At 40.1% G+C, this 72089-nt stretch overlaps 4 protein-coding genes across 4 annotated transcripts in view; 1 reads left to right on the plus strand and 3 right to left on the minus strand.

Moving 5' to 3' along the window:
* Positions 1 to 2403: 2403 nt before the first annotated feature.
* On the minus strand, positions 2404 to 3602 carry LOC128741528 (antichymotrypsin-2-like). The gene is made up of 3 exons (XM_053837407.1): positions 3331 to 3602; positions 2845 to 3272; positions 2404 to 2773 (listed from the first exon to the last, which is right to left on the minus strand). The coding sequence occupies exons 1-3, from the start codon at positions 3449 to 3451 to the stop codon at positions 2495 to 2497; spliced, it is 828 nt and encodes a 275-aa protein (XP_053693382.1). The 5' UTR covers positions 3452 to 3602; the 3' UTR covers positions 2404 to 2494.
* Positions 3603 to 15698: 12096 nt separating this feature from the next.
* On the plus strand, positions 15699 to 19229 carry LOC128741527 (leukocyte elastase inhibitor-like). Its single transcript, XM_053837406.1, has 4 exons — positions 15699 to 16003; positions 17516 to 18268; positions 18322 to 18758; positions 18826 to 19229. The coding sequence occupies exons 1-4, from the start codon at positions 15979 to 15981 to the stop codon at positions 19114 to 19116; spliced, it is 1506 nt and encodes a 501-aa protein (XP_053693381.1). The 5' UTR covers positions 15699 to 15978; the 3' UTR covers positions 19117 to 19229.
* Positions 19230 to 35946: 16717 nt separating this feature from the next.
* On the minus strand, positions 35947 to 55709 carry LOC128741526 (glia-derived nexin-like). Its single transcript, XM_053837404.1, has 5 exons — positions 55460 to 55709; positions 37852 to 37956; positions 37209 to 37783; positions 36771 to 37152; positions 35947 to 36710 (listed from the first exon to the last, which is right to left on the minus strand). The coding sequence occupies exons 1-5, from the start codon at positions 55482 to 55484 to the stop codon at positions 36016 to 36018; spliced, it is 1782 nt and encodes a 593-aa protein (XP_053693379.1). The 5' UTR covers positions 55485 to 55709; the 3' UTR covers positions 35947 to 36015.
* A 12305-nt stretch (positions 55710 to 68014) lies between these two features.
* LOC128741873 (serpin B4) overlaps positions 68015 to 72089 on the minus strand; it is a 12190-nt gene continuing 8115 nt past the window's right edge. Inside the window, exons 5-7 of the mRNA XM_053837975.1 lie at positions 68642 to 68773; positions 68403 to 68588; positions 68015 to 68339 (exon numbers count right to left, since the gene is read on the minus strand). Coding sequence (XP_053693950.1) covers positions 68046 to 68339; positions 68403 to 68588; positions 68642 to 68773 — 612 coding nt within the window. The 3' untranslated portion in view covers positions 68015 to 68045. The remainder of the gene's footprint in view (positions 68340 to 68402; positions 68589 to 68641; positions 68774 to 72089) is intronic.

Here is a 72089-nt window from a genome sequence, read left to right on the forward strand (position 1 = left end):
TGTACTTTTTCGCTTTCGCAGAAAAGTACAAATTCGAACAATCTAATAATCCGTATTCTCTTTGTACTCATAATTACCTTTAAAACGGTGCCTAAAGAATGAAGATAAGTTAAGTAGAACCTAAATTACAACTGATTGAAGCTCGCGTTGTAACGTCACGGCGGTCAGCCGGACGGATTCAAAACAAGTGAGACATAAGTAATAGCATCGAAACATAGCATAATAGTTGCTTCAGAAAAGTTTCTTCATTTTAAAAGTACTTTCTAGTGATGAAAAAACATTTGGACATTAGGGTGTCCCTAAGCAGATACAAAAATTATTTTCTCTATTTCAAGTCAGAAATGATTGCTGTCTATAGAAAACTTGTAGAGAAACTAATTTCAACAAATTTCGTTGAATGCTGAAGGTTTCTATTTCTTACATGAAAAAAGTTATAGAGCCAAACTCTTAGGGACACCCTCAAAAATAGTTTTTTTCGATCTATCTCTTTAATAACACTTCGTACGCCTTTTAGATATTCTAAGAAATTGGTAATCGAATTAAATTGCACATTTTTGTCGAAAATAGTAGAGATCTATCTTTTTCCCTTTAGGAGCTATCCCTTGTTTCTTTTATTTCTACATGTTCACCTACGGTTGCCTTCATAATAACTTTTTTTAGATTTTCCACAGTGTTTTACCCTAAGTTGTACATGGTGGAATACAACATAAATTGACTCACAAAAAACAAGTGAGTTTAGTTGCTCATAGCTGCTCTCCCCCGAGATACACCCCCTTGAAGAGTACATGTAAAAATAAAAAGAAACAGTGATAGCTTCTAAAGGGAAAAAGATAGAGGACAAAAATGGGCAATTTAATTAGATCATCAATTTTTTAGAACATTTGCAAGGCAAACGAAGCGTTATTAAAGCGCTAGATAAAAAAACTATTTTGAAGGGTGTCCCTAAGAGTTTTTCTCTATAACTTTTTTCATGTAAGAAATAGAAATCTTCAGTATTCAACAAAGTTTCTTAAAATTAGTTTTACTACAAATTTTCTGTGAATAGCAATCATTCTGACTTAAAATAAAGAAAATATTTTTTGTATCTGCTTGAGGACACCCTAATGTCCGAATATTTTTTCACCACTAGAAAGTGCATTTTAAATGAAGAAAGTTTCCAGAAGCAACTATTATGCTATGTCTTATGGTTTCGATGATATTACTTATGTTTCACTTTCTTAGAATTACTCCCACTACGCGACGTAATTTGTGAACAACCCCAAAATTACGTAGTCAAAATAGTGAAAGACATACTAACAACACGTCTTTGGATTATCTGTTATATACAGAAGGCAGCAACAGCGATAATTGTCGAATATTAACTGAACAGATTTTTCGTGACGTTACAACGGAGCTACGACCCTCTCTGTGTAAAACAAACCGTTGTAAGGTCACGAAAAGTAAAAGCTGTTTAAAAATTAACTTCACTAATTATCGGAATTCTGAAAATGGCAAGTCCCAAGTAACAATTTATTACACTCTTATGATGGTATTTAAGACCAAAATTAGCCTTGAAAACCGCCGTAAGAGAACAATAAAACTCACATTGTTGTTTGGGGTTATTCAGTTTTCATTTCTTATCAAATCATAGAAGAAAGTCTTTAGGTAAAATTTGAAAGAGAGCAGAATTTTCATGTCATTCAACAGAAGAACCAAAAGACGAATTTCTGGCGCGTTGTAACGTCACGCTACATTTTTGCTTTCCAAAACAATCTGGTTAAAGCAAATGCTATTAATTTGTTCACTTTTAATTGGAAATTTTATGCTCTTTCCAAATATATAATAATGTTTGGGTATTTCTCAACAATTTTCCCAGCTGAAGCACAAATAGTGTGCAAAGAAGAGTCAAAACGTTGTAACGTCACGGCGGAATGTGTCTTTTATTGAATAATTCCTAGCAAATTTATTCCACAATACTAAATGAAATAAACAATTGCAATTGGTTTTCAGCTCAAATACCAATATATACTCGTAGTTGTAACGTTAATTTAGGGAAGCGTAACAGAGATATATCCATTTATTCTTAGGGGGGACACATTATACACATTTCTCCTATTGCTGTTATTCCCTTTTATGCGAAAACCTTACCAAAGAAAAATGAAAGCAATAAAGACTCTGTTATCATTTTTGATCGCCGAATCCTTCGGACTTCCACTTCTGTTCTGTGGTTGAACTCCTCAGAAACTAGCAATACTCGAGATTGTCACATAGGTCATCCGAGATACACGATTTATGTTCAGCACGGCTTAATTTGTGGCAATAGGAGGTCTGTTGGGTGTTGGGTCAACTAGTAAATTAATAAACAACCCTTTTTTTCGAAATATAGTGAATCAATTTAGAAATTAATGGCTTTTCTATGCTTTATAATTTTTTATTCCGAGTGAAAGTTTGTCAAATACATATAAGGCCAAAAAAAAACCTTCCCCTTTGAAATCTTAGTTGAAATCAAACGATGTTAGGAAGTGGACGGCAGTCGGATCCTGGCCACAAACAATGGAATTCGGTTGACTTTGTCAACCACGAATACAGCAAATGGTTGATTGCATGTAAAATGTATGTCCGGGAATGGTTTCGCACTTAACGGAAACACCGTGATTTTAGAAACAGCCGTTCCAATTGAACCGTTCTCATCCACACTGAAAGATAGCTCCTGCTTCACATCGTCCACTCTGGTTGGGATTGTGGTCATCCTCGAAGGGTGTGAATCACTCCCGAAAATTCGTTTGACGCTGAGCTGTAAAGAACGGTTATGGTGAGAGGTTACTGGTAGGTATAAGTCCTTGAGGCGTTGGACTACAGTGTTACCATTTTTAGGGGTTCATTCAGTGCCACCGTGCTTTTGATGGAAAACTTGGGCAGCTTCAAGTGAACTTCGTTCGGGTTGTAATTTTGCTCGATTGTGCTGAACATTTTCTGCAAGCTATCCAGGGTTAGCTGCTTCAGCATTTCATCTAGTTGGTGATGTACTGTTGGTAACATCACAATTATTGCTAATTCGTTGCCTTCGTACGGTAATTCAACCCATCGAAGCCCCAATTGTTGGGCTTTATTGAAAATAATATCTCCGTGGTTTAAGTTGTTTGACTGAGCCATCATTTGTACTGCAATCGTGCGTCCTGTTGTAACCTCAAATTGTCCGTTCAAGTCAGTGTCTGTTTCGTTGAATCTATACCGCCAGCTGCCTTTGAAGTACATTGCGTTCAATAGCAGAATTGCCGTGTCCTTAGATAGGTCTTGAAATATGGAAATAATTTTTAAGCTTTATTAAAAAAATGACTTTGTAGCGTTTACCGTCCGATACAATCCCTGAGATGTGGCCACGAGTCTTCTGCTTGGCCCACTGATTAATCTGCCGTATTGCATAATTTGTGTTAAAAAAATCCACGTCTTCAATTGGAAATTGGTGTTTCATATGAGCAGCATTGAACGTCGTAGTTAGCTTTATGTTGATAGATTTAAAAATATAGCTTGCAATATAAAGCTCGTTTTTGTACGGATTATGATTCGCAATTTCCTCTAGATCATTGGTTAACTGCCTGCATTCATTGCTTGACAGCCGTACGACTTCGATGAGTTAGTCGCGTGCAGGCTCTGAACACCCATCGGCTAGTTGAGCCAACAAAATTTGCGCTGACAACGGACTGATGATAAAGTTTTCCGTCGGATATCCAGAGTCGGCCACTCGGGAGATTTCCAGTGCAAACTTCAGAGCTTTACTGTTCACAGTAAACTTCAGAGCTGTACTGTTCACAGTATTCGCTAGAACAAGCGTGATATAAGCTATGAAATATAAAAAATAAATTATTTCGTACACGGTATTGCCAAATGTAGGAAACAATTTTACTATAATTTTTTTGCATCAATTAGGTACTTCCATTCCATTCACAGCTCGATCGATCCTAGATAACTCACCCAAGCCACTATCAAACTGCTGACCGATAAAGCTAGTCAGCCGGTAACACAGGGTTTCCCCATCACGTCCGCTTTGTTCTCAATTTGTTTCGTTCTGGCAGTCGGCGTTCTGCCTTTTCTGTCAAAGTCAATCGTCGCAGTAGGTCTATGAATAATAATTTCGCAGCAGTGCCAGAAAACCGGTCATCCGCGAAATAAACACAGCTGAGACATTGCAAGAGGAATATAAATGTGTCTGTTGAGTGGCTGCTTTTCCCCTTTTTTCCCGAAGAAGCTCTTTCCATCACGTCGCATCACGGTAATGGAAAATCCCTTATCACTAGTTTGGAGATTTCTCCCAAGAACGATGGTTTTTCCAATTCAAGGTCTAGGAAAACTAGGTAGTGCATATTTGCGGATTGAATTATTTTCATACAGCTATCTAGCACCTTGCAATAGCTTTCGACATTTTGAGTGTAGTTTCACTAACTCATTTCTTCTTAATAAAATATCTAAACCTATATTCTTACCACTGAAAATAATTATGCATTTCATTTTTGATATCGAAGCTGATTAGCAATTTTGATTGAAGTTTACATTACTATACTATCGTTTTGGATAAGTACGATCGCGGGACACACTCTCGTAGAACAAACTGAGCTTCAAACTGCTTGCAGGGAGCAATAAATGCATTTCCTAGCGATGTGTTTGCTTAAATTCGATGTTCTACGATTACCTAACTGATTCATTTAAACTATTTGAAAATATCGTCGCTCATGAAATCTTTGGGTTGCTGTTAAATGCATACAATGAAGTTCCCGTTTCTCGAACAAAAAAAAAAAAAAAATAGAATGCTCGCGTAGCTTTTCAAAAGGATCTAAGTATCTAAGAGCCAAGTAAGATGGGTTCGTCTATGACGGGTCTTTGTCTTACTTTCCCGACATAAAGACGTGACAGCATTAGAACCATTTTTGAATCGAAGAATTACATTCAAACTATTACTTAGTCTTAATATTTGTGGATTGCCTCTTCGTTAGAAGCATAAGCGTAAGCATAGAATACCGCCCGTGTGCGGCTACTTCGTTATTGACCAGGACCGATGAAAATTGCAAAAAGATGGCTAGAAAAAGCATATTTGGGACAGCACACTATTCCTCATTGTGCAACCTTATCAGGTTTCTGCATGCTGATCAATACCGACGCCGGCCACTTCCGAATGCGGGTCCTGATGGAGTGGGAAGGAATGTTAGTCCGGTAATTGTTGCTACAAAATACCGGGGAATCCTGGGAATGCATCTTCACAAGTATTTCGGGAAAGGAATTGTTGATAGTAGAAATAATAAAAATGGAGATCGAGTCATATTGGAATACCTGACTTTTCTTTAAAAAACCCAAGCATTGCTTAGTCATCAATATAAAGAACAGTATAATATCACTAAACTTCGCGCGCGAGACTGTGATATCATTGTAAGTTTAATGCATCGACAACGGGAACTATCCGGGAACAACGGGAACGAATTCGAAGGCCGCTCGCCCGAAACATCACGCCATCTCTCAACGAACTGAATACAGGTTGACAAAACTCTCCTTCCTCGATCATAGCACGCAACTACCACGAACTATATCAATATACTTTAATATAGCATCATGTAATACACAGATACATATCTCAGGTTTCTAATAGATACTAGCGTCTGACTTAAAACTTGACGGACAATGTAATAAAACCGAGCTTGCACTAAATCAATCAAAATTAGGCAATAATTGGAAACCCACAAGTAAGAGCGTCTTGAGCCACGATAATCCACTTAAATATTTAAGTGGATCTTTAAGTAGAGTTCACAGATCGTTGTATATGTAGTATGCACTTTGACCTAATAATGTTCAAATTTAATATCTTTATACGAAATCTATAGAAAGGTCCCTAGTATCAATATTAAGGGAAGAGTCTGTACTACAAATGGCCGGGCAGGGGTAAGTTTCCCAAAACTCGCAACCGTACCCGTATCCGGTGGGTTCGGATAGAGTTCGGGTATCGAAAAAATTAATTTTAGAGTTCAGGTCCGGTGCGGGTTCTCAATTTTTTTTAAACCGAGTACGGGCCGGGTTCGAGTACCGTGACAGCTCCTAATTCTGCGCATTTTTCTTTATATAAGTATTTTTTAACATTGTGCATAATTATGATCATTGCGTTATTTTTTTTATAAATGTCTGTTGAATATTACGCCATTATTCACAAACGGGCCATAATATTTGAGAGCGAAATAATTTAAAGTGAAACTGAAAGTATTTTATATGACAGAAAACATCGTCGTTAGCACCAACGCTAAGATTGACTTCTAGAAAATTTACAAATTTATGATCTAAATTCTTTGTAATGATCAAATTACCCAGCATAATTAGAAAGAATAATTAGTTTTAGTCATGTTTTAGACAAAATGAGTGATAGCATGCATTGCTTTCCTTAGAAAAATGCGATGCAATAATGCGCAGATTTAGCCACAGATTTTTTATTCATGTTCCAAATTCTGCGCAGTAATGTATCTTACGAAGAAATCGCGAAAGAATACGCAACCTCACCCAAATGACTTAGGTATAGAGGCATGAAAATTCAAGTAGAATCTTTAACTTGCATTGATTGGCATCCTGTGCTGTGTCTCGGGGTCCGAACCTACGAGCGCCAATTCATGAAATCATGTCTTCTATTTTTATGTCCTCTTTATCTATTTTATGTCCAACCTCATGGGGCTGTTAGAGAGTGGGGAAGTGGTTTCTACATGAAAACACAATTTTTAGTATTAGTTTACAGTGTAATCTTCAGTATGCAGAAAACCCGAATCAATTCGCCCTTCACGTTATCGAGAATAAAATAATTAAAATGAGGCAATCAAAAAGAGAACAATATTCCTTTGCCACCCGGACAGCACAAGAAGGCCGGATCATGGAATTAAATATGGTAATGGCAAATGCCGGATTTTTTGGTGTGCTTTCAGTTCATAAAGACATAAACAGCATGGCAGGAGTATTCATTTTTACTTTTTGGGTGCACAGAATTAGGAGCAAACTAGGCACCGTGGATAAGTTTACAAAAAGAAAAATATACTCAATTGTTGGTAGACTTATAATTCCTATATTTTTTATCAGATATTATAGACCATAGCACTACACGTTGAGGCTATCCACGTTGTTAATATAAATCTAGAATACTTAGAATAGTGGGAGAATCATAAAAATGTCCTAACTGCGCAGAACATGGTACATTCACGGTATTTGAATTTTTATTCCCGACCATTTCTAGACTGTATTTACAGGTGCATACATTCGTAGTCCTACGCCAAGCCTACGTTTGTGTCCTGAGACACAGAGCCTTCTATTTTTTATTATAATCTATACAGTAAAAGTGTACCTAAAAATAAAAAATAAGAAAACTTATCCAATTTAATTTTACTATGTGTATTTTATTCAATGACAGATACGTATTTCGCCTACGACTTGCAGGCTTCCTCAGTATCTGTTTTCGAACTAAACTAACTTTTTTTTTTTTTTAGTTCGAAAACAGACACTGAGGAAGCCTGCAAGTCGTAGGCGAAATACGTATCTGTCATTGAATAAACTACACATAGTAGAATTAAATTGGATAAGTTTTCTTATTTTTTATTTTTAAATTTCGTATTCTACTAAGACGCTCCAAAAACTTCAGTCAGTAAAAGTGAACTATAATGCAAATAAGTAAAAGGGCTTCCATTTCTCTTTCATTTAGACTGATTGCAATTACGCAAAAGCTTAGGAGACAAAACGGCGGCAGGTTATGAGGAGTGGAGTTAGGGAAAGGGGTTCCTGAGGAGGAATATATGAAAAATGCTTTGTTGCTCTTGCATTATAGGGATTTTCAGAGAGCAAATAGATGCATAATTAGCTATGTAACAGAAGGGGAAGCTAACTGAGAACGAACCAACAGGAACTTTCTGAAGGGCACAGTTCGGTTTTGACATTCAATGCAGGAGCGGCTACTGCGATTACTATGGAAGCTACTACGGTTGTTTGTTGGTTGAGTGAAAAAATGTAAACATTGTTTAGCTTTTGCAGAGCAGCTGAAAAAGAATTTAGTTCAGTGCAAACTTGTTGGCAACCAATTTAGCTGCGTTTGTCCAAGATTTTCGAAATTTGTCTATAGTTGTTGCTTGTGGTTTGTGCTGGGACAGCTTTCTCTTCACCAAAGCCCGATACCGCTCGATAGGGCGTTACTCTGGACAGTTAGGTGGATTCGCCTCCTTCGGTACAATATGGACTCCATTAGCATCATACCATTCCAAAACATCTTTGGCGTAGTGACAGAATGCCAAATCAGGCCAAAACAGCGAGGGTATATTTCTTTGTTACCCGTTCCCGTAGTGATGTAACTTTTGCTTGCTCGACCACAGCTGTATATGGCCTGCCATACTAAATATTTTTTGGGGAACTTGGCTTTCTTCTTTGTCCTAAAATGCTCTGCAATGCCATTCCATTTTATGGCAGTGTAAAAAGACTATTTAAAGCTATTTAAAGTTTTCTAGGACATACGTTTCATTGTCCATTATAACGCATGGAAACTTCGTTAAATATTCGCGATAAAGCTTACGAGCGCGTGTTTTGGCCGTCGCATTTTGCTTATCATTACGGTTTGGCACAGTTCTCACCTTGAAAGACTTCATGCCTTGTCGTTGCTTAAAAGTGTGCACGAATGTTGGCGACATTTTTATTTTACGAGCAATGGTACATACGGAAAGATCTGGTCTCCTCCATAATATTTGTTTTACCTTCGCATCCTTGTGGTGGTTCCTCAGATCCGTTTTTGTTCCACTTCCCTTCTTCCTAGCTGTTCTCAAGCGAGTATCGCTAAGCACTGTGAACATGCTTGGAGGAAATCCAAGCTTTTTGGCAAGTTTTCTTAACGAGAGATTCGGATTTTCATTGCGACCTCACACAATTGCTTTTCGCATCTGCTCTTCTTTCGACGCCATTTTACGCTGAGCGCTTGTACCTAATATAAACAAGTGTTATATTTTCAGAAAGAACAGACATACGTCTACCACTCTGCAAAATATTTCACTCGTTGTTAATGTATTGCCGAAGCTGTATGTGTTTAGAGGTGTCCAAATTTTGTCGCGAACAAGCCTTACTTGGAAATTAAAATTGTTCACATTAAGCATGAAATTTGTTCGACTCTGCTCATTTCTATAAATCACGTCAATAATGAAAATCACCATAAAATGCTGCGCCGAATGAACAATCGATTCAAGGTTATCATTCGTAAGAATCCTCCTATAGCGCGCGCTGACTGACTGGTTTCATGCTTCCCGAATTGCCGCCAATGCCAGCTTTACCGGCGGCAGCGCAAGTACCTACGAGAAAGTCGTGAAAATTTCCACTTTATTGAATTGATTTCCACCCCACCAGTCAGCATCCTGAGCAGTCAATGCTTTGTTGGTGCCGCCGCCGCTGCGTTTGCTGCTTGCACACGGGGAAACCGAGTAATTGGCTACTAGGCGGATCGAGATGAGATAATATAGCGCATTTTCCGTTTGACTGGTAACTTCGTCCGCCTTTTCCTTTTTTCGCCGACTTAGTGTAGTACTCAAAATAGGGTGAGTCAAATCATATAAATGGTACAATGGGGTTTCCTTGGAAAAAAAACACAAGTGATCACCCTATTGTACATGTAGGTGTATAAGATAAATTATTTCCTAGAAAAAAAAGATAGACAGGATAGGCACACGTACGCAATGTACACATTCGACGGCGAATCTGATTATAGCCTTCATGTGTTTCGTTGATAAAGGGTATTAGAACAATGTTGTTGATACTTTCAAACATAATCAATTAATGCTAAGCTCGTCTGAAATGGTTTCGTTACTTTTTCGCAACGATGTACTGCTCCGGCAGCCGCGCCGGAAGAACATTCGAAGTCATGTCATTAATCTTCCTTTTACCTTCCATTTCCGAGCCGTGATTTGCCTTCGCTTGAGTGGAATTCTCTCAGCTAATCAGTGCCGTTCGACAGTCATAATTTTCCAGCCAACCACCCTGACAAGAAAGTGTGTAAACAAAATGACTTACCACCTAAACTAGAAGATTTCCATCATTGCAACCAGAGCAGCACGTAACCGCCCGTCCCGGCGAGGATGATAAATGATCGTTACGTTCCCAGCAGCATTTGGAAAGGACCGACATCCGACAGCGTGGTTCCGTTCGTTGCGGACTAAATCAGCGTAGAGAGTAACGTATGATTGGAACCGGCAACAAGCCCCCGTCCGTTTGCTTCGGCGGTATCGATTTGGAGCAAATGGCGGGAAATATTATGTAAAATGGGTAAGTTACACTTAAAGATGCGGTTGAAGAATTGCACGAATAAAATAAAGTCTGTATAAATTGTAGTCATTGTTCAAAGGAAAGTTTTATTTCGGTTCGTGCGAACTAAGATCTTTTGGAAAGCAAATTTGAGTTCATTGAAACTTCAAATGCTTGTTTCCATGATAAGTCTATATTCTTTATGTTTAATCATTTGTTTAGTTTTCTTTTCTGAAGCAAAATGATGAATTAGGAAAATATTGAACTTTTAATAGGATAAATGTTAGGTGATTCAAGTGAGCGGAAATATCATAACCGTAAGTAAGACTTCAACGTAAAGACAAAGTCATAGATCCCCGGGAATGGACCGTCTACCGGCAGAACTCTACAAAAGTGGCCAAGAATCGCTAGCAAAAGTGGCCAAGAATCGCAGCAATGTTGCGTCGTCTATCTCCAATAGCAAAAGAATTTGTAGATCAGTATCAGGCGGCATTTATGCCCTCCTATCCTCCTACAAATCCTCTAGAAATGTCGAGAGTGCAACGTGTCTACGCAGCATATTTTCCGTGGATTTCAGAGCAGCATACGATACAGTTGAACGCGAACAGCTATGGCAGATAATGCACGAATGCGATTTCCGGACAAACTGTCGCGGCTGATCAAAGCTACCCTGGAGCGAGTGATGGGCTACGTGCGCGTTTTGGGGACACTCTCGAGGGAGAAATTTTTCGAATCGTGCAGAGGGTTGCGGCAAGGAGATAGACTATCCCGTATGTTATTCATTACATATCGCTATTAAAGATGTGATCCGGCGAGTGGGCATCGAAACGAGAGATGCGATCTTCAGCAAGAGTAGTCAACTCTTAACCTTCGCAGACGACCTCAACATCATTGATAGAAATCTTGGGACGGCGGAGGGAATCTACGCCAGACTAAAAACGGAGGTTCGGAGGTGTTCGATGAACACCTCAATGGCGAAGTTACAGAAGGAGGCGAAACGGAAGTTAACCTAGTATCCATGGAAGATAGTAATGTCCCAGCACCTGATCTTCGAGAATTCAACAAGAAATCGGGTTGTTGAAGACCAACAAAGCCGCCAGTAAGAACCATCTACCAGTAGAGCTTTATAAACATGGTCGAGAAACGCTGGCAATGGCTCTACACTGGGTTATTTCTCCAGTATTATTAAGATTTTGGAAGAGAAGAAGCCACCGGAGGAAGGAGTGATTTGTCCCATCTAGAAAAAGACTGATCGGCTCTGCTGCAGCATTTATCGCGGTATAACGCTGGTAAACGCCGCCTTCTTTCCCAGATCCTATTAGAGCCAGCGAATAAACCAAATCGGCTAGAGGCTTGCAATATTATGCAAGCAATAGAGGAGGCGAACCCTCAATTCATGAAAAACATTGTTGTTGTTTTTCATATGTGTCAGGCTGTGTTCATCGCATGCGGTAATCTAGTGTGCTATGCGTGATTAACATTTACATTTACATTTATTATAGTCAACAGATAAGGTATAATCCTAATGACAAATATCTATTTAAAACATATATGAACTAACCTAGTACAAACATCTTTTAAAACAACGCTTATTGTTTTCACGAGACACTTTAAATCAAACACTTCATAGTAGCTATTAAAAACCCGGCACATACTAAGCACTGGTTCGTGTAACCCGTAGTTCTTGAATGTCGATTGACGAGAAAGGCGTGCAAACGAAGATTACGTCTTCTAGTGTTGATATCTAGGCGACTAAGCAATTCAGGACAATCGATATTTCCTTGAAGGAGATCGCCGACGAAACACGCCTTAGCCACATTGCGCCTTCCTTCCAGCGGTTCTAAATCAATCAGCTCGCAACGGCTTTCGTAACTCGGCAGGTTACGTGGGTCACGCCAGCAGCGTAGGTGTCGCAGTACAAACCTAATAAATTTGCGCTGAACTGCTTCAGTCCGATGAATTGCATTTTGGTAAAAAGGTGACCAAACAACGGCGGATTATTTCAGCATAGGACGAACCAGCGAGCAATATAGAGATTTTAAGCAATATACATCCTTGAAGCTTTTCGCAAAGCGGAACAGAAATCCTAGTTGCGAGAAAACCCTGGATACAACGAAAGAAATGTGGTTCTTGAACGTTCGAGTCAAGCAAGACTCCCAAGTCTTTAACAGTTGTTTCGCGCTTCAGGACCGTCTCACGAAGGGCGTAATCGTGCAGGTACATGTTACGTTTGCGACCGAAGCAGATGACTGAGCACTTGGACACATTTAGTGACATCTTGTTAATTCGGCACCATTCGTCAAAGGTCTCCAAATCCTGTTGCAAGAGATGGGCCTCATTAGGGCTTTTTAATGTACAGTACATTTTCAAATCGTCAGCATAAGATAATCTCGAACATTTGACGATAATGCTCACGTCATTCATGTACAACAGAAACAAGAACGGTCCCAAATGACTGCCTTTTCCCAAATGATGATACGTAATCGCCGATTTTGACTGACATAGTTCTGCCGATGAGATAGCAGCGAAGCCAAGTCAGCAGATTGTCGTGAATGTCCAATTCGTGGTATTTAGAGATGGCTATCTCATAGTTTATGCGGTCGAAAGCTGCAGAAAGGTCCGTATATGTGGCGTCAACTTGATTCCCTTCTTGCATTGCACGGATGATGAACGATGTAAAGGCGATTAAATTGGTTGTCGTTGAGTGCTTTGACATAAATCCATGCTGATCAGCAGAGATGCAGTGTGAGCAATCTTGCATCAACTTTTCCAGAACAATTAGCTCAAATAGCTTAGAGACAGCACTTAAGGCAGCAATACCACGGTGATTAGCAAAGGTTCTTTTGCATCCCTTTTTGTGCACAGGGAAAACAAAGGAATCCTTCCAGCACTCGGAGAAAACTCCCATCGTCAATGATATATCGAAAACCTTAGCTAAGGGCAATGCAAGAGTATTTAGACAGCGTTTCAAGACTATGGAAGGAATGCCATCTGGGTCGCATCCAGTTGAGGATTTCAAATGTTTCCCAGCAGAGATCACCACGTCGCTGGTTACGTTGAGCGGGAAACTGGAAACGGTTAAGCGAGTAATGTTACTTGTGGCTGCCACAATGTCATGAGCATGGCCGATCTCATCAGAAATAACAAAGGTAAAAACGCTACTGAATTGCGTGCGAAACAAGTCGGCAATATCTGCGACTGAATCCGCTACTTTAACGCCGTCAGTCATACTGGAAGGACGTCCAGATTCTTTCCGTTGTTCGTTTACAGAGGTTCAAAACTTCTTAGGATTTGCTCTAAGACTAAGAGAGCTCTGCAGATGCGAATTATGGGCATTAAACAAACTGTTATTTAGGCGCTTCTAGTTGGAGTTAGCATGCGCATAGACAACTTTGGTACGGTCCGAGCGATATTTGCAGTATTTCCTAAGGGCAGCTCTTTTCATTCGTTTCAGACGTTCAGATTCCGAGTTGGACCATGCGTGCTTAGAAGGCTTACGTTTGAATTTTTTGGGTGTAAACTGATCGATCGCGTAAAGTATGATGCCACAAACGGTGGAAGCAGCAAAATTAACGTCGTGACTAGCGAGTAAAGAATTCCAGTCCAAGTTAGCATAAGATAATAAGTCGTAATAGACGGTTTCAGCATGGTCTAAGAAACGATATTCGGGTTTCAAATCCAGTGTCAACAATAGAGGTGGATGATGCCAGGCCTGCAATGCTTGACGAGTGGTGTTGGGGTTTGCAGAGTAGAACAACGTTGCCCTAATTCTTCGCTTACGAAACACAGATCAAGCAAACGGTTATTTGCATTCAAAATGCCATTCAGCTGTCTCAGTCCGGCTGTTGAATATGAATCAAGCAAGGACAGTGAAGCTAGACGAAACGAGGAATGAGCAAAGTTATTCGTATCGCTGAGCCACGCTGAGCTGTGCTGAGGTTGATATCCCCTACAATAATAATGCTATCATTAGCTTCCATTTGAGAGACAACCCATTCGAGAGAGAGTGCATGTTTGTCGATTATGCTGCTGTCATTGATGCGGTCAGGTGGAAAATATACGACACAGATAAAAACCGTTCCAGATCGAGCCGATATCGCTACCCACAAATGCTCGACCGTCGTTATTTCGGGGGGTTTCAATTGCCAGGATTTGATGCTGGAGCGCACGGCCAAAAGAACTCCGCCGCCAGAGCTTTTGTTACTATTTAAGGCTGTCCGATCGTGCCGATAAACCGAGTACGTGTCGTCAGACAGTTGCTTCGATAGTGTGTTGTTCTTCAGCCAAGTTTTCGTGAAAGCGTAGATATCGTAGCATGCCGCACTGCAAGCTAGCCGGTGCTCAGCAAGAGAACTATTAATACCACCAATATTCTGGTAGTAATTCCAATATTCCAATATTCTGGTAATGTTTGAAAGATACTAATTCAACACCTAATACGATACGTTTAAATTGAAATTGTAACGAAACTAAAAGAGATAGACGTTTTTCCTCAAAAAAACGAATTGGAGAACGGTACCAGAGCTTTAAACACACATTTTAAGGAGAAAATCGATAAAAACGTCACTTTTAGAAACATTTCAAGGCTTTTTTCTCATTAAGTAGGAGGATTAAAAGCCATTTCAGTACAAACTTTTCTCAGTTTTTGAATGAATGGACTAACCGAGTTGCGCTAGCTAGCATAGTTTTTGTACCAGAGATAATTTCAGGCAAACAGAACCGAAAATTAAAAATGTTCAATAACTCTGTAATAGTTGAGGAATAGAAGGATTTTTATCGTCATATATGGTACTTTTATCACCCCCTGAAATACCTGCACTAAGCTACCTAACACCCTGTATAATGAATAAAATAAATAAAATATTCATGCTGTAAACATAATGTTTACGTAGTTACTGGTAGATCGATATTTTCCTCGAAATTCGAAGTTTCCCAGCTACGCTCTTCAACTCCGTTTCCAATTCCCTTACAATCAGTCAGAAACACCAAGTATGCCAAGTTTGTATAATCCAAGCGTTCCGGAGTCCGAAAAAATCGGGCATTTCCTTTAGAATTTTCTAGGAACATTGGTGACCTCGAATTTTTTTAATTTTGTTTTCCTTCATGAGCGTACAAAAAATGGGTTTCTTCAAATAATTTGATAATTTCGAAAAAATACCTTGCAATTAAAGTATATTACAAAAATAGCATTAAAAACAAACATAGGTTTCTCAGTAATTTTGAACTAGATTCTGACTAAATAAATACGATTACGTCTACTGTAATAAAGCAATGGCAACTTTCATATGCAAGAAAATAAATTATGCATTACCGCTTGCTTTCATTCTTATTATTGTTATCAAACTTTCCAAACGGAAATAAATAAACATATTTTTATGTCTTGAATTTCCCCGTGACGATCGTGTTTTGCCAATCTATCACTAACCGTACACTCTACCGGAAAGCACGCATCTCCCGCAACAGCACTCAGTAGCCTGTCTATCGTTGAGGAGGTTGGTGAAGCGCAGTTCGAGTCGTCTGGACTGCTGCGATCGTTCGAAGACAATATAATAGTAGCGGTTGACAGTCAGCAAGTGGCACTACAAGTACAAGTGCAAATCGTTTTAGTTCGTGCGAAATTTGCATTTCCATCTTAACTAACCATATTGATTGGAGTTCCATCTACAAACCAGCGATAAAATTAAGAATTCTGGACTCCATGCAATAGTTTTATTGGAAAAAATGAAGTGGATAATAGTTATGTGTGGTAAGTTCATGATAAACAACTAAAGCTTACAAAAAGAATCCCCCAAAACAGAGAGCGATCATTGCTTCCGAGAATGATTGCTTAGAACATAAACAGGATAAACATGATTTTAGTAGAAATAATTCTATGCAATGCATCGAAAAGAACCAGATTTCCAGAACCAGAAGCTCTATCGACTCATCTTATATATACATATATGACCTGCTCACCTTTCGCTATCAGGGATCGCCAGCAGTGACGCGATCGTTACAGCCCAGGGGAAGCCCCAACGAGAAGAGTGTCGCCTTCGGATGAGTGTTATTTATAACGAAGAGCTTCTCTAGCGAGAGATTGGAGTGTTAAATAATAAAGCATTGATTTAGCGTTTGAGGAATGGGAAAATCGATTACATACTGTGCTAAGTTAATGTTGGTTTGACTTCTTTTATTACATGTTTGTTAGTGAGTTTGTTAGAGTCTTTTGATTTTTCGTTTGTTTCTAAAGAACCGGTGTTTCTGTCTTTCAGACAACTATTTATGTAAAATATTTAGTATTTAATTTGAATGATTCGTTACTTTAACGACAAGGTCGTCAGAGTCCATTTATGGCAGTCAGCAAGGCACCGAATATCACCCTTCCCTTCCCTTGTTCATTGTACCAACATGCTCCCATAGACTCGGGAAACCATCACAAAAATATAAAATTAGTTCAACTAACCTGCTAGCCGTAATAAGATCTTGCAACTCGAAGCACTAAACTTTGCATTCTATGAGTTCTTTTACTTTTTCGGTCATTTAGTGTAATTAAATACTGAGATTAGTGACCAATTAATATTCATCACTATATTTTCATTTTTTCGCCGTCGGTTTTTCATTAATTTTTTTCAGCAGTTTCAATCGTCAAATCACTCGCAAAACTTAACTTGAGGCACGAAAAACTTTAATTTACCACCCGAACAGTTATTTAGAGAGATATCATAATTATTTTGCCCAAATTGTTCACTTGAATTGATAGGAAAAACTTCACTTCGTTTCGATTGCAATTCCGAATCCACGACCGTGGTTGTTGTATGTTACCAAGGAAACGGACGTTTATATGGAGTGATGCCAACGTAAACATTTGAGCATGAAATTGACCAATTATTTTCGCTGTTAAATTAAAGGTTGTAGAGTGTCGATAATATACTTATAAAATTCACTGATAATAAAATTCACCGTAAACAACATGTTATGTGATAAAGTTACTGTCGGATTTAGTTCAACAGCAAAAATAGATACACGATTCATAATTGTTCATAACAGATTATTACTTACTACTAGCAACTCTATTCTCAACAAAATGATAGTAACAACAAGTACTGAAATCAGTAAAATAGCAACTGGACTCTGACGACCTTCACTTTAAAAACACTAGAAGGATCATAAAACATAATCAAAAAATGGCGCATGTTTTGATGGAACAGAAATACCATCATGCAAGCTTACCGTTTAAAAACTAAGCAAAGAAATTGAAAGCATTATTATTTCGTTGCAGCTTTGCTCTCCGTGGGAATGGCCCAGTCCCTTCGTCGCCGGACGAATTCCGCCCGAACTACAACGCCTGCCAGTAGCGTCGCACCGAACGATTTCATCGATGATCGAAACTGCCGGGGTTCACCCAACAGCGATGGCAGCACGGATCCGTGGCAGTGTCTCTGCGATCAGCTTACATATGAGCGCAGAGAATGCGAGCAAAACGTACACAGGCTTCTAAAAGCCAATCCCAACTTTAAACTCTGCATGGACCAACAGCACCATTACCTCGCGGTGAGCCAGAAGTGTCACTATGACGCCAACTGGGACACTTCCAACGACCCGGCCGGAAAAGCGATGCAGTTCGCGTTGGACCTCTTCCGCACTGCTGATAGTGAAATTTCAATGAAAAATTTCATTATCAGCCCAATATCGCCGCAGATCCTGCTCGCTCAGCTAGTGGAAGGTTGCTCCGAGCCAGCACGAATCGAAATGATCAAAACATTGCGCTTGAATAGGGGAGAAATCAAGTCACTAACGGATTCACTCCACAACGCGGCCAACACCGGTTCCGCTGACAACAAACTTGACATTGCATCAATATTTTTTAAATCAGTCGATGTGAATCTAACCGAAAAATTCAACGGCGCTCGAAAGGAAAATATAATTAAAATGCGAGATTTGGATTTCTCTAAAACGAATCAAGCCGTGCAGGAAGTCAATGAATGGGTCAGTCAAATGACTAGAGGAAACATTCCAGAAGCCGTTTCTGCAGGTGAGTTATTTTACTGCTTCTGTAGAAAATAATTCTGCACAGCAAACTTACAGAAAACCTGGCCCCGGACACCGCACTGCTACTGCTGAACGCTATCTACTTCAAGGGAACCTGGCTGTACAAATTCAACGAATCCGACACAAACAAGCGTGACTCATTTCACGTTAGTAAAACTCAGAAGATGCCAGCCATAATGATGTCACAATCGAATCGACTGCGTTTCGGTGACATTAGCTTCGGCCAGTATTCGGACCCGGACTGGGGTCTGCGTTGGGTCGAACTGCCGTACCAGGGGGACAAGCTCGCGATGATACTGCTGCTCCCGAAGGCTCGCCATCAGCTGGATGAAACGTTGAAGCAGGTGAACAGCACCCATCTACAGGACATTTTTCGTGTTATTCGACGTGATTACAATCCGACAATGATTCACGTGAAGGTGCCCAAATTCCGCATTCGAGACTCAACGTCGTTGGTGCTTCCGCTGCAAAAGGTTTGATTTTTCTGAATAATATTCCAACTCTTTTCATACACTGAAGTGTTCAATGTTTTTGTTTCAGCTCGGTATCAAACGAATATTCGAAGATAACAATGCTTTGTCCGAACTGTCCAGCACTCCTACCAAGGTATCGGACGTGAAGCAGGAAGCGTTCCTCAGTGTGGACGAGAAAGGAACCATAGCAACCGCCGTCACGAAGATTACGATTATTCCGCTCAGCCTAAGCGGTTACGAGGATATTGACTTCGTGTGCGACGAACCGTTCATGGTAATGATTGTCGACAAGACACGGGAGATTCCGCTCCTGATGGCCAAGGTGAGACAGCCCCAGAAGCCGAAAGCGAACAACTGAAAATCTACAATACTCATTTGTAATTTGATTTCCTAAAATATAATATACACCCATGCATATTTGCTGGTTTCTACGGACGCACGTTTCAACAAGCAAGCAAGCAAGCATTAATTATCGTCAAAAACTTTTGTTTTGATTCGCCCAACAAATTTCGTATTTCTTGGGAATTATTCTAAGGAAAGAAGCTAAACAATCAGTATAACATAAGTAACATACTTATCCTGGCCCGCTGTCTCTCAGACGTCATCAACGACCCGAGGTATACAAATTCGTCCACCATCTCGAAATTGTCCCCATCGACTACCACACTATTGCCTATGCAAGCTCGTAGGCGCTCGGTTCCTGCTGCTAACAGATACTTGGTTTTCAACGTCCAACCTTTACTGCTTCACGTTTCAGTTTGGTATACTATTCAGCAACGGCCTGAAACGTCCTTCCGACAATGTCCACGTCGTCAACCAAATAGATAAATTTGCTAGATTTGTTGAAGATCGTATCCCGCATGTTAAAACCCGCACGTTTCATAACACCTTCTAGTGCGATTTTGAACAGGAGACAGGAAATACCATCGCCTTGTCGCAGTCCCCTGCATGTTTAAAATGGGCCTGATAACGTGCCCGAAATCCTCACACAGTACCCGAACACCATCCATCGTGGCCTTTATCAGTTTCGAGTATCGAGAAGCTGATACTCGGGAAAGCCGTTTTCTTTCATAATATTCCATAGCTCTTCACGGTCGATTGTATCGTAAGCAACCTTGAAATCTAAGTATAGGTAGTGCGTAGGGACTTGGTATTCGCGACACTTTTGGAGGATCTGTCGCAGCACAAAGATTTGGTCCGTTGTCGATCACCTGTCTACAAAACCGGCTTGATAACTTCCCACGAATCTACTTGCTAGCGGCGATAGACGGCATGTATATTGAGCATATTTCTTCCTCCTTCCGCTCCTCCAGTAGCTGTTCTGTTTCCCAGATCCTGACTATCAGCCGGTGCCAACCTTTTTATCTCGAGATATTTCGAGGGTCTTTATCTCGAGATATTTCGGCTCGCGTCACGAAGCCTTTGCGGGATACATTCAGTTACTTGTAGAATTTTCGCATTTCCTGAGAGCGATACAGCTGCTCCATGCCCCGGTCCCCGCACTCTATTTCTTCCAGGCGGTGCTTCTTATCCCGGAAAAAGTGGGTTTGCTATCTTCGTTTCAGTCAATATCGTTCCAAGTTTTGATGGGTCCCCTGCTGCAGCATCGACGCCCGCACCGTTCGGTTATAATATGATTCTGTTTGGTGTAATGTAGTAACTTTGAATAAGCTAGTTTTAACGTGTTGAACAGCACCTCTCATGTAAGTCATTACCTTTGTAACGTATATACTTTGAATAAAGCATCAGTCTCAACGCAACTCACATGGTGTCAGAAGTGGGGTATTGGGAAAGCGCGGAGTTTCTGATTAAACCCGCCATGAAAACGTTGAGAAACGTTAAGAAAAAGTGAAAAATAGTCAGCCTTTCGTCTCGAACGCACAAATCGCGCACATAAGTGAAATAATTTGTTTGATATACGTAGAAAATCGAGTGTTGCATAATCGCAGAAAATAAAATGGCGCATGTTGAGTCACTGGCTTCTGCAACGGGAGGGCTGAAGCCCCCAAAGCCGCTAGTGCTAGGTGATAATATGGCGGAACAGTGGCGAAGCTGGTACCGCCAGTTTAAATGGTTCTCTATCGCGACGCAGTTAGATGTGAAACCAAAAGAAGTACAGGCAGCAACGTTATTAAGTGCAATCGGTGTCGACTGTATACGTATTTTTGACACTTTTGGTTTACACCCCGAGCAAGAAGAGGATATTAATGTGATAGTGCAAAAGTTTAATGAGTACTTTTCTCCCAAATCATGCATTACATATGAGCGTTACCATTTCAACCGAATCGAGCAGAAAGAAGAAGAACCTTTCGATGTGTTTGTAACTCGCGTCCGGGAGCAAGCTAAAAAATGTGCTTTTAGTATCCTACATGATTCGCTTATAAAAGACAAATTGATTATTGGAATGCGGTATACGAAACTAGTTCCCAAATTGTTAGATGACGAGCTCACACTTCAGAAAACAGTCGAAATCTGTCGCAACTACGAGCTAACATCGATACAAACGAGAGAGTTAAATAAGGAAGAAAAAATAGAAGTGTTAAGATCAGCAAAGCGAGAAGAACCAAATAAGTGGAAAGAAGAAGTGTTCGACTGCAATCGATGTGGACGAAAGCACAAAAAGGGTAGCTGTCCGGCGTTTGGAAAAACGTGCAACTCTTGTGGACTTAAAGGTCATTTCGCGGTTATGTGCAGAATGAAAACAAAATCTGATAGAAAAGTGAATGAGGTTATACAGCGAGTGAGCGAATATGAAGAATCCGATGCAGAAGAAGAATTTTACGTACATGTCGTAGATAATAGCAATGAAGATGATTGGTTCGAAGTCGTCGAGTTTCAAAGTAAACGTGTTTCTGCGAAGTTGGATACCGGTGCCCAGTGTAACGTACTTCCCATAAGGATTCTTCAGGATACTTCAGCAGCTGTCAAGCCGTCTAGGACGAGAAATCTCGTAACGTACAATGGACAGAAAATTCCAGTCATCGGGGAAGTTTCAGCTAATTGCATCGTCAAAGGTAGGTCCAGTCCAATTACGTTTAAAGTCGTGAAGGAAGATGTCACACCAGTGCTAGGCCGCAAAACTTGTAGTTCTCTCGAATTGATTACTAGAATTCACACAGTCGAGGTAAACGAAGCCGTCCTGTACGATGGCTTAGGATGTTTGCGGAACTATATTTATGATATCGATCTAATCGGCGATCCAAAATGGGAAATCTGCCCATCGAGAAACGTACCCCATAGCATCAGAGAAGATGTTAAGAAAGAACTATCGAATATGGAAAGGCTGGGAGTGATCGCTATGATACATGAGCCTACCCCGGTTGTTAATGCTATGGTTATTGTTCGAAAGAAAGGAAAAATACGTATCTGCATAGACCCATCGCAGGTTAATCAGAACCTGTTAAGAAGGCACCACCCCCTCACGACAATTGAGGAAATAGCAGCACGCCTTAAGCACTCTACTCGGTTTACAATTTTGGATTGTAAAAAAGGATTCTGGCAGATTAAAGTGACCGACCGAACATCGAAGTATCTTACCTTTGGAACACCGTGGGGTCGTTATTGTTGTAAGCGGCTCCCATTTGGCCTTGCATCAGCTCCCGAAATATTTCAAAATGTTATGCAGCAGCTGCTTGGGGATATAGATGGCGTTGAATGCTCGATGGACGATATATTAATTCATGCTAGGAGTTCAGCGGAGTTGCACCAAATTACAGATGGCGTATTAAAGCGAATCACTGCAGCGGGATTAAAATTAAACCGGGAGAAATGTTTGTTTGACCAGCCATCAGTTAAGTTCCTAGGACACATCCTTTCAGCCGAAGGGGTAAAGGCGGATGACGATAAACTTGACGCAATACGGAAACTTCAGGTGCCGACTAATAAACAGCAACTGCAAAGAGCCCTTGGCATGATTACTTATCTCGGTAAGTTCATTAAAAATTTATCAGATATAACAAACCCGCTTCGAATGCTCTTGTCGAAGAACGTAATGTGGGAATGGAATGCAGAACAACAAGATGCCTTTTTGAAAATAAAAAACATGATGATTTCTCCTCCCATACTAGCTTTCTACGACGTCAACGCACCAGTCACGCTGTCAGTGGATGCCAGCTCAAAAGCATTTGGAGCTGTATTGATGCAAAGTGGTAAGCCAGTCGCTTATGCTTCGAAATCGTTGAATGCAGCAGAGCTCAATTATCCGCAAATAGAGAAAGAGGCTGCTGCAATTCGTTTTGCTTGTCAAAAGTTTCATCAGTACGTATACGGCAAAGAACTGATTGTCGAAAGTGACCATAAGCCACTAGAATCTATTTTTCGAAAACCATTGGATCGTTGCCCACTCCGGCTCAAGAGGATTAGGCTCGACGTTTCACAGTATAATCCACGTGTTATCTACGTACGAGGCAAGGACATACCAATTCCAGACATACTTAGTCGGGATGTTCTGAATCACCAAAAAGATGAATTTGAGGATGAATTGGAGGTCCATATAGTATTACAGATGTCGAAGCGAGCAGCAGGCGAGCTTCGAGATCATATCGTGATGGATGATGAGATGCAGCTATTGAAACAAACGATAATAACTGGTTGGCCGGATCGTAGGGATGAAGTAAATCCTATCTTGCGAAAATATTGGTGTTTCAGAGATGAGCTTGCTGTATACGAAGGAATTTTGTTCAAAGCTAATCAAGTAGTTGTACCGCAATCGCTGCGGAAGAAAATGCTTACCGCTATCCATAGTGGACACTGCGGCCTGCACAGCTGCATAAAACGAGCGAAACAGTCGTTGTTTTGGATAAATATGCCTTCAGATATACAGGAGACGATTGATGCCTGTAGAATTTGCCAGAAACATCAACATGATAATGTTAAACAAAGTATCGTGTCGAAAGAAATTCCAAGTTTGCCATTTGAGAGAGTAGCGACGGACTTATTCCACTTCAAAGGAAATGATTATATACTTATCGTGGATAGCTATTCGAGTTTCTTTGATTTTAAAAAGCTGACAGATTTATCATCACGGACAATAGTCACAAAACTCAAGGAATGGTTTGCGGTACATGGGATCCCACGAGTGCTTGAATCAGATAACGGACCTCAGTATTCTTCAGAAGAGTTCAAGGTGTTTGCAAGGGAGTGGAGTTTTGATCATAGCACTTCCAGTCCATGTTTTCCAAGAGCTAATGGATTAGCTGAACGCTACGTTCAGACAGCCAAAAATATTCTAAAGAAATGCACCGAAGATAAGTCTGATATCCAACTAGCTCTGCTACACGCTCGAAATACACCGAGATGCATTGGCTTACCTGCTTCTAGTGAAAGACTTATGGGAAGGCTTCTTCGTACAAATTTGCCAATCACAGACAAAACTTTGCAACCCAAGCTGATTTCGGGTGTTCCAGAAGCATTGTCGGAAGAGAGAAAGCTACAGAAGCAGTATGCTAATAGAGGAACAGTGGAATCGAAACAATATCAACCTGGAGAGCCAGTACTTGTTCAGAATCAAAACACTAAGTCATGGACACCAGCAACAGTGGTGCACTGTGTCGATGGAAGAAGATCGTATGCAGTAACTGACGGGGAAACAACACTCAGAAGAAATGCTCACCATATACGCCCAGTTAAGGCAGTGCAAAACGAAAATGAAGGAGTGTTGAAGCCACCACCTGTATCGGAAAATCAATTAGCAACTGCGGAAGACGTTCCAGACAGTTTAGAAATCGTCCAACCAGGTGAAAATGGCACTCTTAATAACCAGCAACAAACAACTCGTAGTGGCCGTATGCCTAAACCATTGAAGCTTAAAGATTTTGTGTATTATTAGTATTCTTTTAAAAAAAGGGAGATGTAATGTAGTAACTTTGAATAAGCTAGTTTTAACGTGTTGAACAGCACCTCTCATGTAAGTCATTACCTTTGTAACGTATATATTTTGAATAAAGCATCAGTCTCAACGCAACTCACATTTGGATGCGCATGATTGCCGTTTCATTGTAAATAACTCTGCAATTTATTGAAGACTGAACGTATACAATGTTTCTAGGGGTATTCACGTAGCGCTTGGTATGTTGCGTATATGATGTATTGCTGCATAGAAACATTGCACTCCAATTGCACACACTGCAGCAGTTTGACGTTTGGGTTGACTTGTCAATGTAACAGATTTTGTCAGCTGCCTTGTTTAGTTTGTTAAACGTTTTGAAATTTGCTGTTGCTCGAAAACGAAAACTAACGTCAATTATAAAAATGTTGTCGACATAAACTAGTAATTTATCTAAGGAGGATTTGGAGCGGTATAAGGGAAAAAGGTGGAAAAGTTCCTGTTCACATCACCGGGCATCGACTGTAGACGGTCGATGTAATCGGCGTAATCAGCGAGTACCGTTTCGAGTAACAGATGGATGACATTTCGGTTACCTATCAAAACGGGTCGAAAGCGGAAGCGAGCTGTCAGGTGGAAGAAGAGAAGAAAAAGTAAACAATCGCAAATTTGTGCAAACGTGATTATTGAAATCTTTAAAAATTCATTTAATTTGGTTATAAACCGTGTTAGGAGTGATAAGGTTAAATTATCGGTGGTCCAAGTTGATCTCCGTGTGTACCTGTAAGTAAAGAAGAAAAGAAAGATAATATAGTGAGTAAATAATGATAAATTAATACAAAAATACTTACCTAGATCGAAACACTGCGGCTAACCATCCATCGTACTGCTGCGACGATACGTGGACTGGTACGGTGATTTAATTCGTGAGTATCTGAAAAGAGAAGAAATAAACAAAAATAAATATCTAATAAGTGCATTAAATAATAGGAAAAGTAAGCAGGAAAGGAGTAACGGTAGGAAAAGCTTAGGAAGGACAAATTCGTAAGGAAGGAGGAGACTATTTGAGTGAGTGATACAAATTGTTTGATCGTTTGTAAACCAACTAAATAATGAATATAATTTCAGTTTTTGAGCCACTCCAAAAGTGCTGCTACAAAATATTTAGTTATCCGAACAGTTCCCTACACTTCTACTTTTGATGCAAACAGTCTCCCACTCACCGTCGATTACGATAACATCTTGTTTTATCTTCTAAATAAATTATTCTTCCGAACTGGAAATGCAGTGGAAAACGAAAAATAATTGAAGGCTTCCACAAATTTTGAGCGTGGGTTTGTGAAGGAAGTAAAAGGACATATTTGTGAAAGTATTTTGCAGTCTATGGAAAGGTTGGTTTATAATGTAAAATAATAAGTAATTAGCTTTTGCACAGGTGTTACACAGCATGAAGATTAGTGACTCCCTGCAGAGCTGTGGATTCTAATCCAAGCTGAAAGCTCCCATGATAAAGAAGCTGGTGGGATTCTTTGACCTTGAAATGCGGTCAAGCAATATTAATATTTTTTTGAAACGGTGGTTCTTCAATTGATGGAGGGACGGTAGGGAAAAGTAATGAAAATTTTTTGTCGTATGGGCCTGCATAGTGCCGTCGTGCTGACAGTAAAAACAAGTTTGATTAAAACTTCTCGGTCGATGGTTTTTACACTTGACCAGTTGAACCGAGCAGTCGGGTCGAGTAGAAAGCCGCGCAGTTGAGTCGAGTAGCCGGTTCGTATAGTCGAATCGAGCAGTTGAATCGAGGTTCAGTCGAGCAGTCCAGTCGAATAGTTGAATCGAACAGTTGAGTCAAATAGTCCAGTCTAGCAGTTGAATCGAGTAGTTGAATCGAGCAGTCGAATCGAACAGTTGAATCAAGCTGTCTAGTCGAGCAGTTGAGTCGAACAGTTGAATCGAGCAATTGAGTCGAGTAGTCCAGTCGAGCAGTTTAATCGAGTAGCCTAGTTGAGAAGTTAAATCGAGCAGTTCAGTTGAGCAGTCCAGTCGAGCAATCAAGTCGACCAATCCAGTCGAGCAGTCTAGTCGACCAGTTCAGCAGTCGAGCAGTACAGCAGTCGACCAGTGAGGTGACTGAGAATGGAGTCCATTGCTAAGCATAACGTTCTGTCATGTTTTGCGATCATCGTGTAAATTAGAGCCACTCTACCTGTCAATTATTACCAAAAAACGGCCTATCAGAATGCAAAATTACTTTCCTGGATAATAAAAATCTACCGCATATAATTTCACTTAAAAAATAAAATATTCACTTAAATTTCCATTTGGCCTGTGAATGTGCTATATTTCTGACATTTATCTTACGCACAGTTCCCTGTGTATACGTACACAATTTGTTCGCCGTAGTTGCGTCAGAAAAATATGGCGTCATGTTGCGATATTGTTTCAAAAGCGAAATTGTTCTCTACCGAGTTCTCTACAGTTTTATCTAGCAGGTTAGATAGAGCGTAGAGCTCTACGTTTTTTACTCCACCAAAATCTACCGGTCCTGTTTGTGGAAGTGCTGATGGGGTCTTCCAGCCTGCAACGTCCGGCAAATAGGGTAAAGAACTAGTTTTAAGCAGTCTAAGCGGGTCACTGATTGTTTTACCTTATTACAAGCGATGGGTTGACTAAGTGGGGGATATCAGCATACCAATCTTCTTGCTATCTTTAGTTCTTTAAGCTGTTACCACTGGAAGACACTATTGTTGAGCTAAACTTTTGATTTTTCTCTTTAAAAGTTGGAGCGGTGGAACTAATTTTGAACAGACCGAACCCATTTTCACCCGCAAGGTGCTTTTTTAAGCAATCCTGAAATCTGAATTTTTTTACGTCCCCTTAAAAAATCCCTCGAACTTTTATCCGTTCACGTTCCTATCCGCGACCTACTAATCGGCATCTGATGCGTAATCGACATAGCGTATCGGCATAGATGCGTAAAATGCCATCTGTCTAAATTGTTTATCGGGGCATACACTCACCGCACCGTTCGGCAAACGGTATTCGTCGTTTCTTTGATTCTCTGGTTTTCTTGTGGGAAACTGCGAGTTTGACGTCTCACTCGCTGTTCATAAGGATGGTGGGAGAACAAAAGAGGTAAACATATACAGCAGTACAAACGATCCGACTCAGAACAGTGTTGTCAAAGCAAATAACATTGAAACACATCATTGCTTTATTAAATCACTGAGAAAATCTTCGAAAATTATTGAAAAAGCTGTCTTTTGTGTTGTTTTTAATAAAGAAAAATTAATTATGAACATACATTTCTCTTGAAAGTATTGAACCACGTTTTCACCATAGGAGGTTTCAGTTAATTTCAAACTTAAAATTCTTATTTCCAGAACCGAAACAGTGTCTTGGCAACACGATAGTTCATCAGTTGTGCTGCAGCTGCTGCTTGTGGTGAACAGGTTCCGTCAATTCAGAATTTGTTTTCAGTTTTGTTAGAAAATAATAAAACTTTCGGCTAGTGACAAAGCCTTAGATAATAGAAAAAAAGAGAGTGAATAATATGGTATGTGACAATTGAGTGCTTGACTTTTAGAGTGGTTGTAATCAGTGCTGAAAAATGTGATGGATTCGTTAGTAGCGAGGTGGCGATTGCCTTCAGCAGCTGAAAAATGTACGTTTTTGGACAACAATTTTTAATTCATCATATTTATTGTCGGAAACCCAATAAATTGTGTTTGTGTGAATCAAATGTATGGTTAAGTGATTTGTGAAGATGATCCTATCAAAAGATTTTGAGAATATGAATAAAAAAGTGCGTTTTCGGCTCATTTATGTTCAACTGATTAAACTAGGTGACACTGCTTAACTCGTTCCTTACCCTATATAAGCTAATCCGAATTTTCGATATCTGATGCCGCTTCGTATCCTAGCACCTCGGCTTCTACGTCTGGTACGAGTAACGCCAATAGCGGACCACCCATCCCTACGGATACTCCTATTAGCAATCTTAATGTTGCATCTAACGCGGCAATCATCCCTGCGGATACTCCAGTTAGCAGCCTTACTTCGGATCCCGGTGCACCTAGCGCAGAAGCCTGTACATTCCATCGCACTCCTTCTGTGTACTATCAGACTGTAAGGGACCTGCGGACTAAAATTGCTCGACTACGATTATTGTTGTCCAGTTGTGAGTATGATGTACTTGTCTTTACGGAAACATGGCTTAGGGCTGATATTGACAACAACAAAATATCTCCTCGACTACGTTCTATTCCGTTATGATCGTAATGAATTGTCCAGCAATCACTTACGGGGCGGTGGAGTATTGATCGCAATCAATAACGCTATAGAATGCAAGTACATTGTCCTGGCGGATTGTAGTGAACTTGAACAAATTGCAGTCCGTATTAATTTGCAAAGTCGCTCGATTTATATACAGCCCGGACTCGATTATCCGGGTGACAATTTTTATTTTCAGCCCGGATAATCGAATCACCCGGATAATCGAAACATCATTTTTGGTACAAAAATTTTTTAGGCATGTCAAGTTTTTTCACTTTCATGTTTCATGGTATCAGAAATGTTTTATTTATTATTGATCTATCTTCCCAACAGTCAGAAAATTCCTTTCTTACGATTTTTTCCACTGATTATTTTTTTTGGTACCATATTATTTTTTGTATGTTATGTTTTTCAATATTTAGGTATAATAAACGTTTTTTATTATTGATCAATCTCTTCTAAAGTCATAAAATTCCTTTTTGCAATTTTTTTTATTGATGATTACGATGATGATGATGATGATGGTAATGGTGATGATGACGATGATGATTTTTAAGTAAAAAAATTGATTCCATCATCACAGGATTTATTTTTGTTTTGTTCGCCGATGAAAGGAATATAAGAAAGGAATTTTGTGGCTTTAGGGAGATGTATCAATACTTGTCAAGTTGGAATCATCATGCAGCATGAAAACTATAACATTAAGGTTTAAAATAAATCATTGAAAAAAAAAATAATTTTTTTTCACCCGGTTTATCGAGTCTAAAAACCCGGATAATCGAATCCCCGGATAATCGAGTCCCCGGTTAATCGAATCCCCGGATAATCGAGTCCGGCCTGTAGTTGCTATTTATCTCCCGCCCAACTCAAGTACCGAACTATACTCGGCTCACGCAAAAGCGGTACAATGTCTTGCGAACCGTCTCACGGAGTCTGACATAATTCTGTCAATTGGGGATTTTAATTTACCTGACTTGAGGTGACATATCGACGATGACATTAATGGATATAGCCTTTCGCACGTCTCAGCAGAAATTAAGCAATATTTCATAGACCCAATATTTGGCAAGGGCTTGAGACAAATTAATCATTCTGTCAACGTGAATGGCAGACTCTTAGATCTTGTATTTACCAATCTCCCGGAATGCTTTGACATAATCGCGCCATCTTCTCCGTTGTTGCCTGTCGATTGTCACCACGCATCATTTATTTTACTGTTTGACGAGGTGGACGCACCGATTTCGGACGACCTAAGTGAAAGAAATCAAATTCGATTACGTGACTATGACATACTGAATTCAATTTTTGCAGACGTGGATTGGAGTAAACATCTTTCTGCTATTGGTTCGGTTGACCAGATGCTTTTAGATTTTTATGATTTGCTTTTAGACGTTGTAGCTCGACACGTACCCAAAAAAAGACAAAGATTAACCTCTAATTTCAAGCAGCCGTGGTGGACTCCTGAACTTCGAAACCTGCGTAACAACCTTCGTAAAATGCGGAACCAATACTTCCAAACTAAAAACGAATTTGATAGAATTAAGCTTCGGGAACGTGAGGCAGAGTACAAAGCCGTTCTTTCTGCAACGCACGAAAACTACCTGCAAAGGATTCAGTCAGCTGTCAAACAGGATCCTTCGCGTTTCTGGGATTTTATTAAGAAACGGAAAGTCGGTAATAATGTTCCTTCGTCTGTCAGTCTCGACAAAACAACTTCTCACTCCAACTCGGAAGCAGCCTATCTGTTTGCCTCATTTTTTGACAGTGTATAGAGTAGAGCGGGGCATAAGTGCGATGTTTGAAGTTGTCATCAATTTTCGTGAGATATAAAGAAGGACAACAACATAATATATTTTATAATGATGCAGTAACTCTATGTCTTCACATTCAACTATAAATCATCTGCGGTAATAGTGTTTTGCAAAATAAATTCTTCTTTCTTCTGACCAAGTGCAGATTCGCACTTTTACCCCACCAGCGGGGCAAAAGTTCGAATACCGCGGGGCAAAAGTTCGAAGCTAGAATCCATGAAATAGAGGTTTTCCGTCAAAATTTTTTTTTTCCACTAAATGTTCGGTTTTGACTCTTAGAAATGATACCCATATAAAACTTTCTTTATTAAAACCTCTAACTACTGTAAAAATGAAAAACTAAAATACGTATATCTCAACCCGTCACTTCTCGGATGTATTACATGCCTTTTTGTACCAGTGTCCTCTATTTTCACCACTTCGAAACCATTTATGCCACTCTTTACTCTTGTGGCAAGCAACGCACGAAACGAAAAAGAAGGTAATCATTAGCTTCATTCGTTTTGTCCTTTTCACTCAACCGCTGATAAACATATGTCAATATCTGTTGTGCAATGCTGCCAGAAAATCTGAAAATTTTAATAAACAGTGCAGCCGAAACGAATTTTTTAAAACTCAACATTCGTGATTTGGTGAAAAGAAACTCACCATTCTTGCAATTTACATTGTTTGAAAAATCGTAGTAAATTCTAGAGTCAACGAAAAAAATATATTTTTGCACCATTATCACTCGTATTGGGAGTACTTTCGAGAAAAAATAAGAAAAGAAGGGGTATGATCTGACGGAAAACCTCTATTAGCCCAGCAGTAGCTAACAAAACCATATTATCTTCAATCTGCGTTATGTTTTGGTAAGGAATATTCTCAATTTGCACCTTTTCTATTTTGCGCTGGTGTATTGCAGCCTCCGTTAGATCGAAACTTTTCCAAACCTTTGTTTTTTGTTTCATCAGCGAAAACACATTGTTTTTCTTCGGCCAACATCTGTAGAGCACACAGTTTTCTGCAGATCTTTCATTTCTAGTATCTGTAATATAGTGCCTAAAGTTGTATATAATTAGCTATACATTTTTGCCTCGTCCATGAATCGTACTTTTGCCCCGTCCGTGAATCGAACTTTTACCCCGCTAGGCGCTTGACGGGGTTAGATAGAATTACGGAAAAGCGAAATATATTTTGTAAATTATTTTCGCCGCATTTTCAAAACAGATATCTGAGTGATGTGAAACGCTGCTACAAATTTTCAACAAGTAATATCCTCCTGTTAATATCGTATTTGCCGTATAACGAAAAATTACATCAAAACCGCCCTAAAATAACATTTGCACATAACTCAGCAACTATGCTTCGTAAGCAACCAAAGTTTACGTTAGATTCAAGCTGTCAAAGTAGTCACCCATCCATGCCAATGTAGAAAATTTACTCGGAATCTGCACCGATAAATCATTGAATCGCACTTTTACCCGCATCGCACTTTTACCCCTCCTTACTCTATAGCAAATCATCACCCGTCCAGCGACAAAACTGCTTCGCTCACATACCGTTCCTAAATATCAATCTGCCGCTTATACAGTTTTCTGCAGGTGAAGTTCAGAACGCGCTGAAAGATCTCGACTCAACGAAAGGACCCGGAACAGACGACCTGCCTCCAATTTTTCCGAAAAACTGTGCCGTTTCGCTTGCGTTACCGATTTCCGCCGTTTTTAACCGCTTGCTCCAGGAAAGGAAATTCCCAGACACATGTAAAATGGCATCCATAGTTCCAATTCACAAATCCATCCTTTGCTGCCTTAGTAAAGTATTTGAAAAACTAATTCACAGAACTTTGTACAGAGCCTTCGTTAAAGTGAATTCTGTGACATCCAAAATATTCTGCATATCATCTGGAGTACCCCAAGGCAGTGTGCTTGGCCTTCTCATCTTTATTATCTATATGAACGACTTGCTGAAACTGCTTTCATCATCAAAGCTTTTTTTTGCCGATGATCTAAAAATTTCTCTGCAGCAGTATAAAATGGGATCGGATTGTTTGGAACGTGTCAACTCTATCCGCGATCTAGGAGTTACAACCGACTCGAAGCTGAGGTTTAACGAGCACATAAGCCTAATGACTACCAAAGCTCACATAGTGCTTTGTTTTATGCGGCGACGTGTTTCTGGATTCACGGACGTTTATTGCCTCAAGACACTGTATTGCTCGCTTAACCGAATCATTTTGGAGTATGCATCCCCTGTTTGGGTGCCTTTCCAAATAACGCAACCCCTTGCGATTGAGCGTATCCAGAAGAAATTTTTGCGATTCGCCTTGCGTCAGCTGCCTTGGAATGACCCAGTTAATCTTCCAAGTTGATTAACCTGGAGATACTCTCAGCCAGGCGAGTCAAACAGCAGCGGCTGTTTGTCTTTGATATCATAACAGGAAACGTTAAACCGAGCTCCTGGGCCAGATGCGATGGAATGCACCTCCTCGGCGGCTTCGTAATCCGCCATTATTTGTAATTCCGTTTCACAGAACAAACTACGGCTATAATAATTCTTTTAGTTTTACGGTCTTTTAATTATATTTGTAATGTGTTTGATTTTACGATGTCTAGATATGTGTTCAGTGTTAGAATAAGAGATTTAAATTAGCAATAAGTTAGTAATCTGTACGACGTAGTCGGAGATGGTAGGGGATTGTCCCCTGTTGTGAAACACCCATCGTTTTTGACATGTTTATTAAACTAGCACTACCAAATTACTACCAACGGCTCGTCTCATTGTACTCTACCTTTTGAGCAAACAACAATCAAAATACAGCTTTTAGAATGTTTTGTAGGAAATGTGTTCGAAAAACCTGCCCGAAAAAGTTTTTTGGAATATTTTGGGATTGATTTTTTTTGTCTATCAAACAAAATAGAAAAAGGCAGTAAAATGCATATAACCTTAGTTTTGAATCTCTATTTCATAACACAGACAAATTTTAAATGAAATAATTTACTCAAAAAATTTTACATAAATTTTTACAAACTCGTCGTTGTGAAACAGTGAAGTTCTCCGGTTATGAAAAATTCAGAAAAACGAATATTCAAAATTTTAATGAACATAAAAATTTTCAACACACTTTTCAGGCACATGAGGGCCAAATCTGCATATTTGAGATCTCGAACTTCCTGTTTTTACGTAGGGTATGTTGCTACATCGTCGTAATTGCCTATTCCCGTCCTATCCAACACAAATTATTAAAAATATCAGCATTTTTATGACACACAATCCAAAACTAGTTATTCCCTAATATTTTAGTTAGCTGTCTATCATACGCGATCAATCAAAGTGAGCTGAGATCTATTTAAATGCTTTTTATCATTAAAGAAGTCCTACCAGCCAAATTTCCTACGTTTTTTCGTGCGACGAAGAAGACAATGTCGACTAATCGTTTTAATTTCCGTCATTCATAAATGAAAATAACTCACGCAAGGCATTGTCGTTATTCTACAGCCAGGAAAACTTGCCTGGCCTGCAGAAATATTGTAGAATAACATTTGTCATGCCGTCCTACACAAATACATGCGCGTTAGCTTCGTAAACATTGTTGTGATTTTTAGTTCGGACGATGAAAAATTTTGATGGACGGATTTTAAAACGGTACGACGAATTTTAGAATTAAAGTCAGTTGCGTAATTTCAATAATATGCTTTAATAGTCGCTTTTCAGTGATTTCACGGATCGGAAAGTAAGTGTGTTTTAGTAAAATCAGCACAAGAACTTTTGGAGTATTCATTAAATCCATCCTACAAATGATGAATATTAGAATGGCTTTACTTATTACGACGGGAATTAGAAAAAAAACCTACAATTGATTACAATTTAGATTTAGATGATTAAATTAAGAAACTGATAAATTACTTTGCATTTAAGGTGTTTTGCGTTAATAAATGAATGTAATATTTTATTTTCATTCCACATTTCTATATTTTCTTCTTTATTTTTATTTTTTTATGGGTTTTTCGAAGTGTTTCACAACCGGGGACTCTTTGTTTTTGGTCAAAAAACTCTATGTCTCCCAATTCGCTATAACTTTTTTGTTTCAAGCAAAAAATATATGCTGTCTTTAGCAAAAACATATGTAAGTCTTCAATCTTTCAAATGCTTTAAAAAGATATGGAATTAAATAATCCGTTCAAAAGCTATGACCAAAAAACAAAACCTGTTTCATAACCGGGGACATTCCCCTACATTAATCATCATAAATATAAGAGGCTTATGTCTGTCGCCAAAACGAGGGGCGCGATATGTGTTTTCGTGGTAATAATCGCCCACATTAAGCAAAGACTCAAACCAATCATACCAGATTACATTCAAGACGAGCAAAAGTAACGTAGTTGCACTTCACAGAGGTACATAGCGTTAGCGTTACATAGCGTACCTCCAATTTGCTCTCAATTAGACGCGAGGCGACGCGCGGGGGTAAATAAATAAATAAATAAATAAAAAAAATTACTCTACAGTGGATACTGGGCTCTTTCGAGCATTCAACAAAAGGTAGGAGTCATAACGACTACTTGTTAAGCGTAGCTACCAAAGCCCCTGATTGTATATATATATTGGACTTCAAACTAAACTAGAAATTGGATTTGAAATCGAACTTTTAATAATACTTGGAGCTGGACTTAAAATCAAAGATGAAACTGCACTTGAAATTAAACTTGAGATTGAGTTCAAAGTAGGGATTGAAATTGGAGATGAATTGGATTTGAATTGCACCCGAAATTGTATTTGGATCGGACTAAAAACTAGACTTAAAATTGGACTTGTAATCGGTGTTAACATTGGCACGGTAATTGTTTGAAAAATCTCTGAAACCATTCCAGTATTTTAATGCTTACGTTAAGTGTTATTTGATTGTTGTTTTGATAATGACTTTATTAATTTATAATATTTCACCTTAGCTGCATGCTTTCTCTTGAAAGGTTAGCTTTACAAAAATATCCAAATTCTGATTAAGTATGGAATGTATCATTTATGATAATCAACAATTACTATGAGAGCAAAAGTCTCAGTTTTCGTGAAAAATTGTGTGTGTCTTCTAGGGAAGACATCAAGTGGCTGTTATCCAGACTAACATAATTGTTATGTTTAGTATCGGATAACTCGAACATTTCAATTCATATCTTTTCACAACTATCTATCATTAAAGCTAAAAAACGCCAACGATTGTCAACGATATTTTAAGCTTAGTAATGAAACTAGGTGTTACTGGTCATAAACTGTTAATTGTTTATTCAACTAAATACCTAGATGGATGGCTGCTAGAAAATCAAATGTTCTTCCTAGCAAAGTCCATCCATTCACTTACTTAAAGTAAACGTCACTCGTATGGCTCGTAGATCTGTCCGATGAAAACCGGATACCGTTCGTTCTTGTCAACAATCATCGCCAGGAAGGGCTGGTCCACATCGAAGCGAATCTCCCGGTACGGTGTGGTAATACTTAGCGGCACAATCGACAGCGACGCCACCGAGGTAGCTTTCGTTCCCTGTTCGTCTACGCTCAGGTACGTCCGTTGAGTTACATCCGATACGACAACCTGCTCATTACTCAAATGCCGCAGCGAATCTCCATCGTGGAAGATTGAATCCAAACCGAGCCGCTGGAGGGGTCCATTCAGAGACACGGAATCAGTCAGTGTAAATTTCGGCAGACGAAGATTAACCTTCGTGGTGATAAAGGAATTGTCAATCTGGGCCATTATTCGTGCGAGATCCTCCGCTTGCAGTTGCTGAAGGGAAGCTTCCAGTTGATGACGTCTTAATGGCAGCAGTATTAACATTGCTAGCGTGTCCCCTTCGTAGGGCAACTCCACCCAGCGAAAACCGTTACCGTCGGGAAATTTCAATTCACCGTAACGAAGTTTATTCAGCTGATACATGCTATTGACATTGTGCGTGTTCCCCGGAGATGACTCGAACTGACCCGGTTCCGTTTGAACGAATGTGTACTTCCATTTGCCTTTGAAAAATATGGAGTTGGCAAGCAGTAAACGCGTGTTTGAACTCAATGATCCTGGAAGAAAAATGATACTGTTAAAAGTGTCGTTGTTTCATTCCCGCTCACGGAACAAACCAGGGCTGACGATTTCATTGATCAGACGGTGAGTTTTGTCCGAAACCCATTTGTTAGCCGTCCGAGCTACCTGGTTCGGTTGATTGAAATTTACCGGCAGAACGTCAACATTACGCAGTCGAGCATTTTCCGTGAAGGATTTGTTCAGCTTGAGATTAGTGGCCACAAAATTGACGGAAGCGAATTCCACCGTGTTGACGGTGGATCTCGAAACATCCTGGAGCGTTTTGGTCATTTTGTCCAACTGTTCCGGATACAAATGAATGGCTTGTATCAGCTGGCGCTGCGTTACAGGGTTGGCAAAATCAATCAGGTTGGACAGTAGCAGCTGTGGTAGCAGCGGGCTTATAACGGAGTCGCCATTTGGTGGACGGTCAATTGTCTGACAAAGTTTAAGAATTGAATATATCTAATTCGTTATAACAATGAGCATCATACCTTAAACAAATTTAAAGCAAACTTCGTTGCCTGATGTCCTGGTGTGTTTAACAGCACTACTGGCCCATCTTCGTCATCATCCGTCAGTTCGGCAGGGGGAGTTAAATGCTGAGCCGGACTAGACTGTTGACCCACAGGACGCCCGTTCTGTGTATTTCTGATCGGAACCGGCTGCTGCGTATGACCGCTGGCTTGCATTGTGCTACTCTTTGGAACCGGAATGGATACCCGAACGTTGTCGTGGGGGTTGTAGTTGAACACTATCTCCACCACTTCAACATGCCCGGCAGGTGCACCTTCGCTAGTCTTGTGTTCGTCGGCTCTACGTATTGGTGCTTCTGGCTGAAATTGTTCCGCTGGAAAGTGAAAATTGCTTGGCCTCGGAGTTTCACTCGGAGGAGCTGCATTGCTCTGATGATCGTTACCACAACCCGTCGGGCTTAGTTGATAGCCCGTGTCAGATGGACAGAGATGCATATCCGGATAGGATCGAATAATTTGCGCCACCAACTCACAGCATATAATCGGATCGGCATTGGAACAGATACCGCTGAAGGCATGCATTAGTGCTGCCACTATGAAAACGATTCATTGATAAGTAATTAGAGTGGGGGTCAGTTTTGGAATGAAATCAAGTACCTACCATTCCCTCTGGATGACTGAGAACAGTAGCTATTCCAGATTTGACGATTCTGTACTTGTGCTGATGTTTGCGCACTAACCAACGATGCTGCTATCGTGGTGATTGCTAATGGAAAAAAGATTATTAGTGAAAAAAGACCATTTTAGTGCCAAGAGAATAAGCAATGAATCATTATAAACGTATCCCACCTTCTCTGTAATATTTAGGGTTAAACAAAATAATTTCTGTAAATCAAAAGCCCGCAGTTTTAGATTATATCGGCCGCTATATTTGCAATAAGTAACTTAATTGCGTTAAAATTGTTCCGATTTCAAGTCCAGTTATAAAATAAATTTCAAGTTTAGTTTCCAGCTTAATTATAGCAAAACCACAAGTTCAAATTCAATTCTAATTTCATGCCCAATTTCAACACCGACCTTAAGTCTCCTTTCAAGACCAATCCAATTACACTTTCGAGTGCAATTTAAATTTAGTTCATAACAATGTTCAATTCCTACTTTAGGTTCAATTTCAAGCCTAATTTCAGGTCTAATTCAAACTGTGATTTTTAGTTCAACTTGAAGTATAATTTGAAGTCCGATTTCAACTCCAATTTAGAGCCTGTAGTTTCCAGTCCATGCACTTCCATTTTCAAGTCCAATTTTAAGTTAAGTGATGGTAATGGAAAATTATGTTCTGTCACATGGCAATCATTTGAAATATTTTTTTCTTGTTGTCAATTTCTAGTCTTTTAGTGATAAAATTTGATGACACCCCGTTAGGCATACGGACGTTAGGCATACGGACGCGAGGCATAGTACGCTAGGCATAATGGATATAAGGCATACGGATACAAGGCATATAGACGCGAGGCCGAATGGACACGAGGCCGAATAGACGCGAGGCCGAATAGATGCAAGGCCGAATAGCCACGAGGCCGAATAGACACGAGGCCGAATGGATGCGAGGCCGAATGGATGCGAGGCCGAATGGATGCGAGGCCGAATGGACACGAGGCCGAATGTATGCTTGGCAAAACAGATATGTCAAAATCAAATCAGATCACTACAGACAAGGAAACAGTAAAACGATAGCGGCGACAAACGTTCAAGTTTGAATTTAAATTATAAGTTGTTTGTCATAAATTTCTGAGGATGGCTGAATAAAGTAAGCAGAAACGTTAACAATACTAAGTTAATTTAATAATTCACCGAAAAGAATCAATTTAAATCTGATAAGAAAATTGCACGGTGATCAAAAAAGACCAAAAGAACAGATATGATAACGAGCCAAAGGTGGTGGTACGAAACATCCAGTAAACGACGTGCCATACGGTAACCGCGCCGTTAAAGCAAAATTGATCCAATTACCGTTTGGCTCAATATATTCGTTCGAATGACTTCTTTGACGAAATGCCATGTCGCTTAAAACACTGAAAATTTATCAGTGATGCGATGATAACTTTAATTAATTACTTTCCAGTTTCTATTTTTTTGTTTTATGCGGTGTTGGGTATTAGTGTTCTAATTTCCAAATGTTTTTATTAAGTAACCCTCCTCGACGATTTTATAACATTAGCCCGGAAACCACTAGCCCGAAAGTAACTAGCCAAATAGCAAACCCGAATGTACCATTAGGCGCTCCGTAACTGCAAGGTTGCTGAATCTACTATACTGGTAAAATGAGCTAGTAAGAACGCACCAACCAAGGATCATATGCTCATGAGGCCTCGGTAGAATTATATGTACAATTGCAAATTAATACAATTAGACGTAATAATTCTATTGAATACCAATACAATACGAATATGAATAGCAAAAATGTAAAAAATCCTTTGGAAAAATGAAATATTCGCAGGCCGACTACGCTTTCGATCATCTAGGATAAATTGTTTTCCATAATGTCGCATATTTTTTAGTATATTTCGCCATTTTCGCCGAAAGTACTATTTGGCGGAGAACCACCGCTTATTCAGTTTGAAAGCCGCAAAAAGCGGCTTCGCCGCTTTGTATTCAACAAAAGTTAAATCGATGCGAGGACCAGGGGCGGACTGGCCCACCGGGCAACCGGGCAAATGGCCGGTGGGCCCCAGTAAAAATTTCGTCGTTACACAAAATCAGATTTTCCAAAATTTTTATTTCAGTTAAACTTTTTCTACGACTCACGAATGTTCAATTGCTGAGGCCCCATGATTTATGAAATCAACCGATTTGATGATTGAAAATTCAGCTTTAAATGGGACTATTGGGGCCCCGAACTTTAAACCAAAATTTTTCTTTCAATTAAACTTTTTCTATGACTCACGAATATTCGATTGCTGAGGCCCCATGATACATGAAATCAACCGATTTGATGATTGAAAATTCAGCTTTAAATGGGACTATTGGGGCCCCGAACTTTAAACCAAAATTTCTCTTTCAATTGAACTTTTTCTACGACTCACGAATGTTCAATTGCTGGGGCCCCGTGCTTCATGAAACCATTTAAGTTGAGCTGTTGGGGTCCAAGCTCAGAAAATATTACCAGCTTCAATTCTGAGTAATTAAAAGTAGAATTAGTATTTCATCCGCAGTTATTCGACTACTTATAAATATCGAACTGTCGGTTTAAGCTCCATACTTAGTTTACTTCAGTGGCGACGGTCCGTTATCGATCCTGCGCCGAATGAATTATGGTCCTTCAGTACTCAATCCTGGGCTACCTTTCTTCAAACCCCTCGAACACCAGCTGAACGTGCATCATCCTCGATAGCGCACATCTATCAGTGCGATGTCTACGGGCATTCTAGACACGTGACCAGCCCAGCGCAGACTGTCACACTGTACTATCTTCATTACAACAGCATATTTGATTTATGTCCGTAAAGGGCCACCGAGAGGATTAGTGTTCTCTAGAGCGTCAGTTTATGCGAATTTGCAAGCTACGGGACTTCAGCTACAAAATGTAATGCCTGCGTAAAGGCCAATTCGCAGCTGCAATTAGTCGTTTTATTTTGCGACTTACATCGTTGTCACATATCACGAGCATACCAAAATATATTCAGTTCCTCTTCGACACCAACACCATTTGGATTTCCGCGCCATGTATTTCGTTTTGGCGGTGTTAATGGTAAGTCCCAATTTCTCAATAAATGACCTAAAGGCTTCTTTCGCTGCTCTACTTTTGATTTAGGTGATATCGACGTCATCCGCAAAATCAAGAAGCACGTGAGGTCTCCTCTGCTATTCTGACTCATAATTTTTACTCATCCAGCGTCACACGAATCAACGTAACTAGTTCTGTGGGAAAACCATGTCCTAGCGTTAACTGTCACAGCTCATTTTGTTTTACTGAATCGTATGCCGCCTTGAAATCCATAAAAATATGATGAATCTGCAAGTTTTACTCCCGGAACTCGTCAGTTACTAGACGCAGAGTAAATATCTGACCCATCGTGAAGCGACCCTCATGAAAACCAGCTTGATACTCGCCGACGAAGAACTCAGCTAACGGACTCAGCCACACACGATAGGGAGAGCACCTTATAGGCGAAATTGAGCAACGTAATGTCTCGATAGTTTTTACTCTCAAGTCGATGTCCGTTTTTTAAATTATGGGAAATGAGGCCAATCAACCACTCCTCCGAGATTTATTTTCCTCCCATATTCTGTTCGTGACAATAAGGGGGTGCGAATTGTTTCGTACAGCTGCTCGCTCCTCACTTTTAGAAGTTCAGCCAGGATAGCATCCTTTACAGCAACTTTACCGTTTTTCAGCTCACTGATTGCTCTTTTGACCTCCGCCTGTGTTGATGGCTCCACAGTTTTGCCGTCGCTCAAAATTCTTATCCTGTACCTGCTGATCTTCGTGTTTACTTCTCTATTCAACAGCGTCTGGAAATACTCTTCCACCTGGCTGCTACCGTCGTTTTGTCAGTAAGCAGGTTGCCAGCACTATCATTGCACATCACAGGCATGGCAAAATCCTTGCACCTGACCGTTTTGTAGAAACTCCGTGTGTCGTTGCTGGCGAACCTCTCCTCTGGACTGGCGAGCACGTGCTCTTCATACTGACATTTTTAGACGGTGGGTTCTTTCTTCCGCAGCTCTACCAGGACGAACCAAAAAGATTCGCGCAGAGTTTCGGGCCTTCCTCACATCGGAATCGTGTGAAGAAATTCTGCAGAGGATTCGCACAGAATACCTTGCTTATAGAAGCAGAATTCTTATAGGAAAATCCAAGAGTTTAATCCCAGGGATAGCTACAACTCGGCACGGGAATCGCCTGCACTATGGACTGTTTTGTTCTGATTTGAAGACGCAGTAAGCTACTCATATATATTGAACTGTTTACATCCCATCATTTATAAAATCAGCTTATTTGATACTTGCAATTTTGCATGTCATTAACCCTATAACATAAAATCTGCAGAAATATAAATGGGTGATAGATGAGGACAACGTTGCATTGCTGGTAAAGATGCACAATGGCACTTATCAGAATGTGGAAAGTTCTCTTCCGGGTTCGCTGAAGCACGGTCAATAAAGAATCAAATATTCACGCTGCGGCAGATCCTCCAAAAATTCCATGAATGCAGAATTCTACGCACAATTATTTCATTGATTTCAAAGTTGCGCATGATTCCATCCACCGTAAAATCATGGCCATTCTAACCTCGCAGTGGACTTTATCAACGTGATGGTCCCTCATGTGGGCTGTTCAACATGCCGTTACAGGATGTTATTAAAGGAGCACACACAGGCACAATCTTCAGCAAATCTAGTTAGTTCGTCTGCTCTGCCAATGAAATGGATATTGTCGATAGAACAACATCTGTGGTGGTGGCTGAAAAAACTAAAACTCAAAGTAGCGAAGATTGGGTTGAAGAAAAATGCGTCCAAACTAAAGTACGTGAACCGCTAATAAACCGAACACGCTAAAAGTTGGTAACTCGGTCCTAATAACGACTGAGTTTGTTTTGTTTCGAGCATCGAGCCGTTATGCTGCTCGTTCTCCCGATACTCAACACTCGACAGTGACTGAGTCGAGTCAAGTTGCCCGGGCCCCTAATCTCAAAGGTCCGGTGGGCCCTTTGGCTCCCAGTCCGCCCCTGGCGAGGGCTAGGGAAAACTAACTAGAGGTCGGTAGACCTAGGAAATCGAATAGACCTAGACAGATGTGATTTCTGCGGGGGGGCTGCCCCCCCGCAGTGGCCGGCGCTTCCGACGGCGGGTCACCGGCGAACACTCGCCGTTGCCTGCGGCCGGCTCGCCCTGAATCATCTAGGAAACGTGCGATACTAACATGATAAAAAAGTTTCATATCTCATGACAAGCATAACTCATAACATGGTTAACCGAGCTTCCTTTTGTCACTTCAATTGAATTAGAATACGCCTTTTGGAAAAATTGTCATACATTCGGATTAGTGTTACATTCGGGCTACTGTCATTTAGGTAAGTGCCCTTCGGCTATGTGGTATTCGGGCTAGTGTGAAAAAACCCTCCGCAACACCCCCGTTACCAAAAAATCACAGAAAATGAAATTCGCGTTAGGCCAAGATTTGAATTGGATCTATAACGCTGTATAAAACTTCGAAATGAAATGCAAAGCCAGGTAACGCACATTATGCCAGCAGAACACAATTGTGTCTTTAGCTTGAAAAAAAACGAAAATCGGTTTTGTCATCGATGCGAGGACTAAGAAAAACTAACTAGGGTCAGTAGTCATAGGAAAGCGAACCGGTTCGCCCTGAATCATCTTAAAAGCGTTTGCAGCATCTGGCTAGTAAGCTGACTAGCCACTTCGGTTCTCATTGTTGTGCAGGTGGTCTAATGTCTATTCGGCCTCGTGTCGATTCGGCTTCGCGTCCATTCGGCCTCACGTCTATTCGGCCTCTCGTCCATTCGGCCTCTCGTCCATTCGGCCTTGCGGTCACTCGGCCTCACGTCCATTATGCCTTTTGGCAGTATGCTTTCAATCCAGTATGCCTCATATCCATTATGCCTGACGTCTGTATGCCTAGCGTACTATGCCTTGCGTCCGTATGCCTAACATCTGTATGCCTCGCGTCCCGTCCCCATAAAATTTGTATGATAATATAATATTGATGTTTTTTCCATATCCTGCTGCTCTCCAGAACAAGAAGAAACATAAAAACGAAAAATGAGACAGAAGGACAAAAATTTGTAAAGAGTACAGAGGAAAACGTGACAAAAACAGAACATACGGAATTCAAAAAGAAAAAAATAATGAAAACTGGGATGAGAAAAAGGAAAACGAAAGAAAAAACGTGTCAGAATGGGAGGAAGAACGGACCGTAAAAAGAGAAAACAAGCAAAAATGTAGAAGACGGGACGGAAAAAAAACGCAAAAACGGAGAAAGCTGAACAGAAAAAGATGACGAACGGAAGAAAAAATAGGACAAACGGGAGGAAAGAAGGAAAAATTATAAAGAAAATGAGGAAGAACTTAACATAAAAGGAAGAAAAACGGGGAAAAAATGGGATGAAAAAGGTGAAAATACGGCGGTAGAAAGATGGAGAAACGAGAAAAGAAAAAGAAGAAAACATGACAGAAAAAGACGAACTTGAATACGGAAGACAAAAGGGATCGGAGAAGATAAACAGATCGTGACAGAAAAGGAAGAACGATTTAACCCTTTATAAGGCAGTGGCAACTATATTGCCACCAAATAATTAATCTCACCTCTCTCATCCACTCTCCATCGCTCTCTCTCTCTCTCTCTCTCTCTCTCTCTCTCTCTCTCTCTCTCTCTCTCTCTCTCTCTCTCTCTCTCTCTCTCTCTCTCTCTCTCTCTCTCTCTCTCTCTCTCTCTCGCTCTCTCTCTCTCTCTCTCTCTCTCTCTTCTTTTTCAGACTTTCTCTCTCACTCGGATATCAAGCAATTATTTTACACGTTAGCAATTTAAATATATTTCAGAGAATACAGCAATTATCAACATATTTCGAAGCAAAACATTCCAGGTGGTCTGTAAGATCAAATAGGGTATGTTGCTGCTTCGTCGTAATTGCCTATTCCCGTCCTATCTAACACAAATTATCAAAAATATCAGCGTCTATCATACGCGATCAATCAAAGTGAGCTGAGATCTATTTAATTTAATTTAAAGAAATAAAAAGATAAACGCCACGCTACGTCGCCTTAAATCTGAAAGAAAGGCTACCTTGAGGAGGTCTTCAAGGTATAAAACTCAATCTCTGCGCCCACTATCAGGCTCTCAACAAGCGCTACAAAAAGTTAAGCCGACACTGCTTCCGCAATTACTTGAACAACGTTGAGCGAAGACTGAAGCGCAACCCCCAGTCGTTCTGGAAATATGTTAGTGCACAACGGAAAGACGACGGTTTTCCATCAGCCATGTTCCTTGGAAGCAACACTGCGACTAAATTGTATATGGTTTGTCAACTGTTCTCGCGGAAATTCTCCAGCGTCTTTGTCGATGAAAGGCTGTCCGAAACAGAAGTATCGACTGCTTTAGTCAGTGTTCCAAGTCTCAGCGATTCTCTCACTAACCTGTCTATTGATGATTCTATGATCAAGCAGGCCGCTTTGAAGTTGAAAAGCTCAACTTCCAGTGGACCCGATGGCGTACCTTCAATATTTTTAAAGAACTGCCTTGATGCCTTGGCTGCTCCAATCCGACGTCTATTTAACTCTTCGGTTAGCTCAGGTATATTTCCGTCTGCTTGGAAATCCGCTTACATGTTTCCAGTTCATAAGAAGGGGAACAAAAGAAACATAGACAACTACAGAGGTATCTCTGCCTTATGTGCATTATCGAAACTCTTCGAGCTCGTTGTGATCGTGCCAATTTTCTCGTTCGTCCAGCAATACATCGCTGATGAGCAACACGGATTCATGCCGAAGCGCTCAACGTCTACCAATCTACTAACGCTCACTACGTACGTAACGGACTGCTTTGACGACCGATCCCAGACGGACGTTATCTACACTGACCTCTCCGCCGCCTTCGACAAGCTAAATCATCAAATCGCCGTTGCAAAACTGGACAAACTGGGAATTGGAGGGCCGCTGCTTCAGTGGTTTAAATCGTATCTGACGAACCGTCCTATCAACGTGTCTATCAATGGCTTCATCTCACCGGCTTTCACCGCTTTTTCTGGAGTCCCACAAGGTAGCCACCTCGGACCGTTAGTCTTTCTTATTTATTTCCACGACGTCAACTTAATGCTCAAAGGTCCTCGGCTTGTGTTCGCCGACGACCTAAACTGTTTTCGAAAGTTAACGATTCATCGGACACTCTCGCACTCCTGGAGCAACTGTTGATATTCGCTAGATGGTGCAAACACAATCGCTTGGTACTAAACCTCGACAAATGTGAAGTGATAACGTTCTCGAGAAAGCTGAACCCTATAATATTCGATTATCGATTATCAAGCGAACCCTTACGCCGTGTAGATTGCGTCAAGGATCTTGGGGTACTGCTGGACTCTAAATTGACTTTCAAACAGCATGTTTCATTCGTTGTCGACAAGGCCTGCAGAAACCTAGGATTCATCATGCGTATCGCCAAAAACTTCAACGATATTTATTGTTTGAAATCACTCTTCTGTGCGTTGGTTCGCTCTAACTTCGAGTATTGCGCACCCGTATGGAGCCCGTATTACCAAAACGGCGTCAGTCGAATAGAGTCGGTGCAACGGAGGTTCATCAGCTTTGCCCTCCGTAGGTTACCATGGAATGATCCGTTCCGGCTACCAAGCTACGAACAGCGCTGCAGATTAATCAACTTGGACATCCTGCAAACACGTCGGGACGTAACTAGAGCCGTCTTCGTATCAGATGTTCTGACATCCCGGATTGACTGTCCTTGGATTCTAGGAAGACTATACATCTTAACTCGGTCTCGCTTAACGCGGAACAATTCTTTCTTACATATACCGCATCGGAGAACTAACTACAGTACTTTCGGTACTATAACCGGCTTATAACGGAACTTCAACCGTTTTGTGTCCTACTTCGACTTTGACGTCAGCCACAACGTACTGAAAACCCGATTTAGAGCTCTTGCTACTAGTTTTTAAGTAGTCAGTAGGATAGAAAAATCTGTTGACTTTTAATTAATAAACAATAAACAATAAAAAAAAACGTCTATAGCGAAGATCTCTGATTTCATCCCTTTAGTCTGCCGGACCAGCGGGCATGGACACATAAGTAAGTATTTAATCGTTAATTTAATGGTTAAAATTCTAGTCAAATTCGTGCTCAATTATTTAGGTTGCCATCACATACCGACGTTCGTTGCCTTGGTTGCGTGTCAACAAACGACCGCCGTGAATTCGCGACTACAATCTATAGGGTAACTGGTGGTAAAATGCCCAGTCGGGGCAAAATGCGCCGCTGTCATATTTCACGAATTACTCACTTTTAAACTGTAATTAAGGTGCCAATCGCTTCTATTTTACATTACAAACTTATGTTGAGCATATAAGCTTTCTAAATTATATAAATCCTATGAAAAAACAAAATTATTATTTGCCGTCTTATTTCTTACAATTTTCGCAACTTTTTTCGTAAGACATTACGCCACCAATAAACAATATTACGTATCTGTAAATGACTCTTGTTTTGAACAATGGTCTCGGTATCCATCAGCCAATGTAAAATTGCTTAATTGAATTATTATTTATGTGATTTAAACGATTTTTTTTAAACAAGTTCTAGCGGGGCAAAATGCACCGTGAGAAGCATGAATTTACTTGCAGTGCAACCAAACGTTAATCGATCTAGTAGCCCATACACTTTTAGGCAAACGTCAAAACGTTGGTAAAAGCAAGAGGCAAAGTGTTGTTTTAATTCTGATTCGCTCCGAAAAACCCGGTTAAGATGTCGCGAAGCTACATAAAAAATCCACCGTCGGTCTTGGCCGGAGCCTGCCACTTGCGGCGGTAGTGAAAACCAGTGAAAAACAGTGAAAGACGCGTTGCCGGCAAGGTACCAAGAAAAACCCTTGTGTGATATCTTAGCATCGACCGCTCCAGCGAAGATGGACCTGGCGATTGCAAAACCGCGATCCGGAATAACAGATTTAACAAGTAGGTAGGTCCTCACACTGTTCTGAGTCGTGCCGAGTGTGCATTAAAATAAAAGAGACAGCGCATTTTGCCAATTTGTTGTGGTGCATTTTGACCCTTTATTGTGGTTCGTTTTGTACACGCCTATGCGCATTTTACCCCTAACAAATCTGAAAACAAATTTTCAAATGCCTTATATAATTTCACGATTCAAACGTGTTTTATTGATGTTTATGCTTCAGGACGAGCATGCTAGGAAGAAAACTGTTCTACTTTAGGGTTTATAGTCTAGTTTCTGGAAATGCATTCCGCATTGATGAATTATATATTCTTCTTAACGTGGGCATTATACTCGCAGTCCCCCTACCTATAAACTGCTCTTCTTATGAACAATGGTCTTGGTATTCAGCAGCCAACGTAAAATTTCCTAATTGAATTTTTATTTGTATGATTTAAACGATTTTTTTAAACACGTCTTAGCGGGACAAAATGCGCCATGAGAAGCATGAACTTACTTGCTTACTTACTTTAGAAAAACCAACCGTCGGTCTTGGTTGAACCTGCACTTGCGGTGAAGTGAATGCGGTCGCACCGCATCGGAAAGGATGGATATCGGAAAGACGTGTTGCAGGTATCTACAAGGTACAAAGAAAACCCCTTTTGCGATATCTAAGCATCGACCGCTCCGGCGAAGATGGACCTGCCGATCGCGAAACCGGAATCTGGAAAAACTGATTTAACAAGTAGGTAGGTACCTCCGCTGTTCTAAGTAGCGCAGGGTTTGCATTGAAATAAAATAGTCAGCGCATTTTGCCCATTTGTTGTGGCGCATTTTGACCCTTTGTTGTGGTTCGTTTTGTACACGCCTATGCGCATTTTACCCCTACCGAATCTGAAAACAAATTTTCAAATGCCTCATAAAATTTCACGTTTTAAACGTGTTTGATTGATTTTTACGCTTCAGAACGAGCATGTTAAGTAAAACACTGTTCTACCTTAGGGCTTATTTTTTGATTTCTTGAAATGCATTCTGCATTGGCGAATAATACGATATTTTTCTTAACGTGTGCATTACACCCCCAGTCCCCCTATTAGTTGAGGTTTTTCTTTAAATTCAAGTGAACACTATACCATTTTTTCTTAGAAACAGAAACACTCGGGTGGTAAGTCAGTATTTCGATTATATCTAGCTCACTTTTGCAAATCTCAAACAGTAACACAACCTGTAAAATGCAATGTTTAATCCTTCGAGTTGCATAATCTTCCTGCTCCTAGCAGATTGGCTAACCAAATTTTTATTTTATTTTTCTTTTCTTTAAGATGGTTTCCTGACGGTATAGGAGTATATTGGGCAGTGGAATATTTTCGTGGATTTTCATATCTTCGTGGATTTCAGGGCAGCATACGATACAGTTAAACGAGAACAGCTATGGCAGATAATGCACGAGTACGGTTTTCCGGACAAACAGACGCGGCTGATCAAAACTTCTCTGGAGCGAGTGTTGTGCTACGTGCGCGTTTCGGGGACACTCTCGAGTTCTTTTCAGCAAGAGTAGCCAACTCTTAGTCTTCGCAGACGACCGCGACATCATTACTAGATACCTTGGGACGGCGGAGGCAATCTACGCAAGACTAAAAACGGGGGCTAGGAGGATAGGGTTACAAATCAATGCGTCGAAAACCAAATATATGGTAGGAAGAGGCTCCAGAGAAAGCAACGTTTGCCTCCCACGGACAATAACAATTAACGGCGATGTACTAGAAGTGGTTGATGAGTGCGTATATTTGGGATCTCTGGTCACCGCCGGCAATAATACGAGTAAGGAGATCCAACAACGCATTCAAGCTGGAAATTGAGCCTACTTTTCACTCCGCAAGATGCTTTGATCTGGGAGCATACGCCGCTGCACAAAGCTGACGATGTACAAAACGCTAATCAGACCGGTAGTCCTCTACGGACTTGAGACAGTAACTTTGCTTACGGAGGACATACGTGCACTAGCCGTATTTGAACGAAAGGTATTGCGGACTACAAACGGAAAGCGGAGAGTGGCGGAAGCGTATGAATCACGAGCTACAGGCACTGCTTGGAGAGATTCTTATCGTACACCTGGCGAAAGCTGGGAGATTACGGTGGACCGGTCACGTCGCAAGGATGCCGGACGATTTGCAGTGGAATTCGTTATCTTCAAGAACCCTGCTGGCATACCGTGGAATGAAACCCAAATCTTGGTGGACAAAAATAATTACGCTAAAACCGTTAGTCCTAGGTATATAGTATGTTCGGAGTAAATTTGTTATTTTAACTTTCGCATTTTTTGGTGTATATGACATTACGGTGACCATCACAGTAAGCGAGTGCAAAATATAAACTTTTTTATGACTTAAATTAGCTGAATACAATGTTCAGTAAAGTTATAGAACATTAAATTTTTAGTTACTTTGCCAAAGAAATTAAAGTTCTATCTCTTATAGTTGACAGGCTGGAGCTATTTAAAGTTGTTTGGTCGGGGTGGACTTAAAAAATCCGTTTTTTCTTTATATCTTCTTTCGTGTTTATTTCTCACAAATCATGCCTTCTGAGCACTTTCACACGCATAGAAAACGCACATTTTGTTTGAAGGAATCAAGTTGCTATCTCCTTCGGTTCCGAAGCTATAGGCTCTAAAAAAATATAGTCAATAACGTAAAAACTGCTCAAAAGCACTGAAGTTTTTGGAGCGTCTTAGTAGAATACGAAACCTGGAAATTAAATAAAAAGAAAACTTATCTAATTTAATTCTACTATGTATATTTTTTATTCTTGACAGATACGTATTTCGCCTACGACTTGCAGGCTTCCTCAGTGTCTGTTTTCGAACACTGGCTGAGTTTCGTTTACAAAGCTCAAAAGTTATAAAAGTCTTTGCGAAGCATCTACCAAAAAATAAAAAAAAAAGTTTGTTCGAATGCGTTGTGTAGCTTCTGAGAAAAAGGTACATAAAGTTTGAAAATCATGTTTTTACAGGGACAGCGCTTTTTTCTTTCGAGGCTGTTCCACGCCGCACTGGAATGCTTACGTGCTTTTGGCCACTTCCTGTGGTCGGATCATTACAAAATTAGTATCAAAATAAGCGGAAAAGACTGTAGAATCAAAATTTTGAAATAAAAAATTATGATTTTTAAGCAAATTTTGTCGTTTATGTCCCCTTAACAAAAGCACTAAAAGTCAACTTGATGAAAATATACCTAATTAATGTAAATGCGAGTGATTTTGGATTCAGTAGCACCTTAACGTGAAATGACTACGATGTGGTAGTGGAGAAGTACGCTGCACCCTCGCCAATTTGGACTACGGTGCCTAATTGATTAGTAACAACTAATCAACTACAACTTTACAACCTAAACTTAGAGTATTGAAGGAAACATATGCCGGTATTGTAAATTATTTTCACTACAAAAATAAAGTTTTTCTTCAGCAGCAAATTAATTGAACAATTCTGTACACTGCAAATGGTAATAAAAACCTACATAAATTATCGCTATTCTTATTAGCACATATTTTTATGACCTTTAGGGTCTTCATTTTAAAGACAGTACGTGATGAAATTATAAAAAGGCAAAGGGGTTGTGTGCAAGACACGACCGCATTCGTGACGCAGGACTACGTAAGTCTCTTTGTAGTGATAGTAGCATGTATTCAGGCATGTAATCATACGATTTTTCATGTAGACATGCTAAACGCAGCATATAGAGTAGGGCGGGACATAAGTGCGATGTTTGAAGTTTTCATCAATTTTCGTGAGATATAAAGAAGGACAAGAACATAATATATTTTATTGTGATGCAGTAACTCAATGTCTTTACATTCAACTATAAATCATCTGCGGTAATAGTGTTTTGCAAAATAAATTCTTCTTTCTTCTGATCAAGTGTCGATTTGCCCTTTTATCCCACTAGCGGGGCAAAAGTGCGAAGCTCAAATCCATGAAATTAGCACAACATTAGCAAACCATATTATCTGCAATCTGCGTTATGTTTCGGTTAGGAATACTCTCAATTTGCGCCTTTCCTATTTTGCGCTGGTGTATTGCAGCCTCCGTTAGATCGAAACTTTTGCAAACGTTTGTTTTTTGCTTCATCAGCGGAAAAACATTGTTTTCCTTAGGCCAACATTTGTAGAGATCACAGTTTTCTGCAGATCTTCCATTTCTAGTATCTGTAATATAGTGCCTAAAGCTGTATATAATTAGCTATACATTTTTGCCTCGCCCATGAATCGCACTTTTGCCCCGTCCGTGAATCGAACTTTTACCCCGCTATACGCTTGACGGGGTTAGATTAAATTACGAAACAGCGAAATATATTTTGTAAATTCTTTTTAACGTATTTTCAAAACAGATATGTGAGAGATGTAAAACGCTGCTACAAATTTTCAACAAGTAATATCCTCCTGTTATATCGTATTTGCCGTATAACGAAAAATTACATCAAAACCGCTCTAAAATAACATTTGCACATAACTCAGCAACTATGCTTCGTAAGCAACCAAAGTTTACGTTAGATTCAAGCTGTCAAAGTAGTCACCCATCCATGCCAATGTAGTTAATTTATTCGGAATCTGCACCGATAAATCATTGAATCGCACTTTTACCCGCATCGCACTTTTACCCCTCCTTACTCTATAGGGTTTGTTGACACTAGCCGCAGGTTGAGAAAATTCGATTGTTTTTAAATTTTTAATGTTAATTGCGCCTCAAATTTTATCTATTTCCAACCAATCAGGATGCGAGGATTTCTAGTTGGACAATGCTTCATCATTTTCAATGGGTCAAACTTGAACATTTACAATGCTTTTTAGGAAAAGTGTTTGAAAAAACACCCAAAAAAGTTTTTTCGTATGTTTTACAATTGATTATTTTGTGTACCAAATGGAATAAAAAAGGTCAGCTAAAGACATATAAGCTTATAGTTTTGGACCTCTATTTCATCACACAGACAAATTTTAGGTGAAATAATTGACTCAAACCTAACGACCCGGTTATGAAACAGTAGAGTTCTCCGGTTAAGAAACATCTAGAAAATCTACTGTTTTATACTTCAATGATCATACACTACTTCTATTGGGGTATTATGAGTCTTTATGGCGGCAGGATTCATTTAAGTTTAGCAAAAATTCAATTTCTTGTAACACATGTAACAGGCCAGTGCATTTAAAATGCGCCAATATGACTGGTTGCTTTTTAACATGCATTCATTGCGATTCAGATTTAGACGATTAAACGAAGAAATTGATCAATGTTTTTATATTTTTAGTATTTTCCATGAATAAATGATTTTAATTATCCATTTTCCTTCGATATTTCTATATTTTCTTTTCTTTCCTAACGATTTCCCGAGGTGTTTCACGCCCAGGCACACTTTTTTAGCTACAAAAATCATGTTTTGAAATTTTGCTCTTACTTTTGTGTTTTAAACAAAAACCATATACAGGGATACCTCGATATAAGACAATTTATAATTTCTAAAAGTTGTCTTATATCGAAATTGTCTTATATCGAAACATGGTTTTTTCAAAAAAAATTTGCATTTGCCATCGCCAGTTTTGCTCTGTGTTATGTGTTTACGGTTTTTGAACTATTTATTATTGTTTGAACTACTAGTTTTTTACTATTTTTGGGGTTATTTTGAAATAATGAACATCTTCATGGCACCGATTTCAAAATGGAAAATCAGCTCTGGTATCGTTATCAGCTATGTCAAAGGGATCTGTTTCGATATAAGACAAAATTGTCTTATATCGAATTGTCTTATATCGAGGTTGTTTTATAACGAGGCTGTCTTATATCGAGGTATACCTGTACTACCTTTGGCAAAAAGATAGGTAGACGTTTAAACTTTCCAATGCTTCAAAAAGATTTAAAATTGGATCATCCGATCAAAAGCTATGGCCATAAAACAAAACCTGTTTCCTAACCGGGGACATTCCCCAACACTTATGATTTAGTAGCGTTCTTCATTTGGGCCAACGCGTAGTAGATGTGCGATTGGTGCAAAAATATTGAAAATCGATCAAGAAACCGCCAAGCTATTAGCCACCTGACCTCTTTTCGAGAAAGGCTTTTTGGAATAACACCCTATCTAGGCAAACCTTACCGTAAGACGTAGTCCTACGTCAAAAGTAAATTCTTCTTGCGAACTTAATTTCCACTTCATTTGCTTAAAACTCGTGGTAACCGGTTGAACCTATGCAGTAAACCATTTCGCAAATATTATTGAAAGAATCTTAAAGTAGTTGGGAAATGTTGAAGTAGGGTATGTTGCTGCTTCGTCGTAATTGCCTATTCCCGTCCTATCCAACACAAATTATTAAAAATATCAGCATTTTTATGACACACAATACAAAATTAGTTATTCCCTAATATTTTAGTTTGCTGTCTATCATACGCGATCAATCAAAGTGACCTCAGATCTATTTAAAAGCTTTTTATCATTAAAGAAGTCCTACCAGCCACATTTCCTACGTTTTTTCGTGCGACGAAGAAGAAAATGTCGACTAATCGTTTTAATTTCCGTCATTCATAAATGAAAATAACTCACGCAAGGCATTATCGTTATTCTTCAGCCAGGAAAACTTGCCTGACCTGCAGAAATTTTGCAGAATAACATTTGCCATGCCGTCCTACACAAATATTTCGTTAGCTTCGTAAACATTGTTGTGATTTTTAGTTCGGGCGATGAAAAATTTTGCTGGACGGATTTTAAAACGGTACGACGAATTTAAGAAATAAAGTTAGTTGCGTAATTTCGGAAGGTCGGAAGGTAAGTGTATTTTAGTCAAATCACCACAAGAACTTTTGGAGTATTCATTGAATCCATCCAACAAATGATGAAAATTAGAATGGCTTTACTTACTACGACGGGAATTAGAAATAAACCCTATATATTTTCTGTTCAAAATTATTTGTTAGAAATTGAAACAGAAAAGTTCTCCCCGTCTAGCTTCACGTTTTATCTGTTTCAGACTACTTTGTCACGATGTTTTTTGTTTTATTGTAAGTTGCAGCATAATTATCTCATCTATTGATTGACTTATCCGGGAAAGAACCTGATAATGGGTAATCACTTGGAACTTCCTTTGCTCGACGCTTTGAAATAATAATCTACATTACCGTTTACCGTACGGCTTCGATCTATACGACTGTATCTAAAACCAGTTTTCAGCATGTTCAAGCTCTGAAGTTAGCACAAGTTTGACCAGTTATCGCGCATCATTCAGGGTCGGAATTTCCACCGTTGTGTATTCAAACTGGTATCCTACATTTTTCGCTCTGGATGAGAAGCTAAAAATATAACCATTCCTACCTGTAATTGATTTTTTGCAACAATTTGGTTGTTCGAAAATTTTCGTTTTCGAAATAATAAAATCATAGTCTGTTGTGTTAGTAAAGTTTCAAGTCTGCAACTATAAAAACAAAATCAAAACATTCCTTGAACTTCAGTTTTAAAGAAGGTCATGCAGTGAACAAAAATTTTTTTGCAGTTACTATACGATTTGACGAATTCTGGAACCTACACCAATTACACAGCCAAGAAGTTTCGCTTAAAATTTACCTATTAGGAATAAACACTTGTCCATCCTGATTGACTCTTGCTTTGATCTAGTCCAGGTCCTTTCGTTAGCACATAACTCGACGTAGAACCGAATATTGCACGTATCACACTACACCTTTCCGTCGATAGGTCTGCAACCTTGGGGTTTTCCCCAACAACAAAACTCTCAATCGATGTGAATCGATTCCGGTGTGCAGCAACGAGTCTGCACCGCAGTGACAAGTTACTAATAAATACGACAAATCACACAACGCCGCCAGACTATCTAATATATAGTGACTTAAATTTTTCAAATCCCATCCGAGTCTGTGCAGAGACAAACCACTACTGAATGGTCTACTGCCAGTCAGCTTCAACACTCACTGACTCTGCCTGACCGACCAGGCTGAGCGCTTCTTAGGCACACAGAATATCATCATCATCCTCGTCGCGACATTTGTTGTCGTCATCGTCGCATCGTCTTCGTCACTATTCTACAGGGAGACAACAAAAAGCCGGTTTTGCTCTTGCACCTCACGATTCTTACTATAGAACGTAGCTACCTATATGATAAACAAATAGCGATTTGACCTATCGGGCGTTCAAGGGTGATGAGTCTTCAGTGGGCCTATTCGAAATATATCGCTGTTATAAAGCAATGACCGCAATAAGTTGTAGAAAGTGAGATTTCTCTAACGTCTCTTAATTTACTTTACTTAATTTGCTTGTTTTCAAACAGCTTCAAGAGACTTTTAATTAATTTTTAATCTTATTTTTCTTACTAGAACACTTTTTAAATTAGAGTAAGGAGGGGTAAGAGATTCCGAGTAAATTAACTACATTTGCATGGATGGGTGACTACTTTGACAGCTTGAATCTAACGTAAACTTTGGTTGCTTGCGAAGCATAGTTGCTGAGTTATGTGCAAATGTTATTTTAGGGCGGTTCTGATGTAATTTTTCGTTTTACGGCAAATACGATATCAACAGGAGGATATTACTTGTTGAAAATTTGTAGCAGCGTTTTACATCACTCACATATCTGTTTTGAAAATACGGTGAAAAGAATTTACAAAATATATTTCGCTTTTCCGTAATTTAATCTAACCACGTCAAGCGCTTAGCGGGGTAAAAGTGCGTTTCACGGACGGGGCAAAAGTGCGATTCATGGACGAGGCAAAAATGTATAACTAATTATATACAACTTTACAGATACTAGAAATGGAAGATCTGCAGAAAACTGTGTGCTCTACAGATGTTGGCCGAAGGAAAACAATGTTTTTCCGCTGATGAAACAAAAAACAAACGTTTGAAAAAGTTTCGATTTGACGGAAGCTGCAATACACCAGCGCAAAATAGAAAAGGTGCAAATTGAGAATATTCCTTACCAAAACCTAACGCAAATTGGAGATAATATGGATTTGTTAGCTACTGTTGGGCTAATTTGATGGATTCCAGCGTCGCACTTTTGCCCCGCGGTATTCGCACTTTTGCCCCGCTAGTGGGTAAGATGCGGTAACATTGTGTAAGCTTGAAGAACCTCCTGAAGCGCTTATTTCGGTTGATCCTCTGCATCCACCGCTTTTAGCGCGTCTACACTGCTCGGCTCCCACACGCTTTATCGACCCGCTTGACGACCAAACATTGGACTTCGCACGTGCTGACATTGATAGTTTGAAAATGGCTCTTTCATGTGTTGACTGGTCACCAGTGCACTGTGCGGTAAATGTTGATGATGCTTTGCGATTTTTTAATGATACCCTCACACAACTCTTCTCGAGATTTGTTCCGAACCGTCGACCACGAGTGTCACCACCTTGGTCTAATAGTCGTCTTCGATATTTGAAGCAAAACCGTGCAGAGCCCTAAGGAAATATTCCAATAATCGCAACTCGTTTACCAAACAAAGGTTCAAAATCGCAAACTCCAGGTATAAATCTTATCTTCGAACGCTCTACGGTCGGTATATACTGCGTACAGAAAATGCATTAAAAAAGCACCCCAAACGTTTTTGGTCGTTTGTCAATGAGAAACGGAAAGAACGTGGTCTGCCGTCAACCATGTTTTTGGACACTGACTCTTCGAGTTCTACCCAAGAAATCTGCAACCTGTTTGCCAAACGCTTCAGCAGTGTGTTCGACGACGTAATGCCTAGCCAACAACAAATTGAAGACGCGTTAAGAGATGTCTCCACTGGAACGATGCCAATGAGAAGCTGTGTATTTGATGATGCAGATATTATTGCTGGTTTTAGGAAAATGAAGCCTTCAACCTCGCCCGGACCTGACGGAATTCCTGCAATTATTTTAATAAAGTGCGCTGATGTTCTCTGCGCGCCTTTAAGAATAATTTTTAATCTGTCCCTTACACAAGCAGTTTTCCCAGAATGCTGGAAGAAATCAGTGATGTTCCCGGTGCTGAAAACGGGTGATAAATGCAATATTTTTAACTACCGTGGAGTAACCTCTTTATGTGCCGCATCTAAACTTTTTGAAATATTGGTAAACAAAGAACTTTTTAAAGCTGCAAAGTCTTACATTTCCCCGGAACAACACGGATTCTTTCCTGGTAGATCTACCGTTACCAACCTAGTTCAGTTCTCATCACTGTGCCTCACCTCCATGGATGAAGGACTTCAAGTCGACGCGATATACACCGACCTTAAAGCAGCCTTTGATAGAGTCAACCACCGTATTCTGCTTGCCAAACTCAATCGTCTGGGTGTGTCATCAAACCTAGTTCACTGGTTCGAGTCGTATCTGACTAATCGCCGACTGTACGTCAAATTGGGATCAACGGAATCAGATGAATTTCATAATCCCTCAGGTGTCCCACAAGGCAGCAATTTAGGACCATTGTTGTTTATCATATTCTTTAATGACGTCTGCCAAGTGTTACCGAGAGATTGCAAACTTTTGTATGCTGACGATCTTAAAATCTTCTGAACAATCGGTGCTCTCACAGACTGTCAAATGTTGCAGGAAAGGGTTGACAAGTTTTACGACTGGTGCCAACGCAATTTTATGACTATCAGCGCGACGAAATGTTCGGTAATCACGTTGACGAGGAAAAAGAACCCAATTCTCTGCAGTTATAGAATAGGAAACGATGAAATACAAAGATCAAATGTTGTACGTGATCTCGGGGTTCTGATAGACACAGAACTAAGCTTCCGAGAGCATTATAGTCATATCGTTGGTAAATCTCGACGGAACCTCGGGTTCATCTTCCGTATCTCAGCTGAATTCCGCGACCCATACTGCCTGCGTGCCTTGTACTTCAGCTTAGTTTGATCAGTGTTGGAAACAGCAGCTATCGTTTGGTGTCCATTCCGTCGCATTTGGATCCACAGAATTGAAAAAGTTCAAGCGAGATTCATCAGATACGCTTTAAGACTTCTTCCTTGGCGAAATCGAAATGAGCTACCGCCGTACGAAGCAAGATGTAGACTTCTGGGAATGGATACCCTCCAAATGCGTAGAAACGCTCAGAGGACGGTCTTTGTCGGCAAACTGTTGTTGGGGGATATCGACGCGCCTTGGATTCTCTCCAGAATAAACATAAATGTAGTACCACGACCCCTTCGACGCTGGGATTTCACGAGACTTCAGCAGTACAGAACGGATTATGCACAAAATGAGCCCATACGATCGATGTGTTTTTTATTTAACCAGTGTTACCATTTGTTTGACTTCAATGTTAGTGCTAGCGTTTTTCGTGACCGTGTAACAAACTATTATGTTATATCCTAGTTTATAAGTGTTCATGTAGACTGTTTGTCCGATGAATATATACAAAATAAATAACAAATAACAAATAAATAACAAATAACAAAAGTACGAATAGGCACTTGATCAGAAGAAAGAAGAATTCATTTTGCAAAACACTAATACCGCAGATGATTTATAGTTGAATGTAAAGACATTGCCGCGGCACTAGGTATTGAGCCTCGGAATACACAAAATGATTGGCTTGATGGGGAATGCCAACAAGCGGTGGAGGGGAAAAACTGCTTGGAAAAATTATCTAAGTATTGCCACTAGAGAGAACCTAGCCAAATACCGACGAGCTAGGAACCAGTTGACCACGATCCTGAGGAGGAAAAAGCGTCAAAAAGGAGGACAGAGATCGTGAAGAATTAGAACAACTGTTCCAAGTTCCGCGCAAGTTTTATGAGAAGGTGAACCAAACTCGGAAGGGCTACACATCGAAACCTGACATGTGTAGGGACGAGGGAGCGAATCTAATCACAAACGAGCGCGAGGTGGTCGTCAGATGTAAGCAGTTCTTCGATGAACACCTCAACGGCGAAGTTGCAGAAGGTGGCGGAACGGAAATTAACCTAGGAGCGCCCATGGAAGATAGTGATGTCCTAGCACCTGATCTCTAAGATGTCAAACGAGAAATCAGGCTGCTGAAGATCAATAAAGCCGCTGGGAAGGACCGCCTATCGGCAGAGCTTTATAAGCATGGCGGAGAAACGCTAGCAAAGGCTTTACACTGGGTTATTTCGAGGATTTGGGAGGAGGAAAAGCTACCGGAGGAATGGATGGAACGAGTTGTTTGTCCCATCTACAAAAAGGGTAATCGGCTCGACTGCTGAACCTATCGTGGTATTACACTGGTAAACGCCGCCTACAAGGTACTCTCCCAGATCCTGTAACGCAGGTTGTCACCGATAGCACAAGGTTTCGTAGGGAATTATCAGGCGGGTTTCACGGGGGCTCGCGTAACTATGGACCTAATTTTTACTATACGACAGATCTAACGGAAATGTCGGGAGTACAACGTGCCCACGCATCACATCTTTATTGATTTCAAAGCAGCATACGATACAGTCGATTGAGACAAGTTATGGTAGATAATGCACGAACACGGTTTTCCGACAAACTGACGCGACTGATCAGAGGTACATTGGACCGAGTAATGTGTTTCGTACGCATCTCTGGGACACTCTCGAGTCCCTTCGAGACGTGGCGAGGGATGAGACAAGGTGACGTATTATCCTGCATGCTGTTCTACATCGCTCTTGAGGGGGTGATCCGACGAGCGGTAATCGAAACGAGAGGCACGATTTTTACCACGAGTAGCCAACTTCTAGGCTTTGCAGATGACTTCGATATCATTGCCAGGAACTTTGCGACGGCGGAGACAATCTACGCCAGACTGAAAGCGGAGTCTAGGAGAATTGGGCTAAAAATAAATGCGTCGAAGACAAAATACATGAAGGGAAGAGGCTCAAAGGAAACCAACGCGCGTCTCCCGCGGATGGTAACCATTGACGGCGACGAACTAGAAGTGGTAGAGGAGTTCGTGTATTTTGGATCGCTAATGACCACGGACAACAACACTAGTAAGGAGCTCCAGCGGCGCATCCAGGCGGGAAATCGGTCCTACTTTGCCCTTCGTAAAACGCTACGATCAGGAAGCGTACGCCGCCGCACGAAGCTAACAATTTACAAAACTCTTATTATATCGGTAGTTCTTTATGGACTTGAAGCCGTGACGCTGCTCACGGAGGACATACGCGCCCTTGCCGTGTTCGAGCGGAAAGTGCTGTGGACGATATTTGGCGGAGTACAAACTGAAAGCGGAGAGTGACGAAAGTTAGCAGGCTACGGTGGGCCGGACACGTCGTAACCGTAAAGGCCCAGACACAATGCATACGGATTTTACTACGTTGCGGAAATTTGACAGAAAACCCATGCAAAAACTGCCAAATTGCCGCAACGTAGTAAAATCCGTATGCATTGTGTTTGGGGCTTAAGGATGCCGGACGACAGTGCGACGAAAATAGTCCTCTTCAACAACCCCACCGGCACCAGGAACAGGGGGGCCCAACGTGCACGATGGCTCGACCAGGTCGAAAGCGATTTGCGACTTCTGAGACGACTAGGAAATTGGCGACGAGTGGCCCAAGACCGAGTTGAATGGAGACGAGTGCTTGAAACAGCACGAGCCACCCCGGCTCTATGCTGCTGAAGAAGAAGAATGTTCCCAAAAATAGTTCCCTATTAATTTTTCTCGCTCAAAACCCAAACGAATATCAACAGCTTTGCAATTACGAAAACTGGCATATGATAGAGACGAGGAAGGAAATCTGATCACAAACGAGCGCGAGATGATCTTCAAGTAGGAGCAGTTCTTCGGTGAACACCTCAAAGGCGAACCTGGGAGTACCCATGGAAGATAGCAATATCCCAGCACCTGATCTCTAAGAAGTCAAACGAGAAATCGAATTGCTGAAGACCAATAAAGCCGCTGGTAAGGACCGTCTACCGGCAGAGCTTTATAAATATGTCCGAGAAACGCTGACAACGGCTCTACACTGAGTAAATCTTAGAAAGTAACAAGTGGAGGAGGAGCGTGAGGAGAAGAAGCAACCGATGGACATGGATGGAAGAAGAGGCATAGCGTTGGTAAAGCCACCTACAAGGTATTCTCCCAGATGTTGTTACATCGGCTGTCACCGATAGCACATGATTTCGTAGGGAATTACCAGGCAGGCTTAAACGGGGCTCGTGCAACTACAGACAATATTTTTACCTTCCGACAGATCTTGCAGAAATAACGGGAGTACAACGTGCCACAAATCTCATCTTTATTGTTTTTAAAGCAGCATACGATACAGTCGATCGAGATCACCTGTATGGCAGATAATGCAAGTACACGATTTTCTTATTCTTATTCTTATTCTTATTCTTATTCTTATTCTTATTCTTATTCTTATTCTTATTCTTATTCTTATTCTTATTCTTATTCTTATTCTTATTCTTATTCTTATTCTTATTCTTATTCTTATTCTTATTCTTATTCTTATTCTTATTCTTATTCTTATTCTTATTCTTATTCTTATTCTTATTCTTATTCTTATTCTTATTCTTATTCTTATTCTTATTCTTATTCTTATTCTTATTCTTATTCTTATTCTTATTCTTATTCTTATTCTTATTCTTATTCTTATTCTTATTCTTATTCTTATTCTTATTCTTATTCTTATTCTTATTCTTATTCTTATTCTTATTCTTATTCTTATTCTTATTCTTATTCTTATTCTTATTCTTATTCTTATTCTTATTCTTATTCTTATTCTTATTCTTATTCTTATTCTTATTCTTATTCTTATTCTTATTCTTATTCTTATTCTTATTCTTATTCTTATTCTTATTCTTATTCTTATTCTTATTCTTATTCTTATTCTTATTCTTATTCTTATTCTTATTCTTATTCTTATTCTTATTCTTATTCTTATTCTTATTCTTATTCTTATTCTTATTCTTATTCTTATTCTTATTCTTATTCTTATTCTTATTCTTATTCTTATTCTTATTCTTATTCTTATTCTTATTCTTATTCTTATTCTTATTCTTATTCTTATTCTTATTCTTATTAATACCAACACAGCCACAATAAAGGATTCCTGGAAATAATTTTAATTATTTCTAATTATAGAAATATTTTCTTGTCTGTATTAACATTTGCAAAATATCAGAGGTATATTGCAAATGCTTAATCGGCCAGGCCAACTGTGAAGTATTGCCGCAAAGACGATTATAAGAAATAAATCTTGTGTGAATATGTTATTCATACATAGATGCATTTCAAAATAAACAGGGGAAGAAGAAACGGGAACGTCTCGTACCAACCGTTTCTGATTAACTGTAAATTTGTTTCGTTCTAAGTATCTTTGCTAATAAAGGTTAAGTGATACTCCGGACCCTCGGGGATGAACTTATGGCATTAACCAAAGTCAGGTTACAATAGGCCAAGGTTATAGTGCCTTATTTCGCTCGCTGAAAATAGATTAATCTCATTATCCAAAAATTTATGCACATACACAAACTACCCGACTAAGAGTTCTTCTCTGCAGGAGTAGCATAGAAAAGAAACTCCCATTCGACCCGTCAACGTCTGCAGAAGTGCAAAAACATTCAAATGGGAAGGTAATCGAATAGTACTCTCTAATTTTTTATACCTATCGTTTAAGGAGTACAATATAAATACTAAATGAGTTCACTTATCTTGCATAATCCAAATGTATATGATAGTAACGAGAAAGCTGCTCTCCATGCAAACAAAGCTTCTAAGCTGGCTTCCAAATGCGTCGTCCACATACTTGTTGATAGGAATTCATGTAAAAAATTATGTTTTCAGACAAATAGTTTCATCCCTTGCATCTTGAGCTGCAGTATTTTTCCGTGATAATTTCCGCAGCAATGGAAACTCCTTAGCAATCCTCCTGCAAACTCCTTCCAGCTCCAATCAAAAATCCGGGACCGAATCTCGCGTCCAAAAGGCAAGCCGATCACTCACTCACTTAAGACTTATCCGTTTAACACTAATCACTTTGCAATGCAATTGCCAAGTAAGTATTTATTTAAGAAATTTCAGAGTGAAAAATTCATAACGCGAAAAAGTATATTTCGACCATTCGCGGTCACAGTTTGCTGCGATCTTCGATAATGCAAGTACACGGTTTTCAACATAAACTGACTGAACTGATCCGCGTTACATTGGATCAAGTGTATGTTTCGTGCACATCTCGGAGACACTTTTGAATCCCTTCAAGGCGCAGAGAGGGTTGAGACAAGGTGATGGGTTATCCTAAATGCTGTTTAACATCGCTCTTGACGGGGTGATCCGACAAGCGGCTATCGAAAGACATATCGAGAGACACAATTTTTACCAAGGGCCAACTCCTAGCAAGTAACTTTGCGTTGCAAAACGCTACGATCAAGACTTCAACAACTCCAACGATACCAGCAACAAGGGGACTCCACGTGCTGGATGACTCGACCAGGTCGAAAGTGATTTGCGACTTCTGAGACGACTGAGAAATTGGCGACAAGTCTGCTTGAAACAGCACGAGCCACTCCGGCTCTATGCTGCTGACGACAATGACGACGATGGCGTTTATATAAATTTTTGGTACAAAGTGAAAAATTTTTTTAAGGCACCCCTCAAGCCTCTCCCAGCGAAATTTCCTTGCTACGCCGATGGTAGGGAAACGATGTATCGAGGCCGGTTATCGGGTTCATGACCTGCACACCAGACAACCGCTTACTTTGGACCTTCCGAAGACCTGCTGATCAGAATTACTTGTTTTTCTTTCACAAGGCCACCTGCAGATCACCTGACCAACGAATATTGAACCAAATCTATCAAATAGTCATCGCCGGTGCTTCTAAAATATCAACATACGTTTCTTACGGGGTGCGGACCTAGCTACAGTACATGTTCGCTCAAAACTACCGACGGTCCTCCTCGAATAAACAATTAAACAATCCGCAAGATGCGTGCGTCCACTAAACATGGCTCTACCTTTCTCTTTGGAGCTAGGTGAATCAACACTCCAAGATGGATGGAATGGAATACGATTAACCGTCGATGAAGCCTCAACCGCGGTGCTAGGAGAAGAAACCTCAAGTGCACGGAATGGTTGGTTTAGCGAGAAACGCCAGCATTCGTTGGAGAGGAAAAATATCTTAGCTTAGCTTAGCTAGGATCAGGATTCACCTTGATAAGTGATGTGATCGTACAAGCGATGAAGAGTAGAGAGCTTAGAAAAATTAGGGAAGAATTTGGCAAAGTATCAACGAGCTCGGAGTGAGTTGACCATGATCCTTAGGAAAAAAAGCTTCAGGAGGAGGACAGAGATCGTGAATAACTAGAATAACTATTCTACACTCAAACAATTCCTTCCCAAGCAGCAGTGTAAGTTTTGTTGTACTTTTATGGTGGATTTCATGACCAATTTTGGTCTTGAATGCCGTCATAAGAGAGTAATGAAACCTAAATTGTTACTTGGGTTCCGGTATGTCGGGAGTACAATATGCCCACGAATCATATTTGCGTGGATTTCAAGGCAGCATACGATACAGTTGAGCGCGAAGAGTTGTGACAGTTAGTGCACATGAATGGTTATCCAGACAAACTAAATAACACGACTGATCATAGCTACCCTGAAGCGAGTGTTCCGGTAGCACTCTCGAGTTCTATCGAAACGGTCGATTGACGGTCCCGTATTCTATTTAACATCGCTATGAAGGTGTGAGTGGGCGTCAAAACAAGAGGAACGATCTTCAACAAAAGTAACCACCTCCTAGCAGAGGACCATGGCATCATTACTAAAAACCTTGGGACGGCGAAGGCAATCTACGCTGATCTACAAACAGAGCATCGTACCCCTGATGAAAGTTGGGAAGCTACGGTGCTCCAGCCTTGTCATAGGGATGTACCACCAATATTTGGATTAGAGACCCTACGTACCTGATAGCACAGCCAGGTCGAAGCTGACTTGCGAGTGTCGAGATGCTCAACAAATTAGCGACGAGTAGCCTAGGTCGAGTACAATGGAGACAAGTTCTTGATACCTGCTTCTGTAATCTAAAGATAGAGAGATAAAGAGGTTAGGTTGGCAATTTGTTAAATCTAAATCTTCATCCGCATGTTTGGGTGAAAAATGTCCTGATTTTATTTAAAAAAAATTTAATTGAATCGATATGGTCACCCTAGGAGGGCTCCCATATAAATGAAACACAAATTTCTGCATAACTTGAGCAGTAATCAAGCAACTGGAACAAAATTAGGCATAAGGGGGTTTTTGGATGCAAGAATTTTTTCTATGGTGAATTAAAACGCCTCCCCACTTTAGGAGGGGGGGGCTCCCATACAAATGAAATTCAAATTTGCTCATAACTCGAGAACTAATCAAACAAATGGAAGCAAATTTGGCATGTGGAGGTCTTTAGAGGCAGGAATTTTTCCTGTGGTAAATTATGACCCCTCACCCCTTCAAGAGGGGGGGCTCCTATATAAATGAAATACAAATATCCTCATATCTCAAGAACTAATCGAGCAATTGGAACCAAATTTGGCATGTAGGGGTGTTTAGTGGCAGGAATTTTTCCGATAGTGAATTAGGACCCCTCTCCTATTTAGGAGGAGCTCCTGTACAATTGAAATTCAAATTTCCTCATAACTCGAGAACTAATCAAGTAAATGGAACCAAATTTGGCATGTGGGGGATTTTGGAGGCATGAATTATTTTTATGGTGGCTTGAGACCCCTATCCCAAACTTTGTCGTAAGACGTAGTCCTACGTCAAAAGTTGATAGTATAAAGTGCCCTAAATACACCAGATATTGAAGTGTGGATTAATTTTGTATAAATCACAATATGTAGTCCAATTTCGATAATATAAAGCAAAGGAACAAGAAGAAAATAATAGGGTAAACGCACCATTAGTGGTGGTAGTACCAGTAGTGGTGGAAACTTGAATTATTACATTATTTTTGCAGATTTTGGTACAAGTTTGATACTTATCAAATAATGCTGTTGCTGGTAGTTCGATACTTATCAAACTTGTACCAATATCTGCAAAAATAATGGAATAATTCAAGTTTCCGCCACTACTGGTACTACCACCACTAATGGTGCGTTTACCCTATAAAAGATTTTTTCAGAAGCAAAATCTATAATTTGGGGCAATTGAAATGAGAAGTTGGGTGCTATTACTAACCTTCGATTACCTTGTCTTCAAGATTTAGACGTATAAGGCGACCCTGACGTTCATGGTTGTTCCGATCAAAACTCAGAATACCAATTTTAACCTATTGGAATGCTTTCTAACCAAAAGCAATATAAAAAAGCTGTTAGGTAAAGTGGTTTTTTTAAACTAAAATTACCATTTGTTCTTAAGAATACTTTTTTATTCGTACCGCTTTAAAAATAAATTACGATTTTACATACACTAACTAAATCCTATTTGTTCATTCGGCGAAATATTGTAGCAGATTTTGTTTAGTTTATTTAATTTTTTATTTTTTGTTTGTTTTCGAAGTTAGAAATCGAAACTGCATTCATCGATCAAGTGCAAAGTGCGTCCCCCCTCCCTTCATATTGGCTTGGCGTTAACAATAGTAACCGGTTGCTGCTACTCACCCATGGCTGTGAGCACCAAACTGCGGTTAATACAATTTCGAAATAAATAAACCTTATTTCGAAAAGATTAATGTGCTGTGAATTGGGTCGGGAATTCAGATGGATCAACTTAGGTGGTTATTGTTGTTGTTGTTGGTAGCAGTTTAACTAAAAGGTCCTTCAATTCACAGCAAGGATGTTTTGTTTTTGTTTTGGTTTTGGCACTCACACTTAAAATTGGCTATCGGTTGAGCAAATTATGCCCGAACTTATGAAACATTTGGCACAAGTTGGGAAAATTTGTGTGTTTTTTTCGAAAGTGTAGTGTTGATTATGAGCCAATTTCGTTTAGTTGGTTATTGTTTGTTACTATTTTGGAGTTGTTTGATTGCGACAAGCACATTTGGACGCAAGTTTTTTTTCCTGCATTGTAAAAAGTGCGAAGTAGTGTTCCTATGAGTATTCGTTAGTCATAAGAAGAGCTATTGTTAGAAGATCGATGTGTGACGATGATGGTTTTCGGTTTTGTGATTGTGCTCTGCTACCTACTGGCTGTGCCTGAAAATGCGGATGAATGCAATTTCAAGTGCGCTTTAGAAACGAGAGAAGGACTACTTAACTAAAACGTTAATATAATTTATTCACTAGCCTAGAAGAGTGAAGAGACAGTGTCAGAGTGCGTGATTCTACTCCGTCGCGTCCGGGATGTCGGTAATTTTGCCAGCAACGATCACCACATCGTCGACGGTATCACGCACAAAGAAAGCAAATGGCCGATCGACTACGAACTGCTCCAGTTCGTCCTGATCGTCGGAAGTCTTTGATTCGACGGCATCGCCCGCTGACAGGGACAACTCACTGCTGGCACCTTCGTCAACTCGAATGGATACGTGCTGCACCAGTTCGTCGACGTGAATCTTCTGCTCGTCCGTAATTCCACTGAGATCGGCCTTGGATGTGAACATCGTGATTAGGCCCAACTGAAAGGGTGAAAAATGGCCTAGTTATTATCTTATTAACTATAGATTAATGGTGAAGCAAACCTTAGCGAGAGCCTTCTCCGCTCGACTTGTGCTATCGATGTGGAATTTCGGTAAACTGATTCGAACTGACTGCTGGTTGAGGGCCTTCTGAGCACTGCTCAGACTGTGACAGTTGAAGTTTCTGATCAGATCCTTGATGCCGTCCGCCTTGTTGGGAACCATCACGAGCAAGGAGTATCGAGTGTTCTAAAAGAAAAGATTGTCAGTGAAATTTGAAACATAAAATTCTACAGGATTACATTGTAGGGCAATTCAACGAATTTGGCATCCAGCTCCTGGCTTAATCCAACACCGAAGTTGCCGGCCGTATGCATCATCACAACGGGTTTCTGTTCGCCGTTCAGCAAGAAAATGCCCGGTTCCGAGTTGACCTGGAAAAAAATGATTTATAAAAAATGAGTTATTTAGCTTAGAACTCTCTTTGAATTTCCATATCAGTACACAGCGCAAGCGACGCTGCTGATAAGCCAACATATCAACATTCTAGCAGTTGCTTTCATAGAATTTCTATCAATCTACTGTCGTTAGTCGAGAGTTAAAATGTCGTTCGTGCGGACGAGTTTTGTCCTGCTGGCGGTGGCAGCCGCTTTCACCGTTCAGGGCGTTCCATCCGCATCGCTGATCAAGCTCAACTGTGAAACGATAAATCGTATTTGCTATCTGAAGAACATCTACGCTTCCGAGGAGGACCGCTTCAAGGACGTTCACGGAGCCGAATTTTTCGATGGGATCGAATTTTACGACTGTCATATCTATACCCTGCCTAAGATGCCATTCATCAAAGCAGTAACAGCCAAAGGGATTAACCTCGTGAGGATTGCAGAAAAGACCTTTTCCACAGTTCGACAAGTAAACGTTGCTGAGAACCGTTTACGGGACTTTTCATCGCGAGCTTTCGAATGGCCAGAGGAAGTGGAAATGCTGGTGCTGAGTGGAAACCCTTCGCTGAAAGATTTGAGTGTGCTGAAAAAATTGACCTCTCTGACGGATCTTCAAATGGCACAGATGAAGCTGGATTTGGATTTTGTGGACCCGGAAATTTTTTCCGGCATGCAAAAGTTGGTGACGCTCAATTTAAGTGATAATAAAATAGTTTCGGTACCGGTCGGAATATTCAACAAACTTGAATCCTTGGAAAGCTTAAACTTAAGCAAAAATTATATCTCAAAAATCTCATCCGGAGCATTCGTCATCAATCGTTTACCAGTAAACGAGGAAAGCGATGAGCGCCAGCAATTATCCATCAATCTAGCCAACAATAATATTTCAATAATCGAAAACAACTCCTTCATGGTGGTAGACCTCGTGGATCTATCGGATAATAAACTGATCGGAATTGGGCCTTCGGCCTTCTACAACAAATCACAACTGGGAACGCTGATCCTATCGAATAACCGTCAACTGAAAAACTTTAACTTTTTACAACACCTTCCAACGTTGCACACGCTAACCATGTCCCACATGAACTTCACCTTCGAAGGCGTACCGTTGGATGTTTTCGCTAAGCTGGACCTGCTGACGTCGTTGGATTTGTCCAACAATGACATCATGAACATTCCGATCGGGGTCTTTGCCGAGATGTCTTCGGTCAACTACATCAACCTGCGCCACAACCGAATCCTATACATCGAGTTCGGAACGTTTTCGATTCGCAAGTACGATTTGATCGACGAGATCGACCTTTCCTACAATCAGATCAGCGACGTCAACTATCTGGTGTTTGCTCCGCTGAAGTACCTGCGGACGCTGCTGCTGCACGGCAATCAGATTACCCACGTCAATGCGGGTCACCTGAAGCGCAACAAAAGTCTGCAGAACTTTGGCATCCAGAACAATCCGATTCTGTGCTCGGATCTGGTGGATCTGCTCGCCATACTGAAGCTGGTGCTCGACGGTAAAGAGTTTGTGGCGCACTCGCCGAACGTTAACGGGATTCGCTGTAATCCATAGGGTATATTTGATGAAGAGTATTGCATATTATGGTAATAAAAAAATTAATAAACATTCTTAGCTTCTAATCTAAGGTTTCTTTTTACCTTTTCAATTATTGTGCTCCAGTTAGAGGAATCACTAACTCACGTAGGTATGTACTTCTTTCATTTTCATATTAAGGTCCTAGCGACCCAGGCGCTTAAGTACATTTGTAGAGATGCTCCTTCGCCAGCGCATGCCTGCATATTTCGTTTCCGCCGCTTCGTTGTGTGTGGTAAACCACCAAGCGTAAATCGTAAGGACAGAACACATTCTGACGGGACGGAACAGAATTAGACAGCATTCAAACGACAAGATTGGGTTTTCAGGCTCTTTTGCAGTGTACTTGGATGAACAAAAAAAATCACACAAAGCCTTTGATGTTCCTCGCATAGGAATCGTGTGGATCAATTTTGCAGAAGATTCGTGCAGGATACCTTGATTAAGGAAACCGGTTTCTTGTATGAGAATTCAAAAGTTGAAATCCCCGGAATACTTGAAATTCGGTAAAGAAGTCTGTTTTACTATGAAATAAGAATCCTCAGGGTTTTTAGGGCAGTAATGACTATATTCTTTCAAGAGTAAAATGAAGCTTTCTTTGAAGTTAGTTTCCTCAAGTTTTCTTAACTTCTCACACACAGACGACACATGCATATCACGGACTGGCAACTGTGAATCAATTTTCATAACATAACGCTTGTAGCTGAAAAATAAGAAAGCAAACAGGACAGAACACGTTCGATAACACCGAAAATTGGACGGCATCAAAACAACAAGTTTGATCAGTTATTAAAACGTTGATTAGAATAACCGCTGCATTCTATTATTTATAGTCAAAACAAAGGTGGAAGCTCTGATTTGGAGCAGATTATGGTAAATGGTTTTATGCTTTTTTCTTGACAGTAAACTGCCAGCGTAGATCTCAAAATGGTGTCAAAAACGAATTTTACGGTATAAGAGGCATTTCTGTTTTAAAAGTCTACATTTTGTGAAATTCCATAGAATATGCTAAGCCACTAGTCAACGTATTGTGTCGCAAAATGGCCACGATAAGATGCATTCTTTTCGAGAAATGGTTGAAAGTCGCAATAAGTGGCTTTCATTATAATATCGCGTAAAAGTTGTGCAGGGTGAGTAGTAATAACTGTCGGTGTTTTTGGAACATGTTTATTTACAAATGTGATGTGTCAAAGATGTGTCTGCCTAGCCTATTTATCGTTTAGAATGTATTCAAATATCAAGAGAGCTTACAGTTTTGTTTTAAATTTTTTAATTCGTTTAACAGTCGTGGTAATCATGGACGCAAAAAGGAAACTTGTGATAAGTCTGATTCATCATTCGTACCATCAAGCGATACAAGGTAACCGGTTCTTGGAAAATACTCCCCAAACCAGGCCGTAAACGCACTGTAAGAGCACCGGAAGCCATCAACCGAGTAAGAGAGCGAATCCGACGGAAAGCAGATCTATCTGGACGTAAGATGGTCAAGGAACTGAGAATTTCACAATCAACCATGAAGAATATTTGAAAAGATGATCGATCGATGCATACCATACAAAAAACAACGGGTGCATGGGTTGCAAGAGTCGAAAGATGTCGGCAGCTGTTCAAGCGGTACGGTGATTGTAAAATTCTGTTTTCGGACAAAACAAATGTTCCTGCTACAGGATCACCATAACGAACAAAATGATCGGATATATATGCAGCTCATATTTC

Source organism: Sabethes cyaneus, chromosome 3 (assembly GCF_943734655.1).
Source record: "Sabethes cyaneus chromosome 3, idSabCyanKW18_F2, whole genome shotgun sequence".
NCBI classification, from domain to species: Eukaryota; Metazoa; Arthropoda; class Insecta; order Diptera; family Culicidae; genus Sabethes; species Sabethes cyaneus.

Excerpts from the sequence above, each read along its gene's own strand:
- LOC128741526 (XM_053837404.1), bottom strand. The coding sequence starts at position 55,484 with ATGGACAAGTGTTTATTCCTAATAG. Across the intron at positions 37,153-37,208 it reads TTGCTTTAAATTTGTTTAAG|ACAATTGACCGTCCACCAAA; the intron begins GTATGATGCTCA and ends AAACTTTGTCAG. Across the intron at positions 36,711-36,770 it reads CAATGAAATCGTCAGCCCTG|GATCATTGAGTTCAAACACG; the intron begins GTTTGTTCCGTG and ends TTTTTCTTCCAG.
- LOC128741528 (XM_053837407.1), bottom strand. The coding sequence starts at position 3,451 with ATGAAACACCAATTTCCAATTGAAGACGTGGATTTTTTTAACACAAAT. Across the intron at positions 3,273-3,330 it reads CTCAGGGATTGTATCGGACG|ACCTATCTAAGGACACGGCA; the intron begins GTAAACGCTACA and ends CCATATTTCAAG. Across the intron at positions 2,774-2,844 it reads TGAATGAACCCCTAAAAATG|CTCAGCGTCAAACGAATTTT; the intron begins GTAACACTGTAG and ends CGTTCTTTACAG.
- LOC128741527 (XM_053837406.1), top strand. The coding sequence starts at position 15,979 with ATGAAGTGGATAATAGTTATGTGTG. Across the intron at positions 16,004-17,515 it reads GTGGATAATAGTTATGTGTG|CTTTGCTCTCCGTGGGAATG; the intron begins GTAAGTTCATGA and ends ATTTCGTTGCAG. Across the intron at positions 18,269-18,321 it reads TCCAGAAGCCGTTTCTGCAG|AAAACCTGGCCCCGGACACC; the intron begins GTGAGTTATTTT and ends GCAAACTTACAG.